The 71,301-nt window shown below is 45.0% G+C and overlaps 2 protein-coding genes and 1 pseudogene across 5 annotated transcripts in view; all 3 read left to right on the forward strand.

The window, feature by feature from the left end:
- The first annotated feature begins 9,329 nt into the window (after positions 1-9,329).
- On the forward strand, positions 9,330-24,831 carry LOC122748142 (annotated as a pseudogene).
- Positions 24,832-25,365: 534 nt separating this feature from the next.
- On the forward strand, positions 25,366-44,032 carry FUCA1 (alpha-L-fucosidase 1). The gene is given in 10 exon segments (XM_043998157.1): positions 25,366-25,815; positions 32,429-32,563; positions 34,840-34,977; positions 35,920-36,025; positions 37,010-37,210; positions 38,386-38,405; positions 38,528-38,692; positions 41,119-41,143; positions 41,145-41,219; positions 43,175-44,032. Coding segments are annotated over 10 exon segments (1,377 nt in total). The 5' UTR covers positions 25,366-25,444; the 3' UTR covers positions 43,316-44,032.
- An 11,479-nt stretch (positions 44,033-55,511) lies between these two features.
- The window catches only part of HMGCL (3-hydroxy-3-methylglutaryl-CoA lyase), a 19,093-nt gene continuing 3,303 nt past the window's right edge, over positions 55,512-71,301 (forward strand). The window contains exons 1-10 of one of the 4 annotated variants that reach the window (XM_043998150.1): positions 55,512-55,650; positions 57,733-57,816; positions 58,659-58,766; positions 59,594-59,689; positions 60,576-60,724; positions 61,818-61,881; positions 63,247-63,435; positions 65,062-65,187; positions 67,268-67,314; positions 67,461-68,254. In XM_043998150.1, the coding sequence (XP_043854085.1) occupies positions 55,588-55,650; positions 57,733-57,816; positions 58,659-58,766; positions 59,594-59,689; positions 60,576-60,724; positions 61,818-61,881; positions 63,247-63,435; positions 65,062-65,187; positions 67,268-67,312 (924 nt within the window). In that variant the 5' untranslated portion in view covers positions 55,512-55,587 and the 3' untranslated portion in view covers positions 67,313-67,314; positions 67,461-68,254. Of the gene's footprint in view, positions 55,651-57,732; positions 57,817-58,658; positions 58,767-59,593; positions 59,690-60,575; positions 60,725-61,817; positions 61,882-63,246; positions 63,436-65,061; positions 65,188-67,267; positions 67,315-67,460; positions 68,255-71,301 lie in introns of those variants that run through there. The other 3 variants (XM_043998149.1, XM_043998151.1, XM_043998153.1) reach the window with 3 other exon arrangements.

The raw sequence follows: 71,301 nt of genomic DNA on the forward strand, positions 1-71,301 counted from the left end.
TGGATCATTATGCTGCTGAGAAGAGCTAAGTCTATCACAGTTGATCATCACACAATGTTGCTGTTACTGTATACAATGTTCTGCTCACTTCACTCAGCATCAGTCCACTTAAGTCTTTCCAGGTATAAAATTAGATTTTTACCTAGGATTTGAAAGAAGTTGGGGAAGCCAGAGGCAGAGATGAGGAGGGGGAGCATTCCAGGCACAAGGGACAGTCAGGGGAAATGCCCAGAGCTGACAGGTGCCCAACTGCTTATGGGAAAAGACTCTCCAATTTTTTAAATGAATAATCAATAAGGTGCAGCTAGGTGGTGCAATGGGTAGAGCACCAGCCCTGGATTCAGGAGGACCTGAGTTCAAATCCAGCCTCAGACCCTTGACACTTACTAGCTGTATGACCCTGGGCAAATCACTTAACCCCAATTGCCTCACCAAAAAAAGAAAGAAAGAAAGAAAGAAAGAGAGAGAGAGAGAGAGAGAAAGAAAGAGAGAGAGAGAGAGAGAGAGAGAGAGAGAGAGAGAGAAAGAAAGAAAGAAAGAAAGAAAGAAAGAAAGAAAGAAAGAAAGAAAGAAAGAAAGAAAGAAAGAAAGAAAGAAAGAAAGAAAGAAAGAAAAGAAGAGAAAAGAAAAATAATCAATAAAACTGGAGTGAGGGATCAGAGTAGCTGCTTTAGGTCTTCCTGGCTTCAAGGCCAGTTCAGTTCCTTCAAGTTCCTCTTTGGCATGTTCTTTCTCACATAAGTGCTCATTATATGCTTGCTAAACAATTGTATAACACACACCTCCTCCCTCATCTGCCAATCTCACACTGCCACAGGCAGGTTATACCCCCAAAGCAGCAGCTGACACAAGTTTCATGTTTTGGGGAGTAACCCAGTGGGTGGCTATATCCCTAACAGCCAACCAAGGGTGCCCATCAGTTTCCCCTTAAAATTCTGTGGGCATGCTCATTTAGTAACTCAGCAAAGATATTTACTCAAACAACATATCAAGAAGAGCATCAACAAAGCATTTTCACCAACACCAAGGGGTAATCCCTCCTCTAAAGATAGTAATAGTGCAAGAATATGGGGCAGATGTAAATTACAATGGACATGAAGCCCAGGAACAGATTCCCATGGCCTCAGTACCTCCTATAGGCAGAACAAAGGGCCCTGGTATGCTCATTCCTAGAGAGTCCTGGAGCAGATCACTTGAGGACTGGACTAGCTCCCTACCAGAATCTGCTGCTGCTGTACTGGGCCAGGCTGGCACCTCAGCCACCAGCAAATTCCCTGCCAGGCAAGCCACTATTTGGATTCTATTCTATTCCATTTTCTCAAGTACTTTGCCCTCTCTGGCATCCTCAGGCCCCAGCCCTAGTCTCCTAGTTTCCCTCTGAGGTCACATCCATCAGCACTCTATAGAGCTTGTATGAGTATAGTCGTCTGTATGTTGTCTCCTCCGATAAAATGGGATCTTCTTAAGGAAAAGGTCTGTTTTTTCACTTCCTTTGTGTCCCCAGCCCTTCCACAGGTCCTGGATCATGGCAAGCACAGGGAGAGACCATCAGAACCCTTCCTATTGTTTTATCTACTGTCTTACAACTGAAAAGCTTTCTCACCCCATCTCCTTCCCTGCTGCCTACAAGCACACCCAGGTCTTCCCCATCACTACCAAACAAACTTCTCTTCACCTTGCTATCCCTCCTGGGTATCTTCCTCTATCTCTTCTCCTTTTCATGCCTGCTCTTTTAAACCTTCTGCTGTTTGAATTCCAGCCTCTTCAGTCAAATGAAACTTCTCTCTCCAAAGCTATCAGTGATCTCTGAATTGCCCAATCCAGTGGCCTGTTCTCACTCCTCAGCCTACTTGAGCTCTCTGCAGCCTAGAACACTGTCAATCACTCTCTTCTCCTGAACACTCTGTCTTCTCTCTAGTTTTCACGACACTGCACTTTCCTGCTTCTCTTCTTAACCATCTGCAAATTCTTGTCAGTTTCCCTTGTTGGACATTTGTCCAGCTCATCCCCCATAACTGTAGATATGTCCCAAGGTTCTCTTCTCTTCCTGTTCTGTCTCTCTAGGTGACCTTTTAAGATCTCTTGGTCTTGATGTAGATATCATCTCTACATAGATGATTCCCAGGAGTCTTTATCCAGCCCAAACCATTCCCTGCCCTCCCTGTTGACAAGAACTGCTCATTAGTCATCTGCAGCTGAATGCCCTGAAGACACCTCTAACTCAAAATATCCCAAGGAGATCTCATATCTTTCTCCCCAAACCCTCCCAACTTCTCTGTTACTGGGAAGGACACCATCACCTTCCCAGTCACTCAGGCCTCTCTTCCAATCTGTGGTCAAGTCTTGTCCTTTCTACCTTCACAAAATCTCCTGAGGAAATCCCCTTCTTTCCATTTACACAGCCACCACTGCTGCAGACCCTTGAGCCTAGTAAAGTGAAGTCAAGCCAACATGCATTTATCAAGTCCTATGATGTGCCAGGCAATAAGCTAAGGGCTAGGGATACAGACCAAAGACCATCCCTGCTCTCAAGGAGCAGACAACAAAAAACAACTAGGTACAAACAGGACAGAGAAAGGATAAACTGGAGACAATCACTGGAGGGAAGGCTCTGGATTTAAAGGGGACTGGAAAAGGCTTCTTCTACAAAGTGGGATTTTAGGAGGTGAGGCTTGAAGGAAGCTAGGAAACAGGCGGGGGGGGGGGGGGGGGGAGTGGAGATTGCCAGGCATGGAAGAAGGCCAGTGACAATGCAGAGAGGTGGGAGATGGCTGTGTGAGTGAAGGGGAGAAGGGTGTCAGAAAGCTAGTAGGGCCAAGGGACAAAGGGCCTTAGCAGCCAAAGAGAGGACTTTACAGTGGACCCTGGAGGGAACAGGGAGCTTATGCCTAGACTATTGTCTCATGTCTCTCCCCTTTGCACTCCAACCTCTACCCAGCTACCAGAATAATCTTCCAAAATGACACATCTAACCATGATTCTGCCCCCACTCAATAAACTCCAGTGGCTCCCTATTCTTTTTTTTTCCCAATTACTTCTAAAACCACATCTAAAAGCCCTCCATAACCTGTTTCCTTCCTACTTTTCCAGGCTCATTAGGGTTCACAATTTCCAATTTCTTTGTGGTGATTGGCTCAGAGTATTCGCTTCATCTCTTATTAATTTCATATTGGACTCAATTGATGTCTCTATGCAGATAATTTTCAGATCCTTTTATCCAGCTCCAAATACTCCCTCTACCTCCAAGTTTACACCACTGTCCATCTGACCTCTGACATTTGAAACCTTGAAGATATTTCAAACCCAAAATGGCAATAAGTCAATAAACATTTATTGACCCCATTTGGGTTTTTCTTGGCAGAGATATTGGAGTGGTTTGCCATTTCCTTCTCCAGCTCTTTTTACAGACAAGGAAACTGAGGCAGATAGGTTAAGTGGCTTGCCCTGAATCCAGTGCCAGTGCTTTATCCACTGCACCACCTAGCTGCCCTCTCTAACCATCATTATCACTGTGGATCACTTCTTACTTCTGGAAACACAGTTCCACTACTCAGTTCACTCAAGATAGCAAGCAAAATGTCTCTTCAGGAATTCTCTTCATTCTCTTCACAATAGAAAGGTTCAAACAGTTCTATCCATCAAGATTGGATGGAACTTTCTTTTTTCAATCTTTTTCTCTGGCTTCTCTAGCTTCTCTTCAGACATGACAGTAAAACAATCCCTTCGGCCATCACTGTGCTAAGTACCAGGGATACCAAAAGAGGCACAAGATGGTCCTTGCCCTCTTGGAGCTCACAAGGTAGGGGAAAGGAAATATGGAAACAAATATATACAAAGTGAGCTGTGGACCTGGTAAGTAGGAAATAATCAACAGAGGGAAAGCAGTGGAATAAAGAGGGACTGGGGCAGACTTCCTGTAAGAGATGGGATTTCAGTGGGGACTTAGTAGCCAAAGAGGTCGTAGTCAGTAGTCAGAGTGGAAGAGAGAGCACTTTTCAGTCATGAGGGACAGCCCGAGAGAATGCCCAGAGCCAAGAGATGGATAGGGATGGCTTGTTTGTGGAAGAGCCAGGAGTTCAGTGTCACTTGATCTAAGATCTTGATCTAAGAGTTAAGTCTCCAGGAGTAAGGTGCAAGAAGACTGGAAAGGGAAGAAGGGACTAAGTTATGAAGGGCTTTGAATGTCAAACAGAGTATTTGGTATATGCTTTCCGAGTCAGTAGGACGTCATTGGATTTTATTGAGTAGGGGATGATATAATCAGACATGTATTGTAGGAAAATCCTTTGGTGGTTTTAGAATGGAGAATGAATGGAGGGGGCAGCTAGGTGGCTCAGTGGATAAAGCACCAGCCCCGGATTCAGGAGGACCTGAGTTCAAATCCTGCCTCAGACACTTGACACTTACCAGCTGTGTGACCCTGGGCAAGTCACTTAACCCTCATTGCCCTGCAAAAAAAGAGAGAGAGAGAGAGAATGAATGGAGCTGGGAGACACCTGAAGCAGGCAGACCCACCAGCAGGCTACTGCAGTAATCAAAATGTGAGATATGAGGGCCCACACCAAGGAGGGGGTGGCATCAGAGGAGGAACAACAGCTTGGATATGGGGGTGAGAGATAGTGAGGAATACAGGATGACTCCGGGGTTGTGAGTCTGAGGGACTATAATATGGAAGGTAGGAGGAGGGAAGGATTAACAGCCACCCCACTACCTTTCCAGGCTTCTTATATTTAGCTCCCCCTCAGGCACTTACTGATCCATCACTGCTGCCCTTCCTGGTGTGCCTCACATATAATATACCATCTCCTGGTGTATTATTTTTCCCCAGATAGCCTCCAGGCCTGGAATGTTCTCATTCCTCACCTCTGCCTCTTGCCTTCAATGACATCCTTCAAGATTCCACTGACAAGTTCCAGCTTTTGCAAGAGGCCTATCATCCTTTCCCCAAACCCTCTACCCCTTCCGATGCGTTAGTAGCCAAAGAGAAGACTTTACAGTGGACCCTGGAGGGAATAGGGAGCTTATGCCTAGACTATTGCAATGGCCTGTGGGTAGCTTCCTTGTCTCATGTCTCTCTCCTTTGCACTCCAACCTCTACCCAGCTACCAGAATAATCTTCCAAAATCACACATCTAACTATGATTCTGCCCCTACTCAATAAACTCCAGTGGCTCCCTATTACTTCTTTTTTTTCCCCAATTACTTCTTGGGGGGGGCGGCAATCAGGGTTAAGTGACTTGCCCAAGGTCACACAGCTCATAAGTGTCAAGTGTCTGAGGCTGGATTTGAACTCAGGTCCTCCTGAATCCAGGGCTGGTACTTTATCCACTTCGCCACCTAGCTGCCCCACCCAATTACTTCTAAAATCACATCTAAAAGCCCTCCATAACCTGCTTCCTTCCTACTTTTCCAGGCTCCTTACACTTTATTCCCCCTCAAGTATTTAATGATCCATCACTGCTGACCTTCCTGCTGTGCCTCACATATAACACCCTAACTCCTGCCACCTTTCTTTTTCCCCAGCTGGCTTCTATGTTCTCCCTCCTCACCTCTGCCTCTTGCCTTCAGTGGCTTCCTTCAAGACTTTATCTTCCTCAGCCAGCCTATCCCTGCCCTACTCCATGAGCCCCTTCCATTACTAGTGCCTTTCCTCTGTTGATTATCTCCAGTTTTTCCTCTGTATCTCCTATTTGTCCACAGTTCTTTGCATGTCGTCTGCCTCATTAGGATTCACAATTTCCAATTTCTTTGTATTGATTGGCTTAGAGTATTCACTTCATCAATACTTGTGAACACAATTTGTCCTTGACATCTGAAAGTTTTTGCCTTGGATCTCTTCTCTCCTCCTATTCTGTCTCTTATTAATTTCATCTTAGACTCAATTGATATATCTATGTAGATAATTCTCAGATCCTTTTATCCAGCCCCAAATACTCCCTCTATCTCCAAGTTTATACCACTGTCCATCTGACCTCTGACATTTGATATCCTGAAGATATTTCTTTTTTTTTTTAGTTTTTTTAGTGAGGCAATTGGGGTTAAGTGACTTGCCCAGGGTCACACAGCTAGTAAGTGTTAAGTGTCTGAGGCCGGATTTGAACTCAGGTACTCCTGACTCCAGGGCTGGTGCTCTATCCACTGTGCCACCTAGCTGCCCCTGAAGATATTTCAAACCCAAAATGGCAAGTCAGTCAGTAAATGTTTGTTGAGTTGTAGTTCAATCATTTCAGTCCCGTCCAAGTCTTCATGATCCCATTTGAGGTTTTCTTGGGAGAGATACTGGAGTGATTTGCCATTTCTCTCTCCCGCTCTTTTTACAGATGAGAAAACTGAGGCAGATAGTTTAAGTGATTTGCCTAGTGTCACACAGATAGTAAATGTCTGAGGCTGAATTTGAACTCAGGAAGATGAGTCTTCCTAATTCCAGGCCTGGTGCTCCATCTACTTCACCACCTAGATGTCCATTTATTGCGTGCCTAAAATATACTTGGCACTGTGCTGGAGATACAAAAAAAGGCAAAATATATTCCCTGTTCTCAAGAAACTCACAATCTAATGGGGAAGATAACATGCAAATAGCTATATACAGACAAGCTATACACACGATGAATTGAAGATCATCAAAGGAGGCATTATACTTAAGAGGGGTTGAGAAAGGCTTGTTCTAGAAGATAGGATTTTAACTGGGTCTTGAAAGAAGCCAGGAGGTAAAGCCAGAGTGATTTCCACACCTGAAAGAAAGCCAGTCATAATGCATGGAGCTGAGAAATCTGGAGTCCCTGTGCTTGGAGGGTAAATGACACTGGATCAGTGTTCATGGTGTTATGGTATCATATGCAAGGGTAGGAGGGTCATTTTACGTAGTGTTTTTTTGTTTGTTTGTTTGTTTTGGTGAGGCAATTGGGGTTAAGTGACTTGCCTAAGGTCACACAGCTAGTTAAGTGTTAAGTGTCTGAGGCTGGATTTGAACTCAGGTCCTCCTGACTCCAGGGCCAGTGCTCTATCCACTGCACCACCTAGCTGCCCCTTATGTAGTTTTTTAAAGGCCAAGGAGAGGACTCTAATCCTGAAAGTTAGGGAGCTTACACCTAGATTATTACCTGGGTCAGGAAGACTTGAGTTCAAATTTACCTCAAAAATTCTCTGTATGACCATGGACAAGTTACTGAAACTCTTGTTTTCCTCAATTTCCTCAACTGTCAAATGGGGCAGCGAGGTGGTGCAGTGGATAGAGCACCAGCCCTGGAGTCAGGAGTACCTGAGTTCAAATCCAGCCTCAGACACTTGACACTTACTAGCTGTGTGACCCTGGGCAAGTCACTTAACCCCCATTGCCTCACTAAAACAAAACAAAAACAAACAAACAAAACAGTGATATTTCTAAAATGTAGACCTAACCATGTCACCACCCCCTACTTGATATTATCCACTGGTTCCCTATTACATTTAGGATCAAATATGAAATCCTCTCTTTGGCTTTTAAAGAGCTCTACATGCCATCTCCTTCCTACATTTTCCAATCTCCTTATACTTGACTTCCCTCCAAGTACTCTATGCTCCAACAACAGCCTTCCTTATGCTCCTCACCTATGACACCCCTGATTCCATGATATTTTTTCCCCCGAGGCAATGAAGGTTAAATGACTTGCCCAGGGTCACACAGCTAGTAAGTGTCAAGTGTCTGAGGCCAGATTTGAACTCAGGTCCTCCTGAATCCAGGGCCAGTGCTTTATCCACTGTGCCACCTAGCTGCCCCCAATTCCATGATTTTTTGCTGGTTGTCTCCCATGCCTAAAATGATCTCCCTCTCCACCTCTAACTCCTGCCTTCCTACAAGATTCCATTCAAATCCCACCTTCTTCAAGAGGCCTACCTGTGCCCCAATCTCTCTACTCCTCTCCAGTCTTCCACCTGTTGATCATCTCCAAATTCTTCTAATATATCATTTGTACATGGTTGCTTGTATGTCTTCTTCTCCTGTAGACAGAGTTCCTTCAGACCAGGGGCCCTATTTTTGCCTTTCTTTGTATTATCAGCCCTTGGCACAGTGTCTGGCATAGAGTATTCATTTAATTGAAACTTGTGGACTTGATTTGCCATTTGCATTTTAAAGCCTTTCCTCATATATGTGTGTGTGTGTATGTGTGTGTGTGTTTGTATATGTGTATATGTATATGTATTTATTTAAATTAAATTAAACATTTTTTTAATGAATAAACATCTGTTTTGTCTCCCTCCTACCTCCTCTCCCATTGGCAACACACATACACATACACACACTAATCAAACAAACAAAAAATAAAAGCCTTGTCATTTATATAGTCAAGATAAAGCAAATTCCCCACATTGACTATGTCCAAAAACTCTGTCTGAATGTGTACCCTGGGTCCACTATCTCTCTGCCAGGAGATGGGTCACATGCTCCTCTTTATATCTCTGTGTGTCTGCTTTTTTTTTCCTTTTCAGGCTTTCAGCTTTGGCTGAATTCTTCCTGGGATCCCCTTCTGCCATCTGATTCCCAGATAATAATTGTAATTGTAATTGTTGTTGTTATTACTATAAAAAGATAGTTTTTATGTAGTGTTTAAGGTTTGAAAGTGTTTTACAAATATAATTTTATGTAATCCTAGGTCCTATTATTATCTCTTTTACAAAAGAGGAAACATAGCCCCAGAGAGGTTAAATGGTCTGCCCACAGTCATACAGGATAATGAAATAGCTCCCACTTATTTGATAGTTTAGGGGTTGCAAAGTGCTTTCCTGACCTCAATCATCCAAAGACAGATGCTATTTAATATAAGCCTCATTTTAGGTGGCAGTGGATAGAGCACTGACCTTAAAGTTGGGAAGACCTAAGTTCAAATCTCACCTCAGACACTTACTAACTGTGTGACCCTGGGCAAGTCGCTTAACCCCAATTGCCTCAGACATCTGGGGCCATCTCCAGTCGTCCTGATGTAATATCTTGTCACTGGACCCAGATGGCTCTGGAGGAGAGAGTGAAGTCGGTGACCTTGCCCAGTCTTTCCTCACCTAAATCCAAGTCAGTGCAAGTCATGGCCTCAGTGCCATGGTCCTCTTTGAGAAAGAAGGACAAACAACAACAACATATGAGAGAGAGAGAGAGAGAGAGAGAGAGAAAATAAGTCAAGTGCCCTTGACTCCACTAGACTGATCAGCCTCACTATTAGCATTATCCTTCTTATCCCTAGAGTCTTGCTCCAGTCAACCTCTACCTAGGAAGAAGGTATTAACTCTGCCCACTTTCCACCTGTTGGATAAGAGGTAGCCTCGACCTCTCCTGCTTCAGACTGACAGTGATCTCAGAGATGGCCGGAACTGGCAACCTCCGGCAGCTGCTTCTGCCTTTGCTCCTGCAGCAACCTTGGCCTTGGCACGCTACACCCCGGACTGGAAGAGCCTGGACAGGCAGCCCCTGCCCTCCTGGTTCGGCACGTTTGTGCACTGGAGTGTTTACTCTGCGCCAGCCTGGGGCAACAAGTGGATCTGGTATTTCTGGCTGGGCAAAAACCAACCTGACTTTCGATGCTTTCATGAGCCAGAACTACCCCCCTGGCTTCTCCTACGCTGACTGGGATCCCCGGTTCAATGCCAAGTTGTACAACCCCAGGGAGTGGACTGATCTCTCTGAGGCTTCCTGGACCAGGTAAGACCAGACTAGGATCAGTCTGACCCCAGGATGCAGATGGAAAAACCTACTTAGAGAGGTGAAGGGACTAGGTCAACATATTCAAACCCAGGTCCTCCTGGCACCATTCCATGAGGCCATTTGGCCTCCCACCAAAAGGTGGACAGAGTAGGGCTGGGGCGGGAGTGTCAGGCCTGGGTTCAGATTCAGACCCTACCCCTGACTTCTGGATGTGCTTCCATTATAGCTAAGATCGATGGAGTGCTTTACACATATCTCGATTTTATCCTATTCTCATCCTCCTTTCACAGATGAGCCACCTGGCCCATTCCCTCTGTATCCCCAGCCCTTGGCATGGTGCCCGGCACATAAGAGGTGCCTAATTAATGTTTAGTAACTGATCCCAGGTGAGAGAGTAAGTAACTGTCTGAGGCCTGACTTGAATTAAGATCCTTCTGACTGAAATCCAGAATCCTACCCACTACTTTAAATCCTGTTAGCCACAAGTATTTATCAAGGGCTTGGATGAATTGGAATGAAAGCTCCTTGGTTATACGGATTGCTTCCATTCACAGCAGGGAGACCAGTGCCAGACCCATGGCAGGTGCCTATTGGACGGTTTAAATGTCAATCACTCTGAGCCTCACTTTTCTCATTTGTAAAATGAATAGGTCGGGTTTATCTCTGTCACCTAACTTCCTTTTTGGGACTCACTTTACTCACTTTTTTTTTTTTCCTTTTGCAGGTCAATGAGGGTTAAATAACTTGCCCAGGGTCTCACAGCTAGTAAGTGTCAAGTGTCTGAGGCCGGATTTGAACTCAGGTGCTCCTGAATCCAGGGCTTGTGCTTTATTCACTGTGCCACCTAGCCGCCCCCCTACTCACTTCTTTAACCTTAGAGTTCTATGTATCTTTTGGGCATATAGCTGTTATGTGTTGTTTTCCCCATTAGATTATAAGCTCATCAAGGTAGGAACTGGGTTTGGCCTTTATTTGTATCCCCAGCCTTTGTAGCTTAGCCTGGCATATAGTAGGTGCTTAATAAATGCATTATTGGCGGCAGCTAGGTGGCACAGTGGACAAAGCACAGACCCTGAATTCAGGAGGACCTGAGTTTAAATATGGCCTCAGACACTTGACACTTACTAGCTGTGTGACCCTGGGCAAATCATTTAACCCTCACTGCCCTGCAAAACAAACAAACAAATAAATAAACGAATGAATGAATGAATGAATATATATGTAAATAAATGAATAAATAAATAAACAAATAAATCTTAAAATGCATTATTGCCTTGAATCAGCAAGCATTTATTCAACTCCTCTTTGGTGCATTGGGACTCTGGGCTCTTGCCCCAAGCATGAAGATACAGGCAGCCCCTACTAAAACTAAATTCATTTTCGGAATCCTGAACCAGTGGATTAGCTCCATCAGGGGAGATGGAGTAGGTGGGGTTTCTAGTGATCCAGGTTTGAGGGAGGTTGGCCCTGGTAGAGAGTTAAGGCAGAGCAGTGAGCAGCAGGTCAACCAGCATGCTCAGGCTGGCTAGGCTCTGGTGTTCTGGCATATGCCTAAAATAAGATCAAGTATGCCCCTAAACTCGAGAACTGGCTAAATAATGAAAGGCAGAGGTGAGACTTCTCATCCTACAATCCAAGTAAATCTCCCTCAGAATGAGGCATTTATAAAGTGGAGTTTCCCCCGACAACACCCCTGTGTAGTGGTAGTGAAGTATTGGTGCCCCATTTTACAGATGAAGTAACTGAGGCTTAGAGAAGGGAAATTAGCTGCAGACCCTTGACATGGCTAGGAAAGAGCTGAGACTCCAAAGCTGGTCTTTGGTGCTTCTTTCTCTGCACCTGGCTTCTTCTGATTATTCATCTAAGATCTAGTTACGAAATGTCTTGGGGTCATTTTAAGGGGGGTGGCACTGTTTTTAAAAGGGGGGGCACCTTTCCCAGAGTAAGGAGGACTGGAAGATATGGTTCTTGACTCCCCATGTGAGCAATCCACTTCTTAGCCTCAAATTTTTCTTCATAGATCTAGAGCTGAAAAAAAAAATCAATTCCTGGGTAACCTTAGAGGTTACTCAGGCCCACCCACTTATTTTACCAATAAGGAGACAAAATTACAGCATCTCCCACTCTCCAGAAGTGCCATCCTGAGTGCATACCAACCTCATTGGGTTATTTTAAGGCTCAAGTCAGGTACTGAACCCAAAGGGTTTTGTAAACTGGCCTCCCTAGACTGTTGCTTTCACTTTTCTCCTTGATTCTCTTCCCTCCTTCAGTCCCACTCCAGTTCTCTCTTTTGGCCATTCTGGACACCTCCCCTTCTCTATCCTGCTCTGCTTCCCCTTCTTATCCCACTTCTTTCTGTGTCCTTTTTCCAAAAAAAGGATTAGGGCTTCCCTTCTGGGCAAGAAAGAAGAGCCAAGGAGAACTGGGCTTTTTCTTCTAGGGCAGATGACTTCCAGTAGCAGAAGTTGATGCTGTCTACATCTTTGAGTTACACAATCATGAGAACCACAGGGGATCCTGGGGGCTAATCTAGTCCAAGCCCATCATGTGACCCATGAGTAACCTGAGTAGCCTTTCCTGATTCCCCCTGAATGATATGAAGGCACCTTCCCTCTGTGATTATCTTCAGTTTATCCTGTCTCTAGTTGTATACAGTTGCTTGCATGTTGTTTCCCCCATTAGACTAAGCTTCTAAATGGCAGGAATCATCTGTCCTTTGTCTTTTTTTGTATCCCCAGTGCTTAGCAGAGCTTAACACATAATAGGCATTTAATAATATGGGGAAAAGGAAGTACTGCTGAACGATCAATTCGATCTCCCCCTACCACACACACAGACCTTTGTCTCCTTCCTGCCTCTCCTCTCCTGCCCCTCCTTTCTCATCTGCAAGCAATAATGAGTCCAGGATTGCTACCTCCTTAGGATGCCATCAAAAATAATTCTGGGGAAAGCTAGGTGGCGCAGTGAATAAAGCACTGGCCCTGGATTCAGGAGGACCTGAGTTCAAATCCAGCTTCAGACACTTGACACTTACTAGCTGTGTGACCCTGGGCAAGTCACTTAACCCCCATTGCCCTGCAAAAAAAAATAACAATAATAATAATTCTGAGTATTTTGAAAGCCCAGTGATTTCCTTGGTGTGAACATCGCCTTTCACCTATAGATTGCGTTCCTTCCTGCTGTCACCTAGTGTTTTCTTACAATAAGCTGGGATAACAGATCTATCTGAAGCCTTGGCAGCTTCAAAGGACCAGCCATATCTTTGATTCTGCTGACTCTGCCTTTAAGAACACAGGCTCATGGGGGCAGCCAGGTGGCACAGAGGATAAAGAACCAGCCCTGGAATCAGGAGGACCTGAGTTCAAATCCAGCTTCAGACACTTGACACTTACTAGCTGTGTGACCCTGGGCAAGTCATTTAACCCTCATTGCCCTGAAAAAAAAGAGAGGAATACTGGCTTACGTCTGAAGCACAGTGAGGCACGAGGAGAGAAAGAAGCTGAAATGTGAAAGGAAGAGAAGTTCTCCATGTCAAGAGCCCTAGAACCTCTTTCTCCAGATATATCTCCCACAAGTAAACCCCAGCAGCTCTTTTTGTTTGTTTGTTTGTTTTTGTGGGGAAATGGGGGTTAAGTGACTTGCCCAGGGTCACACAGCTAGTAAATGTCAAGTGTCTGAGGCCACATTTGAACTCAGGTACTCCTGAATCCAGGGCCGGTGCTTTATCCACTGCGCCACCTAGCTGCCCCCTCAGCAGCTCCTTTTAAAGCCACCATTTGTTAGGAATCTTTAAGGAAGCTACTGGTCCTCTTCTACCCTCATTAAAGTAGAAATCAATGCAGACATTATTTCGTAAGGCTGGAATTGTTGAGAAGGATATTTGAGTTTCATAAGAGGCAAAGTTTCTGAACGCTGAGAGCCATCCAGAAGTGGCCTGGGCTGTTATCCTCAGGAGGGACTGGGTTCCCCCTCCCTGGAGGCCTTCAAGCAAAGGCATTTATTATATTATTCTTTTGAAGCACCTACCATGTATCATGCCCTGAGAGCCCCCTGCCCTCAAGGAGCTTACATTTCACTGAGGCAGGATGTACATAAGTGAGTAAAAGCAAGAGAACTGGGGCAGGAAAGGTAGCTCTCTGACCACTGCTCCATGCTGCCCCTCTACAAAGTACTTGACATCCATGGTTTCAGCCCTGTGAGGCAAGAAGAGGAGTTTAGTCCCAGTGTTACAGATGAGAGTAAGAAGGCTCCCACAGTGAAATTCCTTGTCTGAGGTTACATGGTTCTTCAAAAGTGCTAGAGCTGGGGGGCAGCTAGGTAGCATAGTGGATAAAGCACTGGCCTTGGATTCAGGAGTACCTGGAGTACCCAAGTTCAAATCCAGCCTCAGACACTTGACACTTAACTAGCTGTGTGACCCTGGGCAAGTCACTTAACCCTCATTGCCCTGCAAAAATTAAAAAAAAAAAAAGAAAGAAAGAAAAGTGCTAGACCTGGGCCTAGACCGCAGGTCTCTTGACTGCTGACCCACTGCTAAGTCACCCAGACCCCTATGCTGCTCTAGATTGGAAAGACTCCTCCAGCAGGTGACCCTTCCATGTGTCTTTCAGGTACAAACCTGACCTGATCTGGTCTGATGGAGAATGGGAAGCCCCTGACACTTACTGGAATGCCACTGAGTTCCTGGCCTGGCTGTACAATGACAGCCCTGTTAAGGTAGGTGACTGGTGAATGCCTGGTTGTGGCAGTAGGAGATGCATATCCTTCCTTCCCCTCCATGATTGGTCAGGAGAGAAAAGAAGGAAATAAGGAAGCTTTCCAAGAATGCAGGACACATACAGCATGCTGCAGGGAGGGGTCTTGTGGCACTGGGGGAAGAGTAAGAAATTCAAGTTCCTGTACATTCCTGTCGTCCTTGGCAGATGTTGAAAAGAATTATTCTACTATCCACTCCCAGTGAAAGAACTGATATTTATTGAACACAGACTAAAAAAAAGAAAAAAAGGAGCACTTGTGGATTAAATATATATAAATAACCTATATCAGAGATTGTTTGCTGTCTTGTGGAGGGGGGAGAAAAAGGAGGGAGGGCGAAAAATTTGGAACTCTAAATCTTATGAAAATGAATGTTGAAAACGACCTTTACATGTAAGTGTAAAAAATAAAATAAATGTTTGTTGCAACAAAAAAAGAAGAAAGAAAGAAAAGAATTGTTCCATAGCATGGAGTCTTAGGTGACATCCAGAACAGCCCTTTGGGCCTGGGGCAGGGTCAGTGCCTTTACTAAAGTACAAAATGTCATCCTCACTAGTGTAAAATGGGGGTTAGGGGAGTGGAGAGATGAATAGACAACAAATTGTTCTGAAAAGGACCCCAGGATTTCAGTGGACTGTAGGATTCACAAGAGTCAGCAATGTGATTTGAAAGAGAAAAAAAAAAGTTAATGGGGCCTTGGGCTGCATTAAGGAGAACCTGAGCCTCCAGGAATAGAGACATGATAGTTCTGCTGTATGGTCCTCTTCAGACCTCACCTGGAAGATCCTGTTCAGTTCTGGGCACCACAACTTAAGAACTACAAGGAGTGTTGGAAGAGGAATATAGTTAGGATGGTAAAGGGTTGTGAATCCTTGTCATGTGACTAGGGAAGGCATAGCACATGTTTAGCTTTACTTAGCAGAATACATCCTTGAATTGCAAAGTCAGGTAACAAAACCCAGGTAGGTTCACTTTTACTGCTACATCCTATATCCACAGGACTCCATGGGGCTCCAACCATGGTGATTCAGCTCTTCAATTCTTCTTTGTTTAGGATCAAATTGTGGTTAATGATCAATGGGGCAAGGGCAAGCCCTATAACCACTGGGGCCACCTTACCTCTCCTGACAAGTACAAGCCAAAGACTCTTCCAAAACACAAGGCAGAGATGTGCACCACTCTTGTTTATTTTTTTGTTTTGTATTTTTGGTGAGGCAATTGTGGTTAAGTGACTTGCCCAGGGTCACACAGCTAGTAAGTGTTAAGTGTCTGAGGCCAGATTTGAATTCAGGTCCTCCTGACTCCAGGGCCGGTGCTCTATCCACTGTGCCAGCTAGCCGCCCATAGGTGCACCAGTCTTGATAAAAAGTGCTGGGGGTATTGGCGAGACATGCATATCACCGCTGTCATGTCTTATGCAGAAATCATTTGGGTAAGAGCTGCTTTGGCTTTGGTGTCTTGAACCAGAGTGAAGAGAAGAATGTAGTGGGAAAACAGCAGGAGTTGAAAGACTTGGGTTCTAGATTAGATACATAAACTCTTCCAAAAGTATATTTTCCCATCTATACAATAAGGGGACTGGACTAATTCATCTCTGAGGTTCTTTCTAATTCCAACTTGCTATGTTATGGGTCTTCTTCCCAGCTCTTTCATTCCGGTTCTAAGTATTCTTCCTGCTCTGATTTTGTGTTCTGAGAATCTTCTTCCCAGATCTGACCCCATTTTTTACATGAAGACTTTGCTGACCCCTCACTTCCAAGCTACTCCTCATGTATTTGTATTCATTTACTTTGGGGTTTTGTGAACATTTATGAATTTCTGAGCAACATTTCCATCACTCTTGTTAACAGGTAAGGGCACTTTACTGTTTCTTCTTTCCAAGAATTAATTGAAGTATTGAGTTTTGGAGGCAACCATCTGCTGAACATTGGGCCAACAAAAGATGAGATCATTCCTCCTATGTTCCAAAAAAAGTTCCTTTCTGTGGAGAGCTGACTGAGAATCAGTGGGGAGGGGTTCTATGCTTCTAAGCCACGGAGGGTGAAAAAAGAGAACACCACCATATAGTAAGTTGCCTCCCTCTGCATTTCACTAAGTCTATTGTCCCATCCCAGGTGAGGATCTCTCTTGTATCTAAATGTATTTTACTCTATATGCCATATCCAGCAAAGCCTCCCTGAATTACCCTCCCTGCTGAGCCCAGCAATCTTCAGAGGATTCCTTATCTCCCTCAGGTTAAATGCTTTTGTTCATAGACTTATAAAAGGATTTGGCAAATCCTGGCACCTTGGTCTGACTCAGGGCTGTGGACACCCTTGGCCATCCAGTTGTGTTGTTTAAAATCTAAATTGTGGGTTCTAATCTGCCCCGCCCCCCCAAGTCTTGGGAGGGAAGCTGGCTAAAATCAGTGATAAATTCAGCAAGAGTTTAGGCTTTTAAAGATTTATTTAAATATATATTATAAGTTAGTGAAGAGAGAGAGATTGAGAACAGATTCCTTATAACATGGAAATCCTAGCTCAGATCTAATTTGGTATAGCCAGAGAGAGAGAAAGCAATTTCCTTTCCTAGCAGCCCATGTGAAATCTCCCACCACCAAACCGATGTCCAAATGATTAAGAGGGTCCCCCACTCTCCCCCTCCCCTCCCTTCTCCATCTGCTACCACACTGGTTCCTCCTCACCAAAAAGAGCAGTCTTCTCTCAACAAGTGTCCACTTCCTCGTTCCTCTCTCCCTCCCCCAAAGGGGAGGTCCTTCAAGCTGGTTGGTTGAGAGTGGTCTCTTGCTGACATCAGTAGCACACCAACATGTCACTCAGAGCCAGCCAGGCGTGGCCTCCATCTAATCATCCTTAAGTAGGTACTTAGTTTCTCATTCTCACCCAATTCAAACAATACTAAATCAATCAGGTGGGGCCCCTGGGCCTCTGTCAAATTCCATTATTTTATCACATTGTGAAGCCTGTGGACTACTTCTAAGAATAATGGTCTTAAATGCATAAAATAAATTCCTAAGGAATACCCAAGAAACCAATGATATTGTAATAAGCATGCATTTTATTCCTATCCAAGTTCACACACCCTTTGTGATAGATCCTGGACCCCAGCTTCAGAGCCGCTGCTCTAATGTAAACCTTGATAGAATTTGTTGCAGGTAAATGACAGCCCTAGCTAGGGACTCTAGACTTAGAGATGATAGGGGGGAAATGGCTCAAAAGCAGGATGACATAGGAGAGAGAACACCAGACTGGAGGTCAAAACATCTGGGTTTTTGAGGCTCAGCTTTGCCACTAACTCTATAAATAGAAGGAGGAAGAGGAAGAGGAAGAGGAGGGCCGGATTAAACAATCTTCAGTGTCTCCAGCACAAAAGTTCCATAACCTTCATCCCTTCCAATTGTATTAGTCCACTGGGGAGCATCATTAGGTCCTTGCCTCAGAGGGACATTGTGAACCCTTGATGGTCTCAATAGAGCTTTCTCTTTTTTTTTCTTTTTCTTTTTTTTTTTTAAGTGAGGCAATTGGGGTTAAGTGACTTGCCCAAAGTCACACAGCTAGTAAGTGTTAAGTGTCTGAGGCCAGATTTGAACTCAGGTACTCCTGACTCCAGGGCCGGTGCTCTATCCACTGCGCCACCTAGCTGCCCCTAATAGAGCTTTCTCAACCCTCTCTATAGATGGCCATAGAACCTCAGGCACAGAGGCCCCTCTTCTTTTCCTACCTGAGGCCACTAGACTAGATAAGATGCATTCCTTTTCTGCCCTTGGCCTAAGGCTCTGTTACCTTTCAGCTGGTCTTTTCCCATGAGTAAACAGGTATTCTGGTCAAAGGCCAGGAAAAATGAAATTGGAGTAGAGTTGGAAAGATGACAATGATCTTTGACATTTACACTATGTTTTAGGTGCCTTGACCTTCTATGTGATGGGTAGTAAAAAAAAAAAATCACCCCCATTTTTTAAAATGAAGAAACTGAGGCTCAGAGGAATAAAGGTCACCTGGGAAGGAATTTAAACCCACATTTTCTGACTCCAAGTCTTTCCCTACCCGCTTTCCATCTCTCACCTATTAATTGTTCTCAATAAATCTACAAATGTTTTTGTTCTGAGTGGGTCTTATGCCATGCTTGCTTGCTTGCTTTCTGGAGGGGCAATGAGGGTCAAGTGACTTGCCCAGGGTCACACAGCAAGTAAGTGTCAAGTGTCTGAAGCAGCATTTGAACTTAGGTCCTCCTGAATCCACTGCACCATATAGCTTCCCCCGTGTGTCATGCTTTCTGCAGGCTTTTCCCCCCTCAAATTCTTGGCTTGTTTGGTGAAATAGTGCCCCTATTCTCCCCTATGGAGCAGGGGACAGAGCACTGACTCTGGAGTAAAAAGACTCCCTAGGTTGAGAGCTTACTTGAAACTTATGATCCAGATGACCTTAGACTAGTTCTCCCTTTTCTCCTTTGTAAAATGCTTCTAAGGTCCATTTCTAGCTGTCTTGGTCTGCAGTAACTGTCTTCTGCAGGTACACCACAAAGGAATTGGTTGTTTATGCCTTTGTCAAGTCATGGCCACAAAATGGAGTGCTGGAGCTGACCTCTCCTGTGCCTAAAGAAAACACAATAGTAAGACATCTCTCACTCTACACTGCCTTGTGGAAAGAGCTCTCCCACCATGAAAGCATGACCAAAGTCCAAAAATTCTCTGGAACAGAAATGTCAAACTCATGGGGATGCCAGCAAAATCCCCAAGTGCAGATTATAATATTTTGGGGTAATGTTTAATAAAATAAAATTTAAAATACAATGCAACACAGATGGTGTTAATTTGTGCTTTTCTAAGTCAGTATGTAGTATGCAGATAGCTGTTCCTATTTGAGTCTGACACTACTTCTTTGAAGCCTCTTTCCTGGGTATTTCTCCTATTTCCCATTTTGACTTGGTTTCCTGGGATTGAAGGTCCTCTTCCACTACTTTGTAGGAGTCATTTAATCTGTTCTAGAGCTGTTGGCATTGCTCACAATTTTGCCCTCTAAGAACTTTCTTCCTCGAAACAAGCAAACACTCAACCCTGCTTCTTTACAGAGCCGATTTTCTTTTTGGATGTTCTGAGTGGTTTTGCTAAGACTGTTCCTTCTTTTTTTTCATCTTTACAAGAATTTATTTGTCCTGGAAAGACTTAAGTGGACTGATGCTGAGTTAAGTGAGCAGAACCAGGAGAACATTGTATACAGTAACAGCAGCATTGTGTGATGATCAACTGTGATAAACTTGGCTCTTCTCAGGAATGCAATGATCTAAGACAATTCAGAAGAACTCATGGTGAAAAATGTTCTCCAGGGGGCAGCTGGTGGCACAGTGGACAGAGCACTGACCCTGGATTCGGGAGGACCGAGTTCAAATCCGGCCTCGGACACTTAACACTTACTAGCTGTGTGACCCTGGGCAAGTCACTTAACCCCAATAGCCTCACCAAAAAAAAAAAAAAGAAAAAGAAAAAGAAAAAGGAAAAGAAACATTTTCTCCACATCCAGAAAAAAGAACTGTGGGTTCTGAATGCAGATTGAACCATACTGTTTCTACTTTTGTTTTTGTTTTTTATTTTTCTTTTTTGAGGTTTTTCCCTTTTGTTCTGATTCTTCTTTCACAACATAACTAATGCAGAAATATGTTTAATGTGATTGTACATACATAACCTATATCAGATTGCTTTCTGTCTTGGGGAGGGGGGAAGAAAGGGAGGCAGGGAGAAAAACTTGTAACTAAAAATCTTATGAAAACAAACATTGAAAACTATTTTTACATGTAACTGGAAAATATTAAAATACTTTTATGATTTAAAAAATAATTTATTTTTTATAATGGACTCTCAGAGAGAAAGAGGGAAATAGGGGAATATAAAACAACATAAAAAATCTCATTTTTAAAGGAATTCCTTCCCCCAAGGAACTTATATTGTGTAGGGTGAGACAGTGTCTATACAGCAATAAATACATATGAAATACATACAAAATAAATGGTGTCCAAAAAAGAAATTTCTTCATGCTTCACCAGTGAGGGATATTACAAAATCATCATAATCCAAATTTTATGAAAAAGCATTATTACTCCCATTTTATATATCTAGAGGAGTCCTCCTCACTTGGCCAAGATTGCCTAGCTAGAAAGTAATGGAACCAAAACCAAGTTTTTAGATTTAAAATCTGTTGCCCACAGGCAGCTAGGTTGTGCCATGGATAAAGCACTGGCCTTGGATTCAGGAGGACCTGAGCTCAAATCCAGCCTCAGACACTTGACACATACCAGCTGTGTGACCTTGGGCAAGTCACTTAACCCTCATTGCCCCACAAAAATAAAAACAACAACAACAACAACAACAAACAAAAATCTGTTGCCCTTTCTAGCATATCACTGTCAAGGTTCATTGGTGGTGAAATGGATAAAATGCCAGACAGAGTCAGCAAGACTTGAACTTGAAAATCTACCTTGGACACTTATTAGCTGTGTGACCCTGGGCAAGTCACTAAACCTCTTTTAAGTTCCAGTTTCCTCATCTGTAAAATGAAGATAATAATACTTGCTCAAAAGATCAAATGATAAAACATGAGTAAAGCACTATAAACTCTCTTTAATTAGCAGTCTTTTTTTTTTTTTAGTGAGGCAATTGGGGTTAAGTGACTTGCCCAGGGTCACACAGCTAGTAAGTGTTAAGTGTCTGAGGCCACATAGACAATATGAATTGCAGACCTCAGACACTTGACACTTACTAGCTGTGTGACCCTGGGCAAGTCACTTAACCCCAACTGCCTCACCAAACAAAACAAACAAAACAAAACAAAAAAGACAATATAAACTGCAGAGCCAGTCCTCTATCCACCATGCCACCTAGCTGCCCCAAACAGGAAGAGACTAAAACTCAGTGAGAGGGGCAGCTAGATGGCGCAGTGGTTAAAGCACCGGCCCTGGATTCAGGAGTACCTGAGTTCAAATCCAGCCTCAGACACTTGACATTTACTAGCTGTGTGACCGTGGGCAAGTCACTTAACCCCCGTTGCCTAAAAAAAAAAAAAAAATAGACTTATAAATGTATCCAAGAAATCATTCAGCACTACCGACTGGTATTTAAATCAGGGAGGCAAAGCTAGAACAATACTGGGAAAACAATCAACATAATCATACTAAAAACCAAAAATCCAAAACCACATGATCACCTGCATAGAGGCAGGAAAGCCTTTGACAAAGTGCAACATTCTGTTATGATTAAAGAAAAAAACACTACAAAGTATAGGTATAGAGTGACCTTTAAAAATATCATAAAAAGGGGCAGCTAGGTGGTACAGTGGATAGAGCACCAGCCCTGGAGTCAGGAGGACCTGAGTTCAAATCTGGCCTCAGACACTTAACACTTACTAGCTGTGTGACCCTGGGCAAGTCACTTAACCCCAATTGACTCACTAAAAAAAAAAAAAAATCATAAAAAACATCTATCAAAACCCCAAAACAGGGGCAGCTAGGTGGCGCAGTTGGTAGAGCACTGGCCCTGGAGTCAGGAGTACCTGAGTTCAAATCCAGCCTCAGACATCTGAGGGAGAGATGAAAAACCAATAGATTATGATCAGATAAGGAGATTTTTGAATTCTTAGAACATGGAGGTGGTACATTTTGGGGTAATGGCAAGATCAAAGGTATGACCATGTTTGGGTGTGCCTGACAGGATGGAGGATCAACTCACGGGGAGCAAGTAGGTTGGGGAACTGAATGGTTTAGGTGTTTAAGGGAGAGTCAGAAGAGAGAAAAATTTTGGGCCAGATACTAGACTCATTTTGGGGGGGGGGCAGTGAGGGTTAAGTGACGTGGCCAGGGTCACACAGCTAGTAAGTATCAAGTGTTTGAGACCGGATTTGAACTTAGGTCCTCTTGAATCCAGGGCCGGTGCTTTATCCACTGTGCCACCTAGCTGCCCCCCAGACACTAGACTAATTGAGGAAATATCCTATAAGCATACCAGGATTTTGATTGGATGGTAGATATGGATTGTGTGAACCTCAAAGGAGGAGCTGTTGCCAAGTAACCTAGCAGGGAGAGATCCTGGGAAAGGCAATGGAGAGCAGGAAGTATTCCAACTTGCCTGCCTTATCCAGTGAGCTAAGAAAGATGAGTTTGAACTGTAGCCAGTGGAAATGGTGGCCAGGGAGACTGAGTTATGGGGGAGGGTGGGGGAGAGTGAATAGTTTTAAGTAACAGATAGAAGATGGAAGATATGGAAAAAGAAAAGATTTAGGATGAACAGAAATTTGTTGCTGATGGAAAGGCATTCCAGAGTTCATACAGTGGAAGGGGTGGGTGGTTTGGTTAGAACTTTGGGATGGGAGGGTTAAGGGAGATAGGAATAAGGAATCAAATGGTGAGAGAATGGGGAATGGTTTTGGATGATAACATCCAGAGAGTTCAGAATTACTTGGATGTGTATGTAAGGCATAAATAGGTGTGAGAATGTTTATCATTGAGTGGAAGGTACCACTTCTCTTCTCAGAGGTGGCTGGAGATCAAGTTGGGGACAAGTACAACACCAGAGGTAAGGAATAGAGTCTGTGGGAGTCCTCATTTTACCATAAATCTCAACTTGTCAAGTCATTCATCTTTTTTATTTTGCTTTAAGGGTCTAGATTTAAATTGAAATCTTTTGAGTGTAGATTTAAGATTAAATGTATGTAAACAAAAAGAGAAAAGGACCCACATGTACGAAAATATTTATAGCTGCTCTTTTTGTGATGGCAAGGAATTGGACACTGAGGGGCTGCCCATCAATTGGGGAATGGCTGAACAAGTTGTGGCATATGAATGTAATGAAATTCTATTGTGCTGTAAGAAACAATGAGCAAGCGAATTTCAGAGAACTCTGGAAGGACTTGCATAAATTGATGACGAGTGAGATGAGCAGAACCAGGAGAACATTGCACATAGTATCATCAACATTATGTGTTGATCATCTGTGATAGACTTGATTCTTCTCAGCAATACAACAGTACAAGATAGTTCCAAAGGACTCATGATGGAAAAGGCTCTCTAAATCCAGAAAAAAAAAGAACTGTGGAATATGGATGCAGACTGAACCATACTATTTCTTTTGGTTTTGGTGCTGTTGCTTTTCTTTTTTGAGGTTTTTTCCTTTTTGCTCTGATTCTTCTCATATAACAAGACTAATGCAGAAATATGTTTAATGTTATTGTACATATATAATCTATATCAGATTACTTGCTGTCTTATGGAGGGGGGAGGGAGAGGAGGGAGGGAAAAAATTTGAAACTAGAAACCTTATAAAAACAAATGTTGAAAACTATCTCTACATGTAACTGGAAAATAATCAAATACTTTTATAATTTAAAAAATATTAAATGTATGATCATGTCAATTGCCAAGTGTCTGAGGACGGATTTGAACTCAGGTACTCCTAAATCCAGGGCCAGTGCTTTATCTACTACACTACCTAGCTGCCCCTAATTTTTTTTTTTTTGGAGAGGCAATTGGGGTTAAGTGACTTGCCCAGGGTCACACAACCAGCAAGTGTTAAGTGTCTGAGGCCGGATTTGAACTCAGGTCCTCCTGACTCCAGGGCCAGTGCTCTATCCACTGCACCATCTAGCTGCCCCTCACTCTTTACTCTTAAACCTTAAAAATCTACTTTCAACTATTAAATTATACTCATCTTCATGTCTATCCCCAGAGGTTTGCTCCAGTCTTGCAAGTCCACGCTGGGTTTAAGAAACATAGGAGACAGGAGGGGCAGCTAGGTGGTGAAGTGGATAGAGCACTGGCCCTGGAGTCAGGAGAAACTGAGTTCAAATCTAGCCTCAGACAATTGACACTTAGTAGCTGTGTGACCCTGGGCAAGTCACTTAATGCCAATTGCCTCACCAAAAAACAAACAAAAAAACTAGCTTTGGGGCAGCTAGGTGGCGCAGTCGATAGAGCACCGGCCTTGGAGTCAGGAAGACCTGAGTTCAAATCCGACCTCAGACACTTGACACTTACTAGCTGTGTGACCCTGGGCAAGTCACTTAGCCTCAATTGCCTCACCAAAAAAAAAAAAAAAAAAAAGAAACATAGGAGGCAGGAATAAGTCCCACCCCCTTTCTTCTCTCTGGCCAATCTGTGAGGAAGTATCTATGAGGAAGTATCTAAATCTGTGAGGAAGGCTAGAGGGGCGAAGCCCGCGAGCTGGCTAAGGCTGTCCTTGCGCATTGGAGGTTGCCCGGGCTGACAGCTCGGAGCCGTTAGGTTGCTACCACAGCAATGGCACTCATGGTGTCCTCCAGGGCCCAGCTCCGGGAGCTGTTGCCGCCTCTGCTCTTCCCCGCATCGTTGGCGTCGGCGAGCTGCACCCCGGCCTGGCAGGGCCTGGACGCGCGGCCGTGGTTCGATGAGACCCAGTCCGGCGCTTTCGTGCAGTAGGGCGGGCACCCGGTTAGTACCGCCGCTGGCGGGCGGCACACGATGCCAGGTAGGAAGCCGTCCTGCGCCAGAACTGCACGCCGGGCTGCTCCCAGGCGGACCTCGGCCCCAGTTCGAGGCCAGGTTCTCTGAGCCCAAGCAGTGGGCAAACCTTTTGGAGGCGTGGGGCCCCAGGTGAGAGCAGGCGAGGGAGCACACTGGAGAAAGGCATCGGCCAGAGGGCCCAGAGCGGTGACGGGACTTGCCTCAGGGTCTCTGGACTTCGAGCCAGGCCTCCCTCTTAAATCCCGAGCTCGGGTCTCCTCAATCCGCCTCCCCCCCCCCCCCGCCACCCTCCCCTGTCCCCCGCCGCAGCGGTATCCCTATCCACTGAGGCTTCCCCCGCTTTCCCTCATCGGACGCCAGAGGGAGCTAGAGTTATGGGGGTCCTGGAAGGCCGCGGGCGTCACTGGGAGGCGGGATCGGCCCCGCCCTCTTCTTCGCCCCGGCCAATCAGTGCGGCGGAGAGGAGGAGCTCGCGGACCAGGATGGGGCCTAGCGCGCTCTGCAGAGCTGCCCTGCTACAGTCCGGCCGCTATCTCCGGGATGGAGGCTATGGGGCCCTCGGCTGCCCAGCAGTGTGGCCGCTGGCTGCTGCTGCCCCTGCTCCTGCTGACGGCCTCGGCCTCGCCGCGCTACACCCCGGACTGGGAGAGCCTGGACGCGCGGCCGCTGCCCTCCTGGTTCGACGAGGCCAAGTTCGGCGTGTTCGTGCACTGGGGCGTGTACTCGGTACCGGCCTGGGGCAGCGAGTGGTTCTGGTGGGACTGGCAGGGCTTACATGACCCCAAGTTCGAAGCCTTCATGCGCCTGAACTACCCCCCGGGCTTCTCCTACCCCGACTTCGGCCCCCAGTTCAAGGCCACGTTCTACAACCCCAAGCAGTGGGCCGATCTCTTCGAGGCTTCCGGGGCCAGGTGAGACCGGGTGCGGTGCCGGCCGGGGAGGGCCTGGCTGCCTCGGGTTTGCAGAGGAGGAAACTAAAGCCCAGAGGGGTCGGATTCCAACTCGGGGCATCGGGGTACTGCTCCACGAAGCCAAGCTGCCACGCACCTACGGGTGGGCAAGGTGCGGATAGGGAGGGAGCCTCGGACCCGGGTTCCAATTCAGGCCCCACCCTAACTTCTGTATCGCTTTACAAGTATCTCCATACTTTCCCATTCTTATCCCCTTTTTTCAGATAAGGATACTGAGGCTGAGGAAGCATAAGTGACTTTCCAGGTGTGCGGGTTATTGTTTTTGTATCCCCAGAGCTTGATGCGTTGTCTTATGCTTAGGAGGTAATTAGTAAATGTGTATTGATTGACTGTCCCGGACACAGAGGGCTAGTAACTGTAACAAGATTTGAATTTAGGTGTTTCTGACTCCCAAGTTCAGGACTTTGAAACTGCTTTATATAGAGCAAAGTAGCAACAAGCTACTGTTGCCCTGGTAGCCCCCAGTATTCATTAATGGCTTACTGTGAGAAGGGGCAACTAGATGGGCCAGTGTGGGTAGAGCTCCAGGCCTGAAGTCAGGAAGACTTACCTTCCTGAGTTCAAATCCAGCCTCAGACACTTCCTAGCTATGTGACTCTGGGCACAAGTCACTTTACCCTGTTTACCTCAGTTTCCTCATCTGTAAAATGAGCTCCAGTGTCTTTGCCAAGAACACCCCAAATGGGGTCATGAAGAGTTGCACATAACTGGATACAACTGAAAAGGAACAGTAATCTAACTCTTCTTTAGGAAGAGGCATAAGAAAGAGTTCACATTTGTAAAGTGGAGTTTTCCCCCACAACATCCCTGTGTAATAGTAGAAAAGTATTATTGCTCCCACTGACAGATGAAGTCACTGAGATTTAGAGAAGGGAAATTAGCTGCAGACCCTTGACATGGCTAGGAAAGAGCTGAAACTCCAAAGCAGGTCTTCAGTGTTCTTTGGTGTTCCTTTCTCTGCACCTGACTTCTTCTGATTATTCACCTATTATCTAGTTAGGAGATAACTTGGAGTTATTGGGGGGGGGGGCACCTTTTCCAGAGTAAGGAGGGCTGGAAGTTGTGGTTCTTGACTCCCCATGTGAGCAATCCATTTCTTAGCCTTAAATTTTTCACTTCCTGGGTAACCTTAGGAATTACTCGGGCCCACCTCTTATTTTACCAATAAGGAGACAAAAATACAGCATCTCCCACTCTCCAGAAGTGCCATCCTGAGTGCATACCAACCTCATTGGGTTATTTTAAGGCTCAAGTCAGGTACTGAACCTAAAGGGTTTTGTAAACTGGCCTCCCTAGACTGTTGCTTTCATTTTTCTCCTTGATTCTCTTCCCTCCTTCAGTCCCACTCCAGTTCTCTCTTTTGGCCATTCTGGACACCTCCCCTTCTCTACCCTGCTCTGCTTCCCCTTCTTATCCCACTTCTTTCTGTGTCCTTTTTCCAAAGAAGGATTAGGGCTTCCCTTCTGGGCAAGAAAGAAGAGCCAAGGAGAACTGGGCTTTTTCTTCTAGGGCAGATGACTTCCAGTAGCAGAAGTTGATGCTGTCTACATCTTTGAGTTACACAATCATGAGAACCACAGGGGATCCTGGGGGCTAATCTAGTCCAAGCCCATCATGTGACCCATGAGTAACCTGAGTAGCCTTTCCTGATTCCCCCTGAATGATATGAAGGCACCTTCCCTCTGTGATTATCTTCAGTTTATCCCGTCTCTCTAGTTGTATACAGTTGCTTGCATGTTGTCTCCCCCATTAGACTAAGCTGCTAAATGGCAGGAACTGTCTTTTGCCTTTTCCTTTTATCCTCAACACTTAGCACAGACTGTCAGAGAAGTGACCTATCAAAGGTCACAAAGCCAGCAAATTACTCAATCTCTGAATTCTAGTTTCTCTATGTTGTATAAAGGGGATAATACTAGAACCTACCTCAAGGTTGTTGTGAAGCTCACATTGGGCGTGGAGAAACTGGAGAGTCCTGGGCAGCCAGTACAGTATAGGGTGCATGCTATGTGTGGATCAGTTGAGAGAACTGAACCGGGCATTCTTAGCTTGGAGAAGGGAAGGGAAGGACATTGAGACAGACTGACAATTTGATGGCTCTGTTCAAATATGTGACAGGGCAGGATGTGGATCAGACTTCTTTGATTTGGCCCAAGGGCGAAGGGTAGAGCTTACAAAGAGTCCAATTTAGTCTCAACATCAGGAAAATAGTTTCCTATTTATTCATAAGCTGTGCAGACATGGAATAGGTTGTACAGACCAGGGATGGTAGGTTCCCCAGCCTTGAAAGTCTTTAGAGGCAGCTAGATGGCGCAGTGGATAGAGCACCAGCCCTGGATTCAGGAGGGCCTGAGTTCAAATCCGGCCTCAGACACTTAACACTTACTAGCTGTGTGACCCTGGGCAAGTCACTTAACCCCAATTGCCTCACTAAAAAAAAAAGTCTTTAAGCTGAAACTGGTTATACTAAGGGTATAAAAGAAATGATTTAGCAGGATTCTTAAACTTTTTTTTTATGTCATGGATCCTTATGGCAATCTGGTGATGCCTATGGATCCCTTCTCTGAGTATATTTAAATGCAGGCTATAAAGTCCATAGGATTATGAAGGAAACTATATTAGGATGAAGTGACTATTTTTTTCAAATCCAGGAACCCCAGATTAAGAAACCCTTCTTTGCAGGTGGGACTAGATGACCCCTCATGTCCCTTCCAACCAGCAAATATTTATTAGAGTTTTGCCAGTGGTTACTTACAAGGTTAAGTCAACCTGTTAGTCCATAAACATATATTAAGCACCTACTATGTGCCAGGCACTGTGCTTACAATATAATGAGGAAGATAGTATGCAAACAACTATGTACAACTAAGCTGTATACAGGATAAATAGGAAATAATAGATGAAAGGTCCTAGAATTAAGGGGGATCTGAAAAGGCTTCCTATAGGAGCCAGGAGGCAGCAATGAGGACTTTGAGAGGGTCCCAAAGCCCATAAATGTGGAAGGCTGGATTTCAACCCAGATTACTCTATCTGGCTGGCCCTTGCTCTTCTACTATTCCTCTCTCCCTCCTCTTCCTGTTCCTTGTAGGATTAGAATCCATTTCTCCTAATTTCCCATTCAGTGCTTTTCTGAACACACCCTATGGCCTCCTTGAAAGAATTATGTATCTTGTCTCCAAAACATGTAGAGACTCCTGATCTTTCAAAGATAAAAACTGGGGCAGCTAGATGGCGCAGTGGTTAAAGCACCAGCCCTGGATTCAGGAGTACTTGAGTTCAAATCCAGCCTCAGACACCTGACACTTACTAGCTGTGTGACCCTGGGCAAGTCACTTAACCCCCATTGCCTGCAAAAAAAAAAAACAAAAAACAAAGATAAAAACTTATTCATATAGGTATTTCTCAGGGTGACAGCATCAGTCACATGGTAGAACTCTTATAAGTTCCTAACTTTTCTCAGACCACTTCAAATGATTTTGGCGACCACACAAGAAAACTATGTTTGTGACCCAGAAGCTAGTTTACTGGGATTTTGTAATGTTTTGGATGGGATGTACCTTAACTTCTTTTGGTCCTTTATCCAATCTGTAAATCAGAAATGCAGGAAGCAACCTCAGGGCTCATCAATCCCAATTTTTATCATTTTATAAATGAAAAAAATAGGCCTATAGAGGTTAAATGACTTTCCTAAAGTTCTAAGCCTGGTTTGCTCCCAGGCATTGACTCCAAATATCTTTCTCCTCTTTTCATCTCCTTTCCTCCTGAAAGACAGTATGACCTAGTGGATAAAATACTTGATTGGGGGAGGGGGGGGACAGGGGATGGGGGGACTCAGACCTATGTTCCAATCTCACTCTTATCATTTACTTATCTCTTTGTCTCTTGCCAAGTCATTTCTTTGTGCCTCGATTTCTTCATTTGTATTGTGAAATGGGACTATCATCTAATAGTATCCAGGAAAAAATATACATAGAAGTGTTTTGCAAGCTTTAAACTCATTTACAAATGTCAGCTGTTGTCCCTCTCACATAGCTTTAGAAGAGAGTTTGTAAACTTTTTTTTGTATCCTGGACCCTCTGGTAAAACCTATGAGCCTCATCTCATAATAATCTTTTTTTTCATATGTAAAATAGGATTGCAAAGTAGACCAGTTCTTGAAATATATTTATCAAAATTATTTTTAAAAAACAAGTTCACAGATTGATTCTAGGTTAAGAACCTCTTGTTTCGTGGAATAAATCTATAGGATCTCCTGCCCTCCAAGTATCTTCCTCCATAAAACTTTTTGAAAAGAAAACCAAGAAAGACAGTTTTCCTTCATAAATCATGACTCTGTTTCCTAGTTATTTTCAGAGTGGCCTTGTTGTGTTGGAGGAGGAAGGGGCTACAAAGATCAACCAGGCCAACTTCCTTCTTTTAGAGGGTCCAATAAAGATAGGGAACTTGTACAAAGTCAGGCTGTTAAAAGCACCCAAACCCCAAATGAACAGCTTTGTACTCCTGGTGTCCAGGGCTCTTTCCAGATTACCACATTGCCTTCCCACATTCTCTTTTCTACTGAGAAAAACAGAAACGGCCATTTCTCGGCAAGACTACTCTGTCTTTTGAAGGGTAGATAAAATGTTAAATGTTAAAAGGAGCAGGTAGCAGCTTTGGGGGGGAAAGGAAAAGCTGATGAACATTCATTTCTATCCCGTCGCTAGCAAATTCAATAAAAGCAAATCGAGGTACATAATCCAAGCACAATCAGTTTAACAGTGACACACATATAATTAACCAAGCACGTCAGACTGGCCACCTCAGTAAGGCCAGCTATCTCAGTGAGTAGTCTAGAACATTATAGTTGGCTACACTAAGAAAAGTGGATTGGCATTCAGCCATGGCTAGTCATGCCCCTCTCTGACAATTAAGGAATATTCATTGTTTTATAGTACTCATCTGCCTCTTGTAATCTTGGCTAGGAGATCAATATATCTAGGTTTGCTCACCCCTTTGAAGAGATCAAGTCTCCTCTAACTGCACAAGAACAGGCAAGGATGGAGATATAGCCTTAGGGGGTGTGGTACCAGGTTCAGCTGGTTGGTGCTTGAAAACAAGTAGATGTCCCAGGGCTAACTGCATGAGTGATAACAACTTTTCTGTTCAACCACACTTTTAAATTAACTCTGAGGGAAAACTGCACTCCTGAGCTTAACTCAGGATGGAGAAGGTAGCTAGAACAATCATACAAAATGGGGCGGTAATACAGAATATTGTCAGTTACAGAATAGAATTAGTTATTGAATGATACAGAATAATTTTAACTCCCTCACCACTACCACCACCCTTTTTCTCCCTCCTGCCTCCTCCTAAGTTAGTGAGTCCAGGATTGCTACCTCTTTGGGATGCCATCATGAAATTTAAAGGCTGACACAGTCACCTGGTCCCTCTCCTTGACTATCAGACATTCTTAAAGTCTCAAAGATAATTCTGAGTATTTTGAAAGGCCTGTGATTTCCTTGGTGTGAACGTCATCTTTCACCCATATCAATTGCATTCCTTCCTGCTATCACCGAGTGCCAGCCTTCTCGTGATGAGCTCTTAGGCTGGTTTTGGGATGAAAAGAGATGTCATTGTGATCCATCTGAAGCCCTACCAGCCTAGAAGGACCAGCCATAGCTTAGACTCTGCTAACTCTGCCTTTAGGAACACAGTTCACATTTAAAGCACAGTGAAGCACGAGAAGAGAAAGAAGCTGGGAAAAGGGGAAGTTCTCTGTGTCAAGAGCCCCAGAATCTCCATCTTTCTCCAGATGTCTCTCCCGCAAGCAAACCCTGAAGCTCCTTTTTTTTTTTTGATGAGGCAATTGAGATTAAGTGACTTGCCCAGGGTCACATAGCTAGTAAGTGTCAAGCGTCTGAGGCCGGATTTGAACTCAGGTACTCCTGACTCCAGGGCAGGTGCTTTATCCACTGCGCCACCTAGCTGCCCCTTGAAGTTCCTTTTAAAGGCACCATTTGTCGGGAATCTTTAAGGAAGCTGTTGGTCCCCTTCCATCCTCAATAAAGTAGAAATAGAGGCAGACATTTTGTAAGGCAGGATTTTTTTTTTAGTATATAATATTTTTTCCCCTATTTGTTGAGAGGTAGATTTGGGCTTCCCAACCCTGAGAGCCATCCCAAAGTGGTCTGGGCTATCAGCCTCAGGAGGAGCTGGTTCCCCTCTCTGGAAGACCTGAAACAAAGCCTGAGGAACTACTTGTTGGGGACATTGTAGTCACACTAGATACCCTCAAAGGGGCCCTGCATCTCTGAGATTCTGAGATTCTGCAGGAGCCCTAATAGTGTATCGAACAAAGCTCTCCACATCGTGAAGGTTGGAGAAGAGACCACAGATTGCTGCTGGCCTCTTCTTTTGTTCACATTAATTTACTAAGCATCTGCTCTGCGCCAAACCCTGGGAATATAAAAGCAAAAAGAGCCCCCACCCCTTCCAAAAGTTTACATTTCACTGAGACAGTATGTACGAAAAGCTGAGCAGGAGAAGAGCATTCACAACATGGCTTTGATTTCCACAGGTATGTGGTCCTGACCAGCAAGCATCATGAAGGCTATACACTCTGGCCCAGCAATACATCTTGGAACTGGAATTCTGTGGATGTCGGACCCCACCGGGATCTGGTGGGCGAACTGGGACTTTACCTTCGAGCAAAGTAAGTGTGCTTGTTGCTTATTAGCTTTGGACTCACTTTTGCTGGCATTCAGTCACTTGCAAATCTCCTCAGCTTGTCTCCTTGGCTTTCTCAAGTTACTAAGAATTATCTGCAGAGTGGTTTCATTGTCAATTAAGCACTATTGCCAGTTTCTGCTTGTTTGAGGTTTGGCAATTTCTCCAAAGCCAAAGATGACCGGGCTACAAGTGGCATTTGAATGGTGAATAGAAACTGCCCAGAATAGGCCACAATGTCTGTATCAGACTAGGAAACAATCCATTGACTCAAGGGCTTCTCAGATCCTACTTTTTAGGAAGTGGTGGGAAGCACGGTGAGACAATAGTTCAGAAAAAGATTTGGGGGTTTAATGGACTGGGCAGGTAGGTGGCACAATGAATAGAGTACAAGGCTTGAATTCAGGAAGATTTCTCTTCCTGAGTTCAAGTCTGACCTCAGACACTTAATAGCTGTGTGACCCTGGGCAAGTCACTTCACCCTGTTTGCCTCAGTTTCCTCTTCTGTCAAATGAGCTGGAGAAGGAAATGGCAAAACATTCCAGTACCTTTGCCAAGAAAACCCCAAATAGGGTCACGAAGAGTCAGATATTTCTGAAATGACTAAACAATAAAGCTCACAGTGCATCAACAGCGTGAATTGGTGGTCAAGACAGTGTTAATGCAATCTTGGGTGGAATGGGCTACCTTCCACAAGGTGGGTGACCCCTCCTCAGAGATCTTCCAACAGAAGCTAGATGACCACTCATTAGCTATGTAATAGTGGAGTTTCTTGTCCTGGATGGCTTGAACTAATGGTGCTGAGAAGTTGCATTTGATTATTCAATATTCTGATTCTGATTGGGTCATCTCCTACCACTTGGCCCTCTGTTCCTATGTTCCTCCCTAGGTTTTGCCATAATATGCCCACCCCACTCCTGATACTTTAATCCTTCCCTTTCTCCTGAGCTAAAGAGAATAGAATTTGAGCTTCCTTCTTCTGAGTTTGAGTAACTGCTTCCAACACCATTAGCAACTCCTAACTTAGATCTGGGTCTATCTAACACATCAGTGGTTCTCAGACTCCTTGGCTTCAGGACCCTTTACACTCTTAAAAATTATTAAAGGGGGCAGCTAGGCAGCGCAGTGGATAAAGCACTGGTCCTGGATTCAGGAGGACCTGGGTTCAAATCTGGCCTCAGACGCTTGACACTAGTTGTGTGACCCTGGGCAATTCACTTAACCCTCATTGCCCACCAAAAAAAAAAAATTATTGAGTACCCCCTGAAAGAATTTTTAGTAATGTGACTTATTTTGTCTTTTCTATGAATATTGTTTATCTAACAATAGTTACCATAATAAAAATTAAAACACATTACTATTGTTATGAAAATAGTTTTAATCTCATAGGACACCACCACCACCACTACTACCCACAAAGGGAAGGGGGAGGAAGTCCAAACACCTAAGCTATTTGAACTTAAGCAGCTGGGAGGCTCAGTGGATAAAGTGCTGGGCTTGAGTTAGGAAGACCTGAGTTCAAATATAGACTCAGACACTAGCTGTGTGACCCTGGGCAAGTCACTTAGCCTCTGTTTGCCTTAACCCACTTTAGAAGGAAATAGTAAACCACTCCAGTATCTTTGCTAAGAAAATTCCTTGGACAGTATTGATGCCAACTGAAGCACAATTTAAATTTAATGGAGGGTGAGGACCATCGACCTTAGATTCTCTAGGGTGGCCACCCCATCTTTACTGTCTTATTGGAAGTCATTTGTAAATGAAGAAGTAGAAACATTTTCTTAAAGTCTAGAAGTCACTAGAGTGAGGGAGTTACCTGGGAAGGAAAGAGACTGGGAATGTAGATGTATTTTTACAGGTTGGAAAAAATGTGTGACTTGGTAAACTTGTTGTACAAACTTACTATATACTCCAGTGCTTATACCAAGGGGGCATATCTTGCTTCTAAAAGTATTCTCTAATGTCATCTTAACTCCTCTATTTCTATGGTGATGTCCTTCAAATTTCTTCTTTGTCATTCAGGGAGACCCTTGAAATAAATCCTATAATAAATATTTGTTATAAATGAATTGAATTCCTGCAGTGAAACCCATTACATCAAATATCTGTTCGTTGAAAAAAATTGAAATTTGTTTTAGAATCTAATCCCCCATCTATCAGTTCCACACTATGTAATATTAGGTCTTGCTATTTTTATTTTAAAAGGAGCTGTTTTTAAAAATTCCTCATGAGATAATTCTATTTTCTGCTTCATCTTTTTAGGAATATTCGTTATGGACTGTACCACTCACTCCTGGAGTGGTTTCATCCCTTATATATACTCGACAAGAAAAACAACTTCAAAACCCAGAATTTTGTCAATGCCAAGGTCCTACCAGAAATGGTTGATCTTGTGAACAAGTAAGAACCTCTCTGACCTTCAGTTTCATCCTCTGTAAAATTGGGTTGGTGCATTTACATTATGATTCCTACCTTATAGGACTTTATAACATTAAAGGGTTAGAAAAACAGAACGTGCAGGCAGTTTTCATTGCTTCAAAAATATCCTCCACGGGGCAGCTAGATGGCACAGTGGATAAAGCACCGGCCCTGGATTCAGGAATACCTGAGTTCAAATCTGGCCTCAGACACTTGACACTTACTAGCTGTGTGACCCTGGGCAAGTCACTTAACCCCCATTGCCCCGCCCAAAAAAAAAAATCCTCCATGGGAACAGTCATTCCACCCAACTCTGGGTACAGCCTTACTAAGGGATAAGGTCAAGGTCTTCCTAGACCTCCAAGAGAACAATTTCTATGCAGTGAAGGGCTAGAGTAAGCCATCTAATGCTGCCATGGGGATGGGTTCAGGAACTAGCATCCTATCGTTTCACAGCCCCCTCTTCTTTTCTTGCCAAGTACATCATTTCCTTGGTTATAAGGATCTCCCAGGGAAGAGCTTACTTTCCAAGGCAGTCAGCATCTTCTTAGAGACTGTCTGAGGGCACTCAGATGAAGCAGCTTACCAGGCCCACAGAACCAGTATGGTCCAGGGGCAGGACTTGCCTCTGAGGTAGCTCTCTGACCACTGCTCCATGCTGCCCCTCTACAAAATACTTGCCATCCATGCTTTTAGCCCTGTGAGGCAAGGAGAGGAGTCTAGTCCCAGTGTTACAGATGAGGGTGAGAAGACTCACACAGTGAAATTCCTTGTCTGAGGTTACATGGCTCTTCATAAGTGCTAGAGCTGGGCCTAGACCCTGGGTCTCTTGACCACTGCCCCACTGCTAAGTCACCCAGACCCCTATGCTGCTCTAGATTGGAAAGACTCCTCCAGCAGGTGACCCTTCCATGTGTCTTTCAGGTACAAGCCTGACCTGATCTGGTCTGATGGAGAATGGGAAGCCCCTGACACTTACTGGAATGCCACTGAGTTCCTGGCCTGGCTGTACAATGACAGCCCTGTTAAGGTAGGTGACTGGTGAATGCCTGGTTGTGGCAGTAGAAGGTGGGTATCCTTCCTTCCCCTCCATAATTGGTCAGGAGAGAAAAGAAGGAAATAAGGAAGCTTTCCAAGAATGCAGGACACATATAGCATGCTGCTGGGGGGGGATTTTGTGGCACTGGGGGGAAGAGTAAGAAATTCAAGTTCCTGTACATTCATGTTGTCCTTGGCAGATGGTGAAAAGAATTGTTCCCTAGCATGGAGTCTTAGGTCACTTAGGTCACGTAGGGTCACTGAATGTGCCATGGATTAGTAATATATATTTCATGTCTACCAGTGATGTTTTATGCAGTGCCTGCTATATGCACTCTGTATTGATAAGACAGTCTATAATACAAGGTAGTAAATAGGATCCATACATAGCATGGGTCCTGACAGGTCTAGGAGAAAAGGAGGGAGGATAACTGGCATGACCAGATGACCAGATCCAGAAGGATCTTGATAAGGCTAGAGCACTGGGCTGATTCTAACAAGATTTTTCACTTGGGTACAAACTGTCATCTTCACTAGTGTAAGATGGAGAGAGAGGGGGGATGAACAGACAGTTGTTCTGAGAAGGACCTGGGCATTTCAGTGGACTGCAGGATTCACACAAGTCAGCAATGTGATGTAAGGGAGAAAAAAAACAACAAATGAGGTCTTGAGCTGCATGAAGAGGCCTGAGCTTCCAGGAATAGGGAGGTGATATGCCCACTGTTTGGTCCTCTGCAGACCTCACCTCGAAGATCACATCCAGCTCTGGGCACCACAGCATGGTGAAGGGCTGTGCTTCCCTGTCATATGAGGAACAGGGAAGGAATAAATAGTGCTTGCTTACCCTTGCTTAGCAGAATACATTCTTGAATTGCAGTCAGCCAAGAAAAGCCAGTCAATTTGCTTTTATAGCTATAGACAAAGGAATCCATGTGGCTTCATCCCTGGTGACTCAGTTCTATGTTTCATCTTTTAGGATCAAATTGTGGTTAATGATCGATGGGGCCAGGACACTGGATGTAAACATGGCGGCTACTTTAACTGTAAGGACAAATACAGGCCAACGACTCTCCCAAAACACAAGTGGGAGATGTGCACCACTCTTGATAAAAAATCCTGGGGTTATCGGCGTGACATGGACAGCACTGATGTCATGACTGATGTAGAAATCCTTTCGGTAAGAGCTGCTTTGACTTTGGTCTCCTGAATCAGAGAGGAGAGAGAAAGGATGTAGTGGAAAGATGGCAGGAGTCAGGAGACTGGGGTTCATTCTTAGCTTCATGATCTCTTCTTAGGTATTGCTTTCTCATCTGTGCCATTAGGAGACTGGACTAGCTCATCTCTGAGGTATCTGCTATAAATCAGCTATCTGACATTCTGGGCATAAAGAGTCTTCTACCTAGCCTGAGATTGTGAGTTCTAAAGACTCTTCCTGCTCTGAAATTCTGTGTTCCTGCTCAGACATTTTGGCTTCTAAGAGTCTTCTTCCAAGGACAACTAGGTGGCACAGTGGATAGAGCACTGGCCCTGAAGTCAGGAGGACCTGAGTTCAAATCCAGCCTCAGACACTTGACACTTACTAGCTGTGTGGCCCTGGGAAAGTCACTTAACCCTCATTGTCCTGCAAAAAAAAAAAGTCCTCTTCCCAGTTCTGATACTGTGGTCTCCATGAAGCCTTTCCTGACCCCTCCCTTCCAAACTACTCTACATATATTTGTATTCATTCTGCATTTGTAATGTATATATCAATATATTACATACTTCATGTCTTCCCCATTGTTATGGAAACTCCTTTTGAATGAGGGGTGTATCATTCTCTTGTGTTGTTGTTCAGTTTTATCCAACTCTTTGTGACCTTATTTGGGCTTTTCTTGGCAAAGATACTGGAGCAGTTTGCCATTTCCTTCTCCAGCTCATTTGACAGGTAAGGAAAAACCAAGGCAAACAGGATGAGGTGACTTACTTGTCCACAGTCACACAATTTGGAAGTGTAGAAGGCCAGATTCTAACTCGGTTCTTCCCAACTCCAAGCAGACACTCTTATCTACTACGTCACCTGGCTTTCCTCCTGTCATTTTCTATTTACTTGTATTGCCAGTGTGTATCACACTTGCCATGTGGTAGAAGTTTAAAAAAAGACTTAATTGGTTTGCTTAAGGTCCTTTCCAACTTGAACTTTCTGTGTTCTAAGGACCCTTGTAGATCTGAGATGCTGATTCTTTTTTTTTTTTTTTTTGCTGGGCAATGAGGGTTACGTGACTTGCTCAGGTTCACACAGTGAGATGCTGATTCTAAACAGCCCTCTTTACCAAGATTTTGACACACACACCCCCAAGGGCCTAAAAAACAGAGAACATTCTCCAGGTTGTTTGGTCATGGTGGTGGTTGTTTAACATTTATGAATTTCAGAGCAATGTATCCAGTACCACTATTAATGGGTAAAGGCACTTCATTGTTTCTTTCTTCTTTCCAGGAACTAGTTTTTTGTTGTGAGCCTGGGAGGCAACTATCTGCTCAATGTCGGGCCAACAAAAGATGGGATCATTCCTCCTATGTTCCAAGAAAGGCTCCTTTCTGTGGGGCGCTGGCTGAAAATCAATGGGGAGGGGATCTATACTTCTAAACCATGGAGGGTGCAAACGGAAAACACCACCATATGGTAAGTTGCCCTCTCCCGCATTTGATTGGGTCACTAGGTCTAATGTCCCATCCCTCATGAGGATCTCTCTTGTATCTAAATGTGGCTTACTATTAGATGCCCCATGTCCAACACAGCCTCTCTGAGTTCCCTCCCCTGCTGAGCCCTGCAATCTTCAGAAGCTTCCTGATTTCCCTCAGGTTAAATCCTTCTGTCTATAGACTTGTAAAAGAACCAGCCAATCCTGGCAACTCGCTCCACTCAGTGCCTCTTAGCCTTCTTTGTGCTGTGGACAACTTTAGCCATCCAGTGAAACGTATGCACCCCTTCCAAGAACAGTGCAGAAAATATACATCAATGCATATTTTCATATGCATTTTATTAAACACTTAACAAAATACCAGGAATTACACAGGAAGCCAATTATATTGTCATAGGCATGCAGCTTATACTTCCCTTGCAGTCATTCCACAGGGGCATCTGGACCCCAGCTTCAGAGCCCCTGCTCTAATGCAAGCCTCGATAGAAATTGTTCTAGGTGAGTGACAGCCCTGGCTAGGGGCTCTAGTCTTAGAGATGATAGGGGAGAAATGGCTCAAAGGCAGACTGGAAGTCAAAAGAGGTGGGTTTTTGAAACTCAGTTTTGCCACTACCTCTATAAAAACTCTATATTAAAAAGGAGGGGTGGGCAGCTAGGTGGCACAGTGGATAGAGCAGCAGCCCTGAAGTCAAGAGTACCTGAGTTCAAATCTGGCCTCAGACACTTTGAACACTTGCTAGCTGTGTGACCCTGGGCAAGTCACTTAATCCCAATTGCCTCACTAAAAAAAGGGGGGGGGCAGCTAGGTGGCACAGTGGATAGAGCACTGGCCCTGGATTCAGGAGGACCTGAGTTCAAATCCGGCCTCAGATACTTGACACTTACTAGCTGTGTGACTCTGGGCAAGTCATTTAACCCCAACTGCCTCACCCAAAAAAAAAAAAAAAAGGGCCAGATTCAACAATCTATAGGGTTCCATTCTAAAAGTCCTGTAACATTCATCACTTCCAAGCACATTAGGTCTTTGGAGAGCATTATCAGGTCTTTGTCTCAGAGGGAAATTAAAAACCCAGAGCTGTTCTTGGCCCTCTCTGCAAGTTGCCATTGGACCACAAGTGAGAGGTCCCTCTTCATTTCCTACCTGAAGCCACTAGACTAGATAAGATGCACTCGCTTGCTGCCCTTGGTCCAGAACTCTGTTTGCTTTCAGCTGTTCTTTTCCCTGAGTAGACAGGTGTTCACGTCAAAGGCCATGGCAGATGAGGTGGGAGTAGAGTTGGGAAGATGACAATGACCTTTGACGTTTACACTGGCTTAGATGCCTTTTCCTTCTGCCATGATGGGTACTTAAAAAAATAGAATCATCCCCATTTTCAAATGAAAAAACCGAGGCTCAGAGGAGTAAAGGTCATCCAGGCAGAGGCAGGCTGGGGCTTGAACCACATCTTCTGACTCCGAGTCTTTCCTCCCCTTTCCATTCTCACACCTATTCATTGTTCTCAATCTGGGGGCAGCTAGGTGGCGCAGTGGATAAAGCACTGGCCCTGGATTCAGGAGGACCTGAGTTCAAATGCGGCCTCAGATACTTGACACTTACTAGTTGTGTGACCCCTGGCAAGTCAAACCCCCACTGCCTTGCAAAAAAAAAAAAAGTGAAAAAGTGGAATAGACATTGTTCTCAATCTACAAATGTTTTTGCTGCAAGTGGATCTTGTGCCACGCTTCTACGTTGGATTGTTTGGTGAAATAGTGGCCCTAGTCGTTGCTGCACAGCAGGGGACAGAGCACTGACTCTGGAGTAAGAAGACACCCTGGGGGGGCAGCTAGATGGCACAGTGGTTAAAGCATTGGCCCTGGCTTCAGGAGTACCTGAGTTCAAATCTGGCCTCAGACACTTAACACTTACTAGCTGTGTGGACCCTGGGCAAGTCACTAACCCCCATTGCCTCACTAAAATAAAAAAAAGACAAAAACAAAAGAAGACACCCTGGGTTGAGATCCCACCTGAAATTTATGACCCAGAAGACACCTGGGCAAATCCTAGCTCCATGGGCCTCCCTTTTCTCATCTGTAGATGTAGGGCCTCTGAGATCCCTCACTAGCTGTCTCTCTGGGATCTCAAGATGTTCTGTCCATTAAATGACAGGAAATACTTGTTCAATGTCTAGCTTATGTGAACCTGGTGAAGTGCCAGGTAAATTAGTTGAGAGGAAGGGCCCTGTTGAGAAAGGAAAGCAGAAGAAGAACATTACCAGCTCCTAATTCAAAGGGATTTCCCAGTTCTAAGAACATTGACAGGAACTCTGAGTCCAAATAATGGACTCTTCCATGGAATGGACTCTGATGGATGGGTGCTTCATGAATATTTCATTCCATTGGATAAGTCTATGGTGACTGTCTTCTGCAGCTATACCACAAAGGAATCTGCCTTGTAATGCCTTCTTCAACTCATGGCCACAGCAAAGAGTGCTAGAGCTGACCTCTCCTGTCCAACAAAATATGACAAAGGTAAGTATCTTACCCGTGTTGTGAAAAGAGCTTTCTAGCCTTGGAACTATTAGCAAAGTTGGAAATCCTCTGGAGCAAAGCTGTCAAATTCATGGGGCTGCAATTAATAAAAAAACAGTCCACAAAGATAATGTTCACTGGTGGGTTTTCTGAGTCAATATGCAGTCCCCAGGGATCCATTTGAGTCTGACACCACAGCTCTGGAGCCCCTTCCTTGGTTTTTCTCCTATTTCCTATTATGTTCTTAGCCCCCTGGGATAGAAAAACCCTCTTCCACCATGTACACCACTCAGCACTTTACAGGAGTCATTAGTCTGTTCTGGGGGTTTTTTTGTTTGTTTGTTTGTTTGCAGGGCAATGTGGGTTAAGTGACTTGCCCAGGGTCACACAGCTAGTAAGTGTCAAGTGTCTGAGGCTGGATTTGAACTCAGGTCCTTCTGAATCCAGGTCCTGTGCTTTATCTACTGTGCGACCCAGCTGCCCCAAAGTTTTTAGTTGATATACTGTTTTTCTCCACTGCCTTTTTTTTTTGGGGGGGGGGGGGGCAATGAGGGTTAAGTGACTTGCCGGATTTGAACACAGGTCTTTCTGAATCCAAGGACTCTGCTTTCTCCCCTGTGCCATCTAGCTGCCCCTCATTTAGTCCTGTTCTAAAGCTGTCTGAATGGTTCATAATTTTGCTGTCCAAGAACTTTCTCCATAAATATGAGAAAATACTTCACCCCATTCCTTTGCAGCAGTCAACTTCTTTGGTTGTATTGATTGATTTTGCTGAATTTTTTCCTTCTTAAAACAATATGTTGGGTAGCTAGGTTGGCACAGTGGATAAAACACCGGCCCCGGATTCAGGAGTACCTGAGTTCCAATCCGGCGTCAGACACTTGACACTTACTAGCTGTGAGACCCTGGGCAACGTCACTTAACAATCATTGCCCCACAAAAAACAAACAAACAATATGTTGGGGCAGCTAGGTGGTGCAGTGGATAGAGCACTGGCCCTGAATCAGGAGGAACTGTTATCAAATCCCGTCTCAGACACCTTGACACTAGCTGTAAGACCCTGGGAAGTCACTTAACCCCAATTGCCTCCAACAAAAAAAAAAAATGTGTGTGTGTGTATGTATATATATATATACACAAACACGTATATATGTTATAAAAAATAGGTGGAATTAAGTCAATATAAAACAAAATAAAAAATTTACTTAAAAAAAGAAAGAAAGATGTCACCCCCCAAGAACCCTTACCTTCTGTAGGGAGAAACATTATCTATACACAAATATATTAAATCATTGGACCTAAAAAAAACACAACTTTGTTTCTGCCCTTCCAGTGAGGATCTTGGAATGGGCACTATTAAAAGCATTATTCCTCCCCATTTTATAGATTGCGAGGGGGGAGTCCTCCTTCACTTAGCTGAGATCACCTCGCTGAAAGTATTGGAGCCAAAAACCAGTCTTCAGGCTATAAGTCTGTTGCCCTTATTAGTATATCCACTATGGAGGCTCCTAGGTGGTGGAGTCAGACTTAAGGGTCAGAAAGACCCCTGTTTGAATCCTGCCTTGGATACTTTCATAACTGTGTGACCCTGGGCATGCACTAAACCACTTTCAGCCTCAGTTTCCTTATCTATAAAATGAATAACAGCCCTTTCTCCAAGATCGTTTCTGAGGATCCAATGAGGTAACATATTTAAAGCACTCCAACCCATTCTAGCTGTTCTCTTTAGGTAGTTACAGTCTTGTGTGCAAATGGTTTTAATTCTTGAAATAAGCCATGAACCTTACTGTGCAGTCTTGGGCAGATGACTTGCCCTCTTTGAGGCTCAATCTTTCCTACTTCTCTGATGAGGAAAATGGACAGATCGTGTCTAACATCCTTCCCTGCTCTGTTTCAGAGCTTAGGGCTGGTCACATAGAAAGACCTTTCTTGTCTTTTGCTTTCTTTATTTCTAGGTGAGCATGTTGGGCGTCCCAGGGTTTCTGAAGTGGTCACAGTGCTCAATGGATCAAGGCCTCTTTGTTTACCTGCCTGAACTGTCTCCAGATATTATAAAGATGAACATTTGGACTCTCAAACTAGAGGGAGTCAAGTGAGGCATCATGTCCCCAAACACACCAGTGTCTATGACTCTTTACTATTTTGATTTTTGCTTCTAAGACATGATTCCACTCTAAAGACTCTTCCTGCTCTGAAATTCTGTGTTCCTGCTCAGACATTTTGGGTTCTGAGAGTCTTCTTCCAAGGACAGCTAGGTGGCACAGTGGACAGAGCACCAGCCCTGGAGTCAGGAGGACCTGAGTTCAAATTCGGCCTCAGACACTTGACACTTACTAGCTGTGTGACCCTGGGCAAGTCACTTAACCCTCCTTGTCCCTAAAAAAAAAAAGAGAGGAGAGTGGGTGGCACTGTGGGTGCCAGGGACTGTCCCTCTCTATAGAGCCAGTTCCTTACCCTGTTAAAAGCCAAGTCTGTTCATGAAGAGGACTAGAGAAGGCTCATTTAGAGCCCCTGCTTCTTGAGCCTGACAGTTCCCCCTGCAACAAACCTGGAGGGATTCCAGCCGCCTTGGGTAGAGAAGAGAATGGGAAAGAAGGCTTGACCACATCCATAGGATGGAGGATTTGCTTTTGTTCGCATTCTAATCTGAAAAGCCCTGAAGGCACCGTGTCCCTTACTGTTCAATTCCCTTTCACAATGTGCAATTAAAGAACAAGCGATCCAATCAATTTCTTGTTCAGGCCCTGTGCCTCTTTGTATGTTGATTGTTTTGACACCTGTGGAAAAAAATAAACTGTTTTTCCATTTAAAAAGGATGTTGTGCTACTCATTCTGCCGGGAACCTCCTGCCTGCCCTGTCAGAAATCACATGGTACAAGAGATCTTCAGTGTGTCCCCCACACGGAATAGTAAAGTCAGGATTGGGAGGCAGAAGTGCTGGGGTCCTAGTGCTGCTGCCTCTGCCACTAACTCACTGGGAACCTTGGGCGAGGCAGCTCACTGCTCTGAGCCTCATCTTCCACCTCCATAAAGTGGGAAAAATGATTGGAATGCCCCTACTGGGGGAAAACTCCTAAGTGATCATATAGTAGGAAGAGTCCCAGACAAAAAGGGCACCTGTCTGCCTTCCTCTGATGCTGACTCCATGGCTTCACACAAAGACTCATGAACCTCTCAGGTTCTGGGATGTTCGAAGCTGGTAGTGATTATTGCCAAGCCTGTGCTTTGGAGTGTACCGAACAAGCTTTCCCCAACAACTCTGAATAAACAAGTGCAAGTATTAATAAGCCCATTTTTAAAAATCATAACAGTATTTTATTATTTACAGTTACATGTAAAGATAGTTTTTCAACATTTGTTTTCATAAGATTTTTAGTTCCAAATTTTCCTTCTCCCTCTCCTCCCCCCTTCCCCAAGACAGAAAGCAATCTGATATGGGCTATATATGTACAATCACATTAAACATATTTCTGCATTAGTCACGTTGTGAAGAAGAATCAGAACAAAAAGGAAAAACCTCAAAAAAATAAAGTAGAAACACTATGGTTCAATCTGCATTCAGAACCCACAGTTCTTTTTTCTGGATGTGGAGAACATTTTTCCATTGTGAGTTCTTTAGAATTGTCTTGGATCATTGTATTGCTGAGAAGAGCCAAGTCTATCATAGTTGATCATCACATAATGTTGTTGATACTGTGTACGATGTTCTCTGTTCTGCTCACTTCACTCAGCATCAGTCACCTTAAGTCTTTCCAGATTTTTTCTGAAATCTGCCTGTTCTTACAGCACAATAGTATTCTATTACATTCATATACCACAACTTGTTCAGCCATTCCCCAATGGATGGGCATTCCCCTCAATTTCTAGTTCTTTGCTACATATGGGTCCTTTTCCCTTTTTTATGATCTCTTTGGGATACAGACCTAGTATGGTATTACTGCGTCAAGGGTATGAACAGTCCCATAGCCCTTTGGGCCATAGTTCCAAAATTGCTCTCCAGAATGATTGAATCAGTTCACACAATGCTTCATTTTCCATTTTTCCCACAGCTTCTCAACATTTATTATTTCCTTTTTTGTCATCTTAGCCAATCTGAGAGGTGTCAGGTGGTACCTCAGGTTGTTTAATTGCATTTCTCATCAATAGTGATTTAGAGCATTTTTTCATATGGCAATAGATAGCTTTGATTTCTTCATCAGAAAACTGCTGTTCACATCCTTTGACCATTTCTTAATGAGCCATTTTTAAAGGTGAAGAAACTAAGCCTAGGTGAAGAAATTATAGATTTGCAGAGTAGGAAGAGACCTCAGCAGCCTTCCTACCCAGGAAATCCTGACTAATAACAGGGCAAGGGGTCATCCAGCCTAAAATATTGATTAATGTGATCGCTGAGCTTAAACCTTTAAAGAAAGCCAGGAGAGATCCTGCGGATGAGCCCTTGAGCTCTAACTACAAATGTCAATGCCCTAGGTCAAGCCCAAGAAACACTCCCTCCTAGAGGAGGGGTAGAGAAGAGCCAATGGCCAGAATACTACAGCCAGGGACTCTGCTTGAGACTAAGAGTTAAGGCACCATAGGGGAAGCCACCATGGCCACCCCTCCTAGCAGCCATCTAGCAGTTTGCTATTGAAGCTAATTCCCAAACTCAGCACCCTGTGACAACAAGCCATCATTATGTGCTTCTACATGCCAACCAGGTGCCAGGTGCTGGGAGACAAAAACTAATCCTCGACCTCAGGTAGCTTATATTCTCTCAGTAACTACACTCACACAGCAGGTGTCTACCACTACCATTGTTGCTTTGAGGGTAACCAACTCAAAAAAATATGAAAGTTTTTTAACAGTCGGTTAGGATAACTGAAAGGCGCCAGTTTTTGAAGGACCACCCTTTTGGGGAGGAGACCAACGGCATGAGCTACGCACGTCAGTCCACCTGCTGCAAACGTCAGACTGCCTGCTACGCACTCGACTTCCGGGGTGCGAGCTTAAAAGACAAGGAGAGAGGGGCAGCTAGATGGTGCAGTGGATAGAGCACCGGCCCTGGAATCAGGAGTAGCTGAGTTCAAATCCGGCCTCAGACACTTAACACTTACTAGCTGTGTGACCCTGGGCAAGTCACTTAACCCCAATTGCCTCACTTAAAAAAAAAAAAAAAAAAAGACAAGGAGAGAACGGAAGTGGGGCTTTTTCCTGCTCTGCTGGTCTCCTGACTGCGCTGCACAGACAGTCTCTCTCTCTCTCCAAAGGTGACCTTCGGTTTTGGTGAGTTTTTATAAGGATATAGACTAAGCTAGACTTAAGACGATTTGTATTGTGTTTCTACTTTCCTATCCTTCTAATCAACATCACCTTGTGACTACCATATAATAAAAGTCTATCTAGAAAACCAAAAACTTCTTCCATTTACTAGTCTGGGAGATAAATTAAGGGAAAGGTTAAAGAGGGGAGATTTATGATCTATATCCCATTTTAAATCTCACATTTGTCCTTCATTTGTGAAGAGGACCAGTGGCATCACAGGGTGATGTCTTGACTCGTGAAATGAATTGGATTTAAGTGAGACGAAGTTGCACAAAGTCATCAGTCTCACTCTCTTCCAGAGTCACGGATGTCCAGTGGTAGGACAAAAGGCAAGAGACTAGCAATGGCCCAGCATGCAGTGGATAACCCTGGTGTCTTCACATGCTTGGGGTACACATCCTCCTGACTCACTGACAGGTTTGAGTGCCATTGGTTACCCTCAGCCTGATTTAGCCCATCTGCTGAGAAGGTTTACTGAGCTGTGGCTAAAGGGCATGCACAGCTTCTTGGATTCTGGTTAGGTGAAGTCCTGCGGAGGTTCTTCCAACTATGAAGGCATCTCTGCTTAGCCGTCAGGTCACGGCTGATTTCCCCTCATTTTGAATAATTTGAGAAGGATCTGAAGGATTTTGCAGAGAGTAAAAGACCTTGGACTTCAGTTCCGCATTTAAAGCAGTTGGAAATTTCACAGGATGAACCTAAAGAGAGTTGGCATCTGTATAGAAAGGGGGATCAAAATGGAAGAGGAGGGGCAGCTAGGTGGCACAGTGGATAGAGCACCGGCCCTGGAGTCAGGAGTACCTGGGTTCAAATCCGGCCTCAGACACTTGACACTTACTAGCTGTGTGACCCTGGGCAAGTCACTTAACCCTCATTGCCCTGCAAAAAAAAAAAAAATCTCTAGCTTGACTAAACCTTAAAATAAAATTAAACTCAGAAATTCTACCATACTTCCTTGTATCTCAGCCTCAGAGGCTGCATTGAATGTACAAACATCTGCTAACAAAAAGTCACACACCAAACTCTCCCTCCTCTTTAATCTTGGCTTGTCGCCTCTTCAAGCTAATAACTTACCATCATTGGTAGCTGTCTTTGGTGCCCTTTTCATCCTTGTTGAAGGTGTCCAAACAACATTGTTGAAAACATCATGCTTTTTAGCATGGGGAGCAAGCATATACTTCACTCCATTGGTGACTGGGAAAACCAAGAGAGCATTGTACACTATCCAGAACAAATATCGATAACTTCTCTGGGCGCTCAAATTTTGCCATAATTTTCTACAAGCCCTCATGACTTACAGGCCCTGGTCAGATCAATGAATGCTGTGTAAAAACCTCTGTTCTGCTCCTGGCATTTCTCCTGGAGTTCTTGGGCAGCAAACACTATATCAATCATTCCTCAGCCTTTTCTCAAACCACACAGGCTCTCAGGTGGATGACCATCTTCTGGGTAAAGGATCAGCCTATTAAGGATGACTCTGGCAAGAATCTCTCCTACCACACAAGACACAGTAGTAAATGACTATAGCAACTGAGTGAGATGGGAAGTACACCCACCAACCCCTGTAATCGAGACTCGAGGAGAAAGGAGGCCCAAAGCCCTGATTTTATTTCTTTCAAAGAAGGTGTACCACACTCACTGGGACAACCAGGAGGTGTGACACACCGAGATTAGGAAACCAAGCATTTTTTATACACTTTACAGACATCTATTTTAAGCAAAATGCGGCAATTAGGTTAATACTATATGTTCAGCAATAAATCTCTCTCCTGGGATGTTCAGCGATAAATCTCTCTCCTGGGTCAGAGTGCCCCACCTCAGGGGTCAGCCATAGGTATTTTGAAAAAATTTCCTGTTTCAGCATGTCTACCTAATGTCTCGGTGCAGACCCTATGAAGCAATTTTTAAGTTGACATGCCTATATTTAGAAAGGGGTAGTAGCTTCCCGTTATTGTCTCTCTCTAGAGAAAAAACAGAGAGAGAGAGAAATAGGGGGCTTTAAGGGGCTTTTTAAGACCTTGAGATCAGATCACTGGGCTGAAGGGGGGGGCACTTTCCATCTCAGGGGAGGGTCATATCCCTATATCCCTCTCAACAACCTACTGTTTGATAAACCCAAAGACTCTAGCTTCTGCAATAAGAACTCACCTATTTAGCAAAAACTGCTGGGAAAACTGGAAATAGCATGGCAGAAACTAGATATAGAACAACATCTTAAAACCATATACCAAAATAAGTCAAAATGGGTAACAAGATTTTGACATAAAGGATGATACCAAGGCAAATCAGAAGAGGAAGTTCTTGTTTACCTGTCAGATCTTTGGGGCGGGGGGGCGGGGGGGGGAGGGAGGGAAGAATTTATGACAAAGATCAGATAGAGAACATTATGAAATACAAAATAGGTCATTTTTATTATATTAAATTAAAATGTTTTTGCACAAACAAAACAATGCAAACCAAGGTTAGAAGGAAAGCAGAAAATTGGGAAACAATTTTTAACAACCAGTATTTCTGATAAAGGCCTCATTTCTCAAATTTATATGAATACAAGTCATTTCCCAAGCGAGAAATGGTCAAAGGATATGAATAGGCAGGTCTTTAGATGCAGAAATTAAAAACTATAGTCATATGAAAAAATGTTCTCAATCACTATTAATTAGAGAAATGCAAATTAAAATCCCACTAAGGTACTACCTCACACCTATCAAATTGGCTAATATGACAAAAATGGAAAGTGGTAAGTGTTGGAAAAGATGTGGGAAAAATTGAACAACTAATATATTGTTAGTGGAGTTGTGAACTGATCCAGCCATTCTGGAGAGTGTAAAGGCTAAAATTTTAGCTATTCTGTCTAAAATAACTAATGAGTGGTCACCAATAAATTATAAGCTTTAGCAAGGGTTAGACTTTTAAGCATTTATTAAGGAGAATAAGAATTTGGTGAGAGAAGGGGAAAGGCCTACAATTCATCTATCTATTAAAGGGAGAGCACATTTCTAGCTCCCTTCTCCACTGGAGTCCTCAGAAGAGTCCGGAGTCAGAGCGCCAGCCTCCCCCTTCTTCCTCCCACAAAGCAAACGTCACTTCCTGACACCAAAGAAAAGGACACAATGGTCTTGCCCTCAGAGACCTTCACCTCATGGTGGAACTTTTCTACAGTAAGTCTCCAGCAGGTGGCATCATTCCAATCGTTACAAAAGCAATTTGGAAATATGCCCAAAGGACTATAAAACTGTGCATACCCCTTTGACCAAGCAATACCACTACTAGATCTATATCCCAAAGAAATCATAAAATGCAATGTTGTACACAAAATCTCTGAAAACTACCTACTCCTTTTCTGCTCCACTGTTGCCAACCATGTGTTGGCTCGGCTTTCCCTCCAAATTAGCAACAAACTGAGAGTATTCTAATCTGTTGACATTAAGTCTTCTGGTAGTTGTCTTGTGTTGAGACCACTACTGTTGTTGAATGCAAATGTTTATCTTGGAGAGGATAAGTCTATGATCAGTCCAGCACTCTGTACCACACCTTGTCTTTGTCACTCACATCCTGTCTGTCTCCTATGAGCCTGTCATTCACTCCTTTTGGTAGGAATACAAGCTTGTTGACTAGATTAATTTTGATCTCAAAACCTATGCTGACAATCGCTCTAAAAACATTCAAATAACGCCATAGGAAAATGCCCAGAGCAGCAAAACTCACAGAAGAATGTGCTGAAATCATTTTCTAACCAAGAACGGCTTGGAAGGTCAGAAGGAGGGAGCTGCCGTGCTGATACAGGAGTGGAGCCCAACCCCACAGTTACCCTGACACAGATCCAGTCCCAGGAAGGCCTCACTAGAGAAGGAGACCCCCAGAGCCTCTGAATCAGCTGAAGTGCCAGTGTCATCTGGAACTAAGGTCACAGTTTGGTGAGTGGGCTGAGCCCTTGGCAGGAGGGAGACTACAGGGGTCTATGCTGGTGTTGAGGCAGAACTTGGATTTTACACCCATGCTGAGAACCAGGAGGTAGGCTTGAGTAGCAGTGACCCAGGTGGGGAAGGGGCACAGGCTCATTGGAGCTAACAACCACAACACACAAAGCTGGTTGATTAGCAAGTTGGTCTGGGGTCATCTAAGGACCAGGGAACAGGCCAGGCAAGGGAAGAACCTGATTCTCCTTAAATCATACCACCTGGGACTTCTTAAGCTTGGGATATTGCAGCCTGGAAATAGTGCCCCACTTTAAGGAGCTAAAAGTCTAGTTAAAGAAAGGCAAGATGAGCCGACAGAGAAAGGTGAAGACCATAGAAAATTTCTTCAGTAACAAGGAAGACCAAGGTGCACCCTCAGAGGAAGATGTCAACATCAGGGTCCCTATATCTAAAGCTTCCAAGAAAAATATGAATTGGTCTCAGGCCACAGAGGCGCTCAAGAAGGACTTTGAAGATAAAGTTAGAGAGGTAGAGGAAAAAATGGAAAGAGAAATGAGGGTGATGCAGGAAAGACATGAGAAAAAAGTCAACAGCTTGAAAAGTCAAATTGGCCAAATGGAAAAGGAGGTACAAAAGCTCTCCGATGAAAATAATTGCCTAAGAATGAGGATTGAACAAATGGAAGCCAGTGACTTTATGAGAAACCAAGACACAATAAAGCAAATCCAAATGAATAAAAAAATAGAGGGCAATGTGAAACATCTTCTGGGAGAAACTGCTGACCTGGAAAATAGGTCCAGGAGAGATAATTTGAAAATTATTGGTCTACCTGAAAACCATGATCAAGTAAAGAGCTTAGACACCATCTTCCAAGATATCCTCAGGGAAAATTGCCCTGAAATTCTAGAATAAGAAGCTAAAATAGAAATTGAAAGGATCCACCAATCACCTCCAGAAAGAGATTCCAAAAGGAAAACTCCTAGCAATACTATAGCCAAATTCCAGAGCTCTCAGGTCAAGGAGAAAATATTGCAAGCTGCCAAAAAGAAAGAATTCAAGTACTGTGGAGGCCCAGTCAGGATAGTACAAGATCTAGCAGCTTCTACATTAAAGGATCAGAGGGCATGGAATATGATATTCCAAAAGGCAAAGGAAATGGGATTACAACCAAGAATCACCTACCCAGCAAAACTCATTATAATCTTTCAGTGGAAAAAATGGGACTTTAATGAAAAAGAAGACTTTCAGATATTTGTGATGAAAAGACCTGAACTGAATGACAAATTTGACTTTCAAATACAAGACCCTAGAGAACCATAAAAAAAATGAAGCTGGGGGACATACCTTGGGTCATACAGTGGGCGACCGTCTTGTGTTTGAGGCTGGGGTTTGGCTGGGATCCCCCTGGGTCCAGGGGTGGTGCTTTGTCCACTGTGTCACTTATCTAGGTGATGACATCTTTAGGGTTGAATTGAGGGGTGAAGGGAATTCACTGGGGGAGGGGGAAGGGCAGAGGTGAAATCCTGCATGAAAGAGGCAGGAAAAGGCTTATGGAGTGGGGGAAGAGATGGGAGAGGAGCAGGGCAGTAAATGAATTTTACACTCTTCAGAAAAGGCTCAAACACCTTAAACTCATCAGAGCTGCCTCTAGGAGGGACTAACAGACACACCCAACTGGGTGGAGTAATCTATTTAATCTGGGCAGTAAATGAGCCTAACACTCATCAAAATTGACTCAAAGACCTCAATCTCATTAGAATTGGCTCAAGGAGGGAATAATGTACATACTCAATTGGGTGGAGTAATCTCTCTAACCCTGCAGGAAAATACATGGGGAAGGGGATAAAGAGAGAGGGGCAAAAGAAGGAAGGGCAGAGTGGGGGAGGGGAAAGGCAGAAGCAAATCCCTTTTGAAGAGTGATAGGATGAAAGAAGATGGATAATAGAATAAATATCATGGGGAAGGGAATAGGATGGAAGGGAAACAGTTAACAATAGTAATCATGAAAAAGAGAAAAGGGGGGAAAATTGTACAAAAAATATTTATAGCAACTCTTGGTGGAGGCTAAGAATTGAGAATCAAGGGAATGTCCATCAATTGAGGAATGATGGAAAAAGCTGTGCTATATGATTGTAGTGGAATGGTCTTTTGCTACAGGAAATAACAAACGGATGATCCCCCAAAAAACCTGGAAAGACTAATGATCGATGTATAGTGAAGTGAGCAGAGCTGGGAGGACATTGTGTGTAGTGACAGCAGTATTGTTCAATGAGAAATTGTGAATGACTTAACTACTCTCAGCAGTGCAATGATCCAAGACAATCCCAAGAACTAATGAGGAAGCTTACTATGCACCCCTATAGAAAGAACTGATAAAAAGAACACTTGTGGATTGTACATATATAACCTGATTGTGATCTTGTGGAGGGGGGGAGAAAAGGGAGAGAAGGAGGGAGAAAAATTTGGAACTCTAAATCTTATGAAATAATGTTGAAAACTACCCTTACATCTAACTGGAAAATAAAATAAATGTTTGTCGCTGAAAAAAAAAACTATGCTGGCTTCATGACATTCCCCTTCACTGCAGCCACTCCAGAAAACCGTGTATCCAGCTCTGACCCTGGGAAGCTGCCTTCATTTGCTACCCTTGTTTCACTCAGGGCTGCTATTTGAATGTGATACCTGCTGAGTTATCTTGCAACAAGAGGATTTGTCTTTCAGGTCTACTGCAATTTCATGTTGTCCATAAACATGCACTCATTCCACATGCCAATGATGAGTGGAATCATCTTTGCAAAAGTTTTTGTATATTTGTGTGTGTGTGTGTTTTGACCACAGGGTGGGATCCAGCTTGCCATGGTAATCAGGCCAGGGCGGGTGAAGCAGACAGTTTTATGGGCATTTTTTTCTAACCCCTTCTCATGCCAGAGGTGAGCAGTGCAGTCCTTGAAAAAAGTCTACTTGGAAAAAAATGAAAAAAGAAAAAGAAAAAGTTTGCTCAGACACCCAAGGAGCTACCAAATCCCACTATTGCATCTTCCAATGAGAAGACATCCTTATAGTTTGGACCACCTCTGTGCAGGGTTGTGACTCTATAGCTTCTTCATCACTTGCCTGTTGCCACAAGACTTTGAGGTAGGTAAAAATGGTAAAATGGTATGGGTGATGTCTTTTGATTCTTTTTGTTTGTTTGTTTGGGGTTTGTTTGTTTTTGCAGGGCAATGAAGCTTAAGTGACTTGCCCAGTGTGACAGCTAGTGTCAAGGGTCTGTAACGATTGGAATAACGCCACCTGCTGGATACTTACTGTAGAGGAGTTCTGCCCATGAAGGGAAGGTCTTTGAGGGCAAGACCAGGAGTCAGGAAGTGACGCAGGCTAGTGGGAGGAGGAGGAAGAGACTGGCGCTCAGTCTCGCATCTTTTCCTCTGGACTCTGGTGGAGAAGGGAGCTAGAAATGTGCTCTCCCTTTAATAGATAGAAATCTAGGCCTTTTTCTCTCTTCTTTACCAAATTCTTATTCTCCTTAATAAATGCTTAAAAGTCTAACTCTTGCTAAAGCTTATAATTTATTGGCGACCACTCATTAGATATTTTAGACAGTTTAGCTAGAATTTAGCCCTTAACAGGTCTTGAGACTGGATTTGAACTCAGATCCTCCTGAATCCAAGGCTGGTGCTTTATCCACTGCACTGTCTTTGGATTCATGCATAAATTTGATTTAAATGAGGCAGAATTGTTCCAGGTCATTGGCTTCACTCTCCCTTCTAGAGTTATCAAAGTCCAGTGGCAAGACAAAAGTCAAGACAAATGGTGATGGTTTGGGATGCAGTGGGTGACTGTGGCATCTTCCAAAAATGACTAAGCTCTAAGCACTCCACATCCCCTACTTCAGCCACCTTCATGGCCATTGGAACAAATTGTTCTCATAGGCCCATTCTACTAGGGAAAGTCTTCACATGCTTGGGGTAGACACCCTTCTTCTTCTTCTTCTTTTTAAACGGGGCAATGAGGGTTAAGTGACTTGCCCAAGGTCACACAGCTAGTAAGTGTCAAGTGTCTGAGGCCACATTTGAATTCAGATCCTCCTGAACCCAGGGCCGGTGCTCTATCCACTGTGTCACCTAGCTGCCCCAGGTAGACACCCTTCTAACTCACCAAAGGGTTTGAAACACCTGGTTACCCTCAACCTGGTTTAGCCCATTTGCTTAGACAGTTTAACCAAGGGCTTGGCCACTGCATTTGCTAAAGCTTCTTGGAGTCATCAGTGAGAGTTGAGTGCCAGGTAATTACCAAAGGTGGATGAGCAGCCCTGAAAAAGCCTCAGGCAAGCCCTCACATCAGAGGTGCTAGTCCTCCCCAACACCCCACATTCCCCTTGCAATGTAATTAAGTGAATTCAGAAACGGTTTGAATGGCCAGATACAAAGGGAAGTCATTAATGAATCCGTGTGTCCAAAAAAAAAATCTACTCTGCATTTGCCAAAAATAAGGGTTTTTTTTCCTTCATTTAACATTAATTTAAATTCATGCACTGTCCATCTTGAGAAGAAACGTCTAACTGGTGATCGCTTCTTGCCCTCAGATGTCTTTAAAACATTACATATTTTGTAATAACAGAAACCTTGAATAAGGAATATTGAGCAACATAGTTACACAACTTAAGGTGAATCATGTGATGTGATTGATATCTGTGTTGGGGGGAGAGGGGAAGGGGAAGAGGGGGAGAGAGGGGGAGGGGGAGAGGAGAGGGAGAGAGAAGGACGCGCATCGGTCGTGGTCCTTTTTTTTATATAATCTTTGTATTTCCAGAGCCTAATGAGGAGCCTGGCTAAGACCATTACTAATAAAAACTTGTTGATTTGACCTGAGGATAAAGGGCAGAGGGAGGTGGCTGGTTAACGAACAGGCCCCGCGAGGGTTGGTAAAAGGACCTGGGCGTGGTTTGGCTTGTTGGAAAGGAGGGTGGAAGAACACAGCTGTCCCGTAATACCGGCAAGACCGCCGCGCGTGCCCCAAAGGGCCACCAGGGGGAGCCGGCGGACGAGGACCTGTAGCACGAGCCCAAGAGCAGGACCCGTGTCCACGCCCAGCGCCCTGTCCCACCACGTGACCCAGCGCGCAGCAGGCGCCTGCGTAGTTCGAGCTCTAGCATGGGGACTGTTTGGAGATCTTTGCCTCCACTCAGGATGTTTGGGGCGTCTTCCCTGCGGGCTGTAAGTTCCCCCCCCCCCCCGATTTCTCCCGACACGCACTCCGACTGCTCCTCACCCGGCTCTTCCTCTCTCTCCTCCGCCCCAATTGTGTCGGCCGTGTCACCCGCGCGTTCCGACTAGACTGAGTTTGGGGGTGGGGCTAAAGGGGGGAGGGGCTAACCTAGGGTTCCCAATGGACCAGGATTCGCACCAGGACACCTTTTCAGCAGGGGCTCCCCTTCCATGCCTGTAAAACAAAGGCTTTGGACCAGATGGTTCCTAAGAACTCTTCGTGCAATCAGTAAACATTTATGAAGCGCCTACTGTATGCAGGCACTGCGCTCTTCACTGGGGGAGAGACAGAAAGGCAAAAGACAGGACCCCCCGCCCTCAAGGAGTTCCTGGGGAGGGCCCCAAGCAGTTATGTACAGTCAGTCCCATCCTGCCTGCAAAATCCCTCTGCACTCGGACCCCTGACCTCGCCGGCAGCCTTTGAGCCCCCGTTTCCCCAGCCCTTCTAATCCCGCTGCCTGCCTTGGTTATTTATTCCTTTTAACCCTGTACCTAGCTTGCACTCTCTACCGTTGTTTGTATAGTTTCCCCCAGAGGGGATAAATAAGTCGTTCTTGGCCACACAGCTAGTGAGTGTCAGAAATGGGATTCGAACCTAGGTTTTCCTGAGTCCACTCCGATCTACTCTTGGGGGGGGGGGGCGCGGGGGCCGGCGGGAAGAGCGTGACAGCTCAATTCAGCCATCAACCATAGAGTACCTAATGTGTGCCAAACCATGGTGGGTGTATGTCGGTGTCTCCGTGAGACAGGGTCCCTGCCCGCATCGAACTCACTGCTTAGTAATAAGAATAATAATAACACCCCAAATTGATATAGCACTTTGCAACCCCAAGCAGTTAGATGCAGTTATCCCATTTTACATATTTGTGATAACTGAGGCACCCAGAGAGGTTAAAGTAACTTGCTCAGGGTCACACGCGGATAATTGAGTTGGGATACAGACTTAGTCTTCCTGACCCCACAGACCAGGGCTCTACCTATCCTACAAAACAAGAAATCTGTAATAGGACAGAGAAGAGAAAAGCACTAAGAAAGAAAGCAGACATCACTGGGTCCCCCAAGATATCGATTACTAATTATTTCTCACAGTACTGAGGGAGGTTGTAAATAAATGGGAATTCTTACATTTGCCATGAGGGTGGGTCCCAGCAATAAAGCAGTCTCTGTGCTATTTGCATCATTTTTATCCTAGTTTATTTTTTGGCGGGGCAGTGAGGGTTAAGTGACTTGCCCAGGGTCACACAGCTGATAAGTGTCAAGTGTCTGAGGTTGGATTTGAACTCAGGTCCTCCTGACTCCAAAGCTGGTGCTTTATCACTGCACCACCTAGCTGTCCCCACATCATTTTTTAAAAAGTTGGATTCCCTCCACCTCTTGATACAGCACATGGACTCCAGATATGTACTTAGACATCTATTTTTTGGACATGAGCAGTGCAGGAATTTTTTTTTTTGCTCAATTACACATATTTGTTACAAGGTTCTTCCTTTTTCTTTGAGTCATGGGAAGGGGGAGGGAGAAAAGGTGTTTTTTGTTGTTGTTAATTGAAAGAAATAACCTTAAATTTTTTTTTTTTAAGGTTGATTTCAGGCTTAGAAGTTCCTTTGGCATTCCAGGACATAATCACCTAAAGAGTACGATGAGCGAGGAAGTATCGATTTACCTTAACTTAATAAGATCAGGCTCTCTATCTTAAAAAAACAAAAACAAAAAAAGTTCCTTTTGTTCATAATCTGGGCCAGATGATAAAAACGGTTCAGTGGGGCAGCTAGGTGGCGCACTGGATAAAGCACCGGCTCTGGATTCAGGAGGACCTGAGTTCAAGTCCAGCCTCAGACACTTGACACTTTTATGTGACCCTGGGCAAGTCACTTAACCCTCATTGCCCTTAAAAAAAAAAAAAACAAAAAATGGTGCAGAGTGCTATCTGCATTGTGTGTGTTACCTGAGTGATGCTCAGTTAGTTCAGTTACTATCCTTTCCCCTGGTGAAATGTGTCAGCCCTTCCTTCTCTTTCTTCCTGTTTTCAAGATTAGCTCTTCCAGCCTACCTGTGTTCCCAAAGCAGGTGAAAATCGTAGAAGTCGGCCCCCGAGATGGTCTGCAACATGAAAAGGTAAATGTGTGAGGGGGATCCATTAACGAGCTCTTGTGGAATTCCTGCCATGTTGACTCATTATAATTCATTCACCAGGCACTGACAAAGCTGAGGGAAAATCCTCTTCAGGAACAGGCAATCAATAAGGAGACAGTAGTGGATAGAGGGCTGGACTAGGGAGTCAGGGGGCCTGGGGCCAGATCCTGCCTCACAACCGAGGCAAGTAAAACCTCTCTTCACTTCTCTGGGCCTCAGTTTCCTCAGCTGTAAATGAGCAAATTGGAGTTGATAAACCGGAGAGTTCTCAGTCTATCATTCTGTCACCTCTGAGGTCTAAAATCTTCTGCTCTTCTTACTTAGCTGTCATGGGGAGGCATGGTAAGATTACATTGCAGTATAGAAGAGAGGAAGGAGAGGAGCAGCTAGGTGGCCACAGTGGATAGAGTACCGCCCTGAGTCAGGAGGACCTGAGTTCAAATTCGGCCTCAGACACTTAAACACTTATTAGCTATGTGACCCTGGGCAAGTCACTTAACCCCAATTGCCTCACCCAAAAGAGAGAGAGAGAGAGAGAGAGGGAGGAAGAGGAAGGAGAGAGGGAGAAATCAGGCACCAGGAACAACAGTCAGGTGGCCATTATGCTGATAGAGGCCCAGGTAGTGAGGGCCTGGAGTAGAAAGTCAGAAGCTCAAAGAGAAGGAAGAAGTGACAGGACTTAAGACCAGCTGGATATGAGAAGTTCCCAAGACAGCAAGCAATCTGATATAGGTTATACAAGTACAGTCACATTAAATGTATTTCTGTGCTAGTCATGCTGTGCATCCGTGATTGAGCTGTCTCTGCCTCTCTTCTCTCTGCAGCATATTCTACCCGCTCAGTTGAAAATCAGGTTGATAGACATGTTGTCTGAGGCAGGACTCCCTGTCATTGAGGCCACCAGCTTCGTGTCCCCCAAGTGGGTGCCCCAGGTGAGAGCAGCCTGCGGGGTGGGTCTGTTGCAGATAGAAAGCTTTACTTGTTGTGCTGGGAATTGAAATCTTTTGCAAGTAAGTATTACTAGGCTCCTTTGGGTGTCCATCATGGTGTCCTGATCCCGCATTTATTAAGCCCCTGCTGTGTACCAGACCCTCTACTGAGCCTTGGGTAGGGACAAAAGGAAACATTCCTGCCTCCAGGGAGCTTCCTGACTTCTTCTGGGGGGAGGGCGTAAGTGAATGCTTGATCGTTGGAGAAGGGAGAGGACATGGGAGGTATCAGGGAAGCTCCCTGTAGGGAGTGGCCTCCCAAGGAGGCCCAAGGTTTGGGGAGGCTGGAGGGAAGGTCACATCACATTGTCTACACTGCAGGCCTCTCTCAGTTCCCTCTGAGCATTGGGATCTAGAGGAGAGATTTTGGAGGCCTGCGTTCTATGGCTGGTTCTGCTCACTCCCTGGCTGTGGCCTGGGCTAAGTCATTTCACCTAGATGAGCCTCAGTTTCCTCCTTGTTAAAAGGTTTGACTGGATGACCTTAGAGTCCCTTCCCACTCAAAGCTGTGAGCTTGTGACCCGAGAGAATTTACAACTTCTCTTGGCCTCAGTTTTCCCTTCTGTAAAAGGGGGCCCATGACCCTGTTCCTTCCAGCGTGGTTGTAGAAAAGCCTTTGTGTGCTGTATTTGTCGCCACTCTCACCACTGTACTAGAGATCGCAGTTCCAGCCCTCTGATTCTGGGATCCTGGGCGATCTTCTGTAACTGAGAATCCTGAATGCCCCTGGCTCCTTCTAACCGATGGACGCTTCTCTCCCGGCTCTCCAGATGGCAGATCATACTGAAGTCCTGCAGGGCATCGAGAAGTTTCCTGGCATCCGCTACCCAGTTCTGACCCCCAATCTCAGAGGCTTCGAGGCAGCGGTAAAAGGAGCTTCAGGCCTTGGCTCACAGTGACCCCTGCTGGTCTCTGAGACTCGGTCCTCTCTCACCTGGGAAGGGTCACTTTGTTTGTTCAGCCTCCTGGAAAGAGTGCTGGCCTTGGGAGCCAGAGGACCTGGGTTCAAATCCTGATTCTGCCTTTGCTACCATTGGCAGGGCTCATGAGGCCCTTTGGGCAGCCTCTATTTCATCATCTGTAAAATGTAGAAATTGGTCCCAAGGCCCTTCAAACTCTAAACCTCTGAGCCCATTAAGCTTTCTGTTAGGGCAGCCAACCACGTGGTCATCATTTCCATTGCGGTTCAGTGCAATGCCTCACACGTGTATTAAAGGCCTCTCATGTGTTCGGTGCTGAGCAAACAAAGATGGAATGAGAAGCAGCTCCTGTCTTCAAGGAGCTTGCACTCTAAGATTATAATCATAACGCACTGGGCACAATGCCTACAAAGAGTAAGTGCTATGTAGGTGTTAGTTGTTATCATCATTCCATCAGGCATACATAATCATTCGAGGTTGCTGCCAGCCTCTCTTAGTTGGGGGGGGGGGGGGACAGTACAGCCTTGGGTCCTGTGCCTTTGAACAGTTTCTCCATAGATTGGCCTTCAGGCACTGGTTGAGAAGAGGGGCTTTGGGTCATACTTGGTGGTCCCCTAGGAGTCACAGATAGAGAACGGAAAGGGACCTCGGGGCCGGCTAATTGAGCCCCCTCACATCAGAGAGGGGGAAACCACAAACCTCAGAGGAGTTGGCCAAGGTTCCAGAAGCAGCGGGGGGCGGAGTTGGGGTTTGGATTCAAGTCCTGTTGCTCCAACACCAACATTCTTTCTACAGGTGTACTGCTTGACCATATCAGCTTGCTTGTTGACAGGTCTCTGCAGGAGCCAAGGAAGTGGCCATCTTTGGGGCTGCCTCAGAGCTCTTCACTAAGAAGAACATCAACTGCTCCATCGACGAGAGCTTGGAGCGGTTTGAGGAAGTCCTGAGTGCGGCCAAAGCGGCCGACATTCCCGTCCGAGGGTGAGCCAGCCATCTGTTGTCCCCGCCCTGCTGTGGCCCCCCCCCCCTCCAGCTAAAATTTGGCACAAGGTGGCATCTCCTCCTCCTGAGCTGAGTTGGCCAGGACAGCGTGCTGCAGTGGCCTCAGTGCCAGCAGTTGTCATCTTGCTACTTATTCCTCTTGTGACCTTGACAAGACAGCCTCACTGGGCCTCCGTGTTCTGCTCTTTAATGGGAAGAGGTTTAACTAGATGGCTTCTGAGGTCCTTCCAGGTCTAAAGCTTGTGACCATGGAGCCTTCATGACCTCTCTGAGCCTCAGTTTCCTCTTTTATACACTGAGGTTTCACTGAAGGGCCTCTGAGGTCCCTTCCAGTTCTAAAGATTGAAGCCTTCATGACCTCTCTGAGCCTCAGTTTCCTCTTTTATACACTGAGGTTTCACTGAAGGGCCTCTGAGGTCCCTTCCAGTTCTAAAGATTGAAGCATTCATGATCTCTCTGAGCCTCAGTTTCCCCATATATAAAATGGGATTCATGATTCCCTGCCTTTCAGAGATGCAGTGAGAAAGCGACATGAGAAAAATGGAGAAAGTCTTGGCTCTTTTGAGTTCTTGTCGAGTCCAAAACAGTATTGTTAGTGAGAGCCTCCACTGACATCCTTCTCTGAGGATGACCCCGGATCTCCCATGCCAGCTGAGCATAGGCTCTCACAAGTAGGAGAAATGCCCCAGGAAGGCCTAGTGATGACCCACCTCAGGAAATGCAGAGAGGTGCATTGCCACTGGGTGGTGACCTCGGCCCCAGCAGCTTGTCTCCTGAGGCATGAGAGTTCGTGAGCCACAGATATATGGAGATGGAATTAGAGGCTCTTGAAGAAGTATTATTCAAGTTTGGGGAAAACATCCCACTCTGAAGACCAGACTTCCCCTGTGACTGTGGCCTTGTTGGGAAGGTGAGAGCCTGGGGCCCAGCAGCCATCCTGGCTCAGGCTCTGTACATGGACCCCCCAGTGGAGAGTTGGGTGAGGGTAGCACAAGCCATCACAGGGCTCTGTCTGGGCCTTGGTTCTGTTACCACTTGGGGCTCCCCTGACAAGGGCATGTTTTCCTGGCAGGTACGTGTCCTGCGTGCTTGGATGCCCGTATGAAGGGAAAATCTCCCCAGCCAAAGTAGCTGAGGTGTGTCTCTGTTGGAACGGGAGTTTGGTGAAGGTTTGGCTGCATTGTGAGTGGGAAGACAAGGGGTGGAGGCCTTTCCCTCTTTAAAGAGGCAAGGGGCACTGAGAGGTCGTGAACCTTCTCCACGGCCATCTCTGACAAGTCATCATCCAGTCTCTGCTGAAGGACTTTCCAAGATGGCACCTCACAGCCTCCAGAGGCAGCCCATTCTGCTCCAGGACAGTCAGGAATAGGGCAGCTCTTTCCCTTGCATTGAGTGACATTCTGCTTCTCTGAATCTTGCAGCTGCTCCTCCCAGGTCTGCCCTCTGGGGCCAAGCAGAACCAGTCTCATCAATCCCTCTTTGCCTCCAATATCTGTGCCTCCATGAAGTCATGGTTCTGTGATGCCTCCTCATTCTGGCCACCCATCCCATGGGCTGTCTGAGACTTGGCCCTTGTTTAATCAGAAGCCAGCAGACATGGAGCCTTTCCCATGTGCAGGGCTAGCCCAAAGTCTCATTGGATAGGTTATTTCTGTGCCTAGACATGGGCTCTGGGAATCCCTTGGCCTCTTTCCAAGGAAAAAGCTTCCTGGACTGGTTGTTAGCAGCCCATCATCTCCTGTGGATGTTGCTCTAGGGAAAGATAGGATATAAATGGAAACTGGCATTGGGAGAGAGGCAGTATATAGGTATAGGAGCTTCTTGGAAGAGATCGATGTACATAAAATGACATGAAACCAGCAGGTACAGACATCTGTTAAGCACCTGCTATGTGTCGGGCACTGTTCTAAGTGCTGGAAGAATGAAGGGTTCCAAGATCATGTCCTGTGAAGAACCATGACAAGAACTGGAAATGTTTAGCTTACAGAAGAAGAATTTCGGATACGACTGCTCTTCAATAATGTGATGGCTGTCCTGTGAAAGAGAGAGTCAGGCTTATTCTCTAGCCCTAGAGCACAGAGCTTGGGAGGGGACTTGAGGCAGGAAAAAGCTGCAGAGGCCCTGAGGAAGCCTTAGAAACTTCCTTTGGGCTGCCCGGAGGGAGAATGAGTCCTCTGTCTCTGGAAGTACTTAAGCAAAGACTGACTGATGCTCTTCAGGGATGCTTTAAGAAGCCGTTCATGCCTGGGTGTGAGTTTGGTTTAAATGACCTCTCAGAACCCCTCCAGTTCTGTGACTCTTGGGTGTCACTGTGGGTACATCCATGGAGACACAGAGTAAAAGGCAAGATCTTCAAGAAATGCCTCCTTCTGTCATCTTCCTCAGCCCCCGGGGGGGGGGGGGTCCCCTGACCAGTTCATGGCCAAGTGTTTCTCTTCCTTCACATGTATCTCTGAGCCCATGGAGGCCATCCCCTGCCCAGTGTCCTCTTCACTCTCCAGGTGTCTAAGAAGCTGTACTCAATGGGCTGCTTTGAGATCTCTCTGGGTGACACCATCGGCGTGGGCACCGTGGCTGGCATGAAAGATATGCTGTCTGCTGTCATGAAGGAGGTGCCAGTGAGTGCCCTGGCTGTCCACTGCCATGACACCTATGGACAGGCCCTCAGCAACATCTTAATGGCTCTTCAGGTAAAGGACAGGAAGGGAATCTTTGAAAGGGGAAACTGCTATGGGGGGAACGGAGCAGGAGAATTCGATTTAGTAGATGTGGGTTGGAATCCTGGCTCTGCTGCCTTGGGCAAATCACCTCCCTTGGCCTCAGTTTCCCCCTTTGTAAAATGAGCAGGTTGGCCTAGGTGATCTCATTTCTCCCAGAGGGGAGGACCTTGGTCTAATGTCCCCACATCTCCATGAAAAGGAACCTCCATGAATTCCATTCATTGCCCTCCCAAGGACACCGAGTTCTTCTGATGCCAGCCCTACCTCTGAAAGGGAATCGCTCACCTCTCCTTCTGCCCCAAGGTCAAACAACAAAGTGTTAAGCACCTGAATACCAAAGCCAGACTGAGCCTTGATCCTGAGCCCTGAGTGATAGTGACAGCTCACATTTCTGTAGCATTCACTCTGTTCAGGCATGGTGCCTCACAGTTATAACTCCGGGAGACAGACCATTGCTCGTCTTATTCCCATTTAACAGAGGAAGAAGCTTAGCCAAACAAGGTGAATTCACCTGCCACAGCTAGTAATTGTCTGAGGCCAGATTTGATCTCAGGTCATCCTGACTCCAGGCCCAGTACTCTAGCCACTGTGCCACCCAGCTCCTACAACAAATACACAAATCATATCTAAATCACTCAAAAAGTATTAAGCACCTGCTCTAAGCTCTAAGCCTAGTGGCCAGGGACCAGAAATACTGAATCCTAAATGAAACAGTTCTTGCTCACCTGGAGCGACTGTTTTCTTGAGGGACCCCACAAGTACTTGTGTAAATGCACACAGAGTAAATACAAGGTTGTTAGGGAAAGAGGGCACTGGCCATTGGGGAGGTTGAGGTGGGGGGTCAGGAAAGGCTTTTGTGTAGAAGAGAGCAGTTTAATTAGGTGGAGGTAAGGAAGGAGGGCATCCAGGGCAAAGATGTGGAGGTGAAGTGCTGGGCTGTAGTGTTTAAGGATGGGAAAGCAGTTTGAGGCAAAGTCTATTCCAGGCTCAGTCCTGTATGCTCAGAAGGGGAGATGGCAGATGAGGCTAGAGGAGCAGGCAGGTGACAACCAGCTTGGGCTCTTCCTCATCTCCTCTTGAGTGCCCTTTGCTCTCCTGTCCTCCTGCATGGGATTTGGAATCAGCAGACTTGGGTTTGAATCCTGCTCTACTGCTTACCACCGGCAAGACTGTGGGAAGGCCACTCTACCTCTCTGGGCCTAGGTTGTCCTCATCTGTAAAATGGGTCATCAGAATAGATGGGCTCCAGGGTGCCTTCGAGTCCTAACGTTCTGAAACTCTCAAGGTTGTCTTTGGTAAAACCCACTTAAACATTTTCTCCCTTTATGGATTTCTCCTACCTTCATTCTCCTGGCTGTCACTTACCCTCAGGATTTATTAATCTTACTTTACAGTAAGATATTGAGGCCTAATGACAGCCTAATGTGTTTATCTTTCCCAGGGGTCTTTGATTGGTAACAGGTAGACCCATAAGCCCGAGGAATGGCTTCTCCATGATGGAATTGTGAGCATCTCCTCAAATCAAGGGAAAATTTACAGAGGCTGGGGGAATGTCCCAGAATCCTCAGCCACTTCTCCCCATACTTATGTTTCCAGATGGGAGTGACTGTAGTGGATTCATCAGTGGCTGGGCTTGGGGGTTGTCCTTATGCCGAGGGTGCATCAGGAAACGTGGCAACAGAAGACCTGCTGTACATGTTGAATGGACTGGGAATTGAAACAGTAAGTATCGTCTGCCCCCTAGTGGTCATGGTGCCAAAGTCACCAGGCAGTTCTCTGGCTTACATCATCTCTCACCTGAACAGACAGGTTTCCTGGTCTTCCTGAAGGGGCCTGGTATTTTCCCACACAAAATAAAGTAGGAAGAGGATCAAAAAACATCTCATGGTTTTGTGGGTACCCTGAAAGCAGCAGAGTTAATAGACTGCTGAACCAAGACAGTCAATAATCATCAAACATGAGAAAGATGCAACTCAGACCATAGTAGAATGTAAAAGCCAGAATAGAACTTAAAACACAGAATATCAGTGGTGGAGAGCCTAACATATCAATGGGAAATGACTATAACATGGCTAGGAGGTCATCTGGTCTCTGAAGACCTAATGATGAGAACCTACTACTCCCTAAGAGAGCCCATTCCACTTGACCACCTTTTGTTTGAATTTTTCAGTTCCAGATTTCCTCCAGCCCCTCTCCCACACGTTGAGAAGGCAAAAAATGCTTTACTCATTATACATGTGAAGCCATACAAAGCGGTTCCACGTTAGCCATGTTCATTAGCCAACCTTCACTCTGCACTCTTGAATGTATCAGTTCTCTCTCTGGAAGTGGAGAGCCTGTTTCATCATGAGTCCTTTGGGATTGTGGTGGGTCATTGTATTGATCAGAGTGGCTGTCTCTCTCAATTGATCAGCATTTCAGTATTGCTGTTACTGCAACATTTCTCCTGGTTCTGCCCCCTTTCCTTTGCTTCAGTTCACACGAGGTAAACCATTTTTTTCTAAAACCATTCCTTTCATCATTTCTTACAGCACAGTAGTATTCTATCACAACTTGTTCAGCCATTCCCCCACTGACAGGCATTCCCTCTGTTTCCAATTTTTGCTACCACAAAAAAACTGATGTAAATATGTTTGTCCACATGGGTCCTTTCCTGCCCCCCCCTTTTTGTTTTTCTGAGTATTGCTAGTGTTGATTTTTTTTCTTCTGAAAACTGCCTTTGCATATTCTTTAACCATTTATCAATTAGGGAATGGTTCTTATTTTTATACTTTTGGCTCAATTTCCTATATATTAGAGAAATAAGGCCTTTATCAAAGAAATGTGCTATGAAAATTTTTTCTCAATTTCCTTCTAATTTTGGCTTCATTCATTCATTTTTTGTGCAAACCCTTTTTAATTTCATGTAACCAAAATTATCCATTTTATCTCCCATGAACCTCTCTGTCTCTTGTTTGTTTATAAACTCTTCTCATTCATACATATGACAGGTAATTTTTTCCATGATCCCCTAATTTGCTTATGATATTGGTATACTGTGAGGGATGTTGGTCTATGCTTAGTTTCTGCCAGACTGATTTCCAGTTTTCCCAGCAATTTCCCAAAAACTTGAACGTTTAGGTTTATCAAACACTAAGTTACTGTGGTTATTTACTTCTGTTTATTGTGTACCTAATCTGTTCCACTGATCAACTTCTTTCTTTCTTATCCAGTACCAGATTCTTTTGATGAGACAGCTTTATTTATTCATAGATATTTGTTTTCATGAGTTAACATTTATTTTCTCACAATTTCCTCTCCTATTTTCTCTCCACTGGGGCCAAGTAGAATAAGCCTAAGCCTTTTCTCATATGACTACCCTTCAGATATTTGAAGATGGTGCCACAGAATGTTAGAACATAATGTCAGAGCTAGGAGGGCCCTTAGAACCCAAAATGTCAGAGCCAGAGGGATCTTTAGAACACAGAAAGTCAGAGCTGGGAGAGTCCTTAGAACCTATAATGTTGGAGCTGGGAGGGACCTTAGAGATTATGTAGTCTTAACTAACCCACTTTACAGAAGGAGGAATTGAGGCCCTGCATTTGCTAAAGACAGTTGGAAGCCAGGCCTCCTGACTTCTCCCCAGACTGGTACAATCTCCATTACACTGGCCTAACAATTCCCATAATGCCCTTCTGTTTCTAACTCATGGAGCAAATGGGCTCAGACTGGCCCAGGTTCTCAGTGTCACAGGATAGTAGAAACTAAAAGGCTTCTAATCCGGATGATTTTTTTTCCTTCCTTTCTTCCTGACCCCATAAAGTCTCATGGCCATGTAACTGCTGCTGGGCCGTATTTTCCCATATAAAGGTAGACCATCTTCCCTGTATTTTTATTACCTTCTGAATTTATCAGTCACGCATTTCCATTTGTCAAGGGTATGCTCCCTCTCCCTCCATCCCAAACTAGTGGTTACTGACAAATTGATCCTCCGTTTTATGACTTATTTCTTCAAGGGGGTGAGCCTTCCGAAGTTATTGGAAGCTGGAACATTTATCTGCAAGGCCTTGAATAAAAAAAGCAATTCCAAAGTGGCCCAGGCCACTTTCCGCCCCAAGCTGTGACTTCCCCATCTTCGCCCTACCTTCCCCAATGGTCTGGGCTGGCCAGACCCCAGCAGCAGCCAAGCACCTTCAGAACAAATGGGCTGTCCCTCTCCCAAGTTAAGGAGCACGCTGACAACAGCCCAGAAATGGTAGTGCCAGGCCTGGGGATGCCAAGGAAAAGGAACTGGGCACTGACCACTTTAGGAAATCAACTTCAACTCAGTACACATGGCTGGAAAAGCTTCCCTTAAGTAAGCTGGATGAATTGGGTCAGAGGAAGAAGCCCCAAATCCTCCCTAGGAAGAGGCTTATGAATCTGGAAGTTTTCCTGATACATTTTCCATCATCTTGACCCTGAGAAGAAGGACATCCTGGAGGGGGGGGTGGGGTGCTAGAAGAAGGCCTTAGGGCCCCTTCCTCATTATATCCTGCTTCTCTTGAATTTTTCTTTACTCCCCATTCTAAGAATTCAGCCTTACATCCAAGGCTTTGATCACTGACACCCCCAATCCCCATCTGTTATCTGGGGATGGAAAGGGCTTTGGTCCTGCTGAAGATTAAATCCTTCTTAGCATGGCCCAAAGGGCTGCTGCCAATTGCAGGACTGTGATGCTGGAAACCTGCAGGTGCCATTCTCTACCTGGAAATGATTTTTAAATGTATATCTATAATCAACGTAAATAAAAGATGGATTGACGAGCCCACAGAACTCCACACGAGTGCCATGGGGAGTAGGGATTGCTTTGGATCTCAGCTTGGATAAATGATTCGAGAGGGATGAGGGGAAATGGAGATTCTTGAAGGAGATCAAGGACCACAGCATAGGGTTGAGCTAAGGTCTACCTGAGCTGTAAGCTACCTTTCCTAGTGCCCAGCTTTTCAGAGCAGGGGTGTTTTAGAGGCAGTTCATAGGCAAAAGTTAGTGATGAGGATCAGAGATATGGAACTGGAAATAATTCCAGATGCCATCCAGTACACCCACCCCCCCTTCTATAGATGGGGAAACTGAGGCCCAGGGAAGTGACTTGCCTACAGCATAACAGTAGTGGCAGCAGATTAGTAGTTTACTGGCTGGAAGGGACCTTAAAGGGTTTGGATTTAACTGCATCTATTTTCCAGATGAAACTGAGGCAAAGGGTTGAGTTGTCCAGGGTCACACAGCTAGTGTTTGAGGAAAGATTTGATGCCGTGTCCTCCTGGTTTCAAGTCCAGTGCCCTATCCCACCAAGTTGTTTGTCATTAAACTCCTACTATGTGCTCCTAAACTGTGCTAAGCACTAGAAACCCAAAGGCAAAAATAAAACTGTCGCTGACCTCAGAGATTTTACCTTCTGCTGGAGGAGATGTTTAACATGTAAGTATACTGGGGCGGCTAGGTGGCGCAGTGGATAGAGCACCGGCCCTGGATTCAGGAGGACCTGAGTTCAAATCCGGCCTCAGACACTTGATACTTACTAGCTGTGTGACCCTGGGCAAGTCACTTAAACCCCATTGCCCTGCAAAAACAAACATACATGTAAGTATACTTGGAATATAAGCAAACACAGACCAGGTTGAGGAGGGCACTAGCAGCTGTAGGGTTTGGGGAAATCTCCATGAAGCCCCTGATCTGAGGCATGAAGGAAACTAGAGATCAGCGAAGTGTCACAGTGGGCATGCACGGAGGACAACTTGGGCAAAGACAAGGGGGCCATCAATGAAGGGTCACATGGAAAGAACAGCAAATAGGCTAGTATGGCTGGATGGGAGGAGTGATGTGTAAGAAGACTGGAAAGGTTGCACAGAAAGAGCAGTTTATAATAGAACCTGGAGGGGGCAGCTAGGTGGTGCAGTGGATAAAGCACTGGCCCTGCATTCAGGAAGACCCGAGTTCAAATCCAGCATCAGACACTTGACACTTACTAGCTGTATGACCCTGGGCAAGTCACTTAACCCCAATTGCCTCACAAAAAAAAAAAAGAGGAAGATCACTGGTTGGTGAGTGTGGAGCATGACCTGGAGTGGAACAAAGGGTGCCATGTTGGCGGCTTTTGCAGTAGTCTCTCCAAGAGGTGACAATGGCCTATATTAAGGGGTTGACTGAGTGGAGAGCATGAGATATTCAAGAGATGGGGAGGGAGAAAAGACAAAATCTGACATCTAATCAGATCTATGGGACAAGAGTTGGAGTTGATGACCAAGGAAATGAGCTTGGGTGCCTGGGAGGATGGTGGTGCCCAGAACAGGAAGAGGATGGGTTTGAGCAAGGAGGATAATGAGTTGTGGACATCATGAGGTTGAAAGAGCTGCCAGACCTCAGAATGTCCAATAGGCAGTTGGTGATGCAAGACTGAAGGGAAGAATCTATAGACCTAGGAGTTGTCTGCATGACTATAACTAATGTCATGGGAGCTGATGAGGTCACCCAGTGAGAGGGGGCAAAGAGTGGGGGTGGGGTAAGAGGGGGAGGGGGAATACAACTGATAGTGGACATGGCATAGACAAAGATCCAACAAAGAAGACTGAGTAGTAACAGATGGGAGTGTTTGGGACAAACTGCCTCAGTTTATCCAAATAACTCGAGGAGACCACCAAGTCAAGCAGAGACAGATTTATTACATCTTCATGAGGACGGGCAAAACCCAATTACACATTGAAGTCTTGCAAAGATATGCCCAATCCTCTAGGTTTTTATAGTAATCTTGAAAAGGACTGTCCCCACGTACACCTAGGGTGGATGAGCTCACAATCTAACATCCAATCCTGTCTCACCCAAGATGAGTACCCAGCTCGTGATCCATGTATGGAGACATGTCCAAGAACAAAGGGGAGAAGGGGAAGGGGTACAAGTCTGAGAAATGTCAAAGAAAGAGGGAGGCAGAAATCACTCCCTTATCTGCCATGACAGGGACTGGGATTCTGACATGTGAGAGGGGAGTTTTTTTATTACAGGCTGTAAACTAAGGTGTAGCTGGCATGTGGGAACTAAGCAGAAGTAAAGTAAATAGTGCTAATTGGTAGAACTGTGACAAGTAATAAAACTTACTGGGGGACTGGCTATCTCCCAGACCCCATCCCCAAAGTTTACAGAACTGTCCCAAGTCCATTATCTCAACAATAAAACTTAAAGGAGACAGTGAGAATTAGACAAGCAATTAACTTTTAGGCAAAGCAAGAGGCTAGCTATTCTGGGGGGCTAGGGATCTTTCAGACTGCATCCTCAGAGTTTAATCTGACTCAAATCCATAATTGCCCCACACAGGAGGAAAACCAGTAGAGAGCAGAATCACAAGCCCAGGGAGGAGAGTCTTTAGGGGGAGAGGCTGCTCTGCTGCCCTAAGATGAGAGTGAGTAAATGTCACTGGGTCTGCAATTAAGAGATCAGAGCAGTTCCTCTGACTCAGCCTCTATGAGGATGATTACCGAGGCAGCGTGGATGGTCAAGAGGCAGAGGTTCAGAATCCAGCTCAGATACCTCTTGACCGTATGACTGTCTCTGGGCAAGTCAGTCTAGCCAAGCTCTCCTTTCTACATCATTCAAGGGGAGCCAACAAGAACTCCCCCAGAGGGTAATTGTGGGACTGAAATCAGATAATGGATGTAAAAAGCATTCTGCAAACCTTAAGTGCTATGTAAATGCCAGCTATTCCTTTCCTAACTCTATGGAGCTTCAAGATCAAGCAGGAATCTCACTGATTTTTAGTGTGGTGGTATTGAATTTGGAGTCAGAAGACCAGAATTCAAAGTATGACTCTCTCTTTTCCTGGTCACG

This window comes from Dromiciops gliroides, chromosome 3, assembly GCF_019393635.1.
Source record: "Dromiciops gliroides isolate mDroGli1 chromosome 3, mDroGli1.pri, whole genome shotgun sequence".
Classification (NCBI taxonomy): Eukaryota; Metazoa; Chordata; class Mammalia; order Microbiotheria; family Microbiotheriidae; genus Dromiciops; species Dromiciops gliroides.